The 72089-nt window shown below is 39.5% G+C and overlaps 1 protein-coding gene across 1 annotated transcript; it reads left to right on the top strand.

Moving 5' to 3' along the window:
- Positions 1 to 22388: 22388 nt before the first annotated feature.
- On the top strand, positions 22389 to 65195 carry LOC117527801 (transmembrane protein 235). Its single transcript, XM_034190298.1, has 4 exons — positions 22389 to 22824; positions 36202 to 36279; positions 41646 to 41783; positions 64684 to 65195. The coding sequence occupies exons 1-4, from the start codon at positions 22653 to 22655 to the stop codon at positions 64926 to 64928; spliced, it is 633 nt and encodes a 210-aa protein (XP_034046189.1). The 5' UTR covers positions 22389 to 22652; the 3' UTR covers positions 64929 to 65195.
- The last annotated feature ends 6894 nt before the right edge of the window (positions 65196 to 72089 follow it).

Raw genomic sequence — 72089 nt, 5'->3', positions numbered from 1 at the left:
TCAGTAGATTCTCACAAATCCAACAAGACCAAGCATTCATGATATGCACACTCTTAAGGCTATGAAATTGGGCTATTAGTAAAAAAAAAAAGTAGAAAAGGGGGTGTTCACAATAATAGTACTGTGGATTCAGGCAGTGCGTTAGTCAATTTTGTGTAACAAACAGGTGTGAATCAGGTGTCCCCTACTTAAGGATGAAGCCAGCACCTGTTGAACATGCTTTTCTCTTTGAAAGCCTGAGGAAAGTGGGATGTTCAAGACATTGTTCAGAAGAACAGCGTAGTTTGATTAAAAAGTTGATTGGAGAGGGGAAAACTTATACGCAGGTGCAAAAAATTATAGGCTGTTCATCTACAATGATCTTCAATGCTTTAAAATGGACAAAAAAACAGAGACGCGTGGAAGAAAATGGAAAACATCCATCAAAATGGATAGAAGAATAACCAGAATGGCAAAGGCTCACCCATTGATCAGCTCCAGGATGATCAAAGACAGTCTGGAGTTACCTGTAAGTGCTGTGACAGTTAGAAGACGCCTGTGTGAAGCTAATTTGTTTGCGAGAATCCCCTGCAAAGTCCCTCTGTTAAATAAAAGACATGTGCAGAAGAGGTTACAATTTGCCAAAGAACACATCAACTGGTCTAAAGAGAAATGGAGGAATATTTTGTGGATTGATGAGAGTAAAATTGTTCTTTTTGGGTCCAAGGGCCGCAGACAGTTTGTGAGATGACCCCCAAACTCTGAATTCAAGCCACAGTTCACAGTGAAGACAGTGAAGCATGGTGGTGCAAGCATCATGATATGGGCATGTTTCTCCTACTATGGTGTTGGGCCTATATATCGCATACCAGGTATCATGGATCAGTTTGGATATGTCATAATACTTGAAGAGGTCATGTTGCCTTATGCTGAAGAGGACATGCCCTTGAAATGGGTGTTTCAACAAGACAGTGACCCCAAGCACACTAGTAAATGAGCAAAATCTTGGTTCCAAACCAACAAAATTAATGTTTTGGAGTGACCTGCCCAATCCCCGGACCTAAATCCAATTGAGAACTTGTGGGGTGACACCAAAAAAGCTTTTTCTGAAGCAAAACCAAGAAATGTGAATGAATTGTGGAATGTTGTTAAAGAATCTTGAACTGGAATAACAGCTGAAAGGTGCCACAAGTTGGCTGACTCCATGCCTTGCAGATGTAAAGAAATCATGAAAAACTGTGGTTATACAACTAAATACTAGTTTAGTGATTCAAGGATTGCTAAAAAAGCAGTTTGAACATAACAGTTTTGAGTTTGTAGCGTCAACAGCAGATGCTACTATTATTGTGAACACCGCCTTTTCTACTTTTTTTACTAATAGCCTAATTTCATAGCCTTAAGAGTGTGCATATCATGAATGCTTGGTCTTGTTGGATTTGTGAGAATTTACTGAATCTTCTGGTACCTTGTTTCCCATGTAACAATAAGAGATATACTCAAAACCTGGATTAATCTTTTTAGTCACATCCCAGACAGCAAATAGATCCGGGCCAGATGTAGTCCAACATCTGGTACCAATCCTGAAAACAGATCCGGTCCAGACAGTTTTTGCACCCTGGCCCAGATCCGGCATGGCTCCGCTTTACAGTTCTGCAACAGATCCGGACCAGAGCTGAACTGGATCCGCAAAAGACCAACCATTTACAGACCATATCTGGCACGGCTCTGGGGCAGATGTGGACCGCATCACAGCACCTTGGCAGGAACAAGTTTTACAGGGGTAAGTTCCGTGGATGTGAGGAAACTGATTTGTATCTATAACACACAGATCAGTGTCCCTGGACTTATAAAATGTGACTGTCGTAAAGAAACAAACCACTTTGCAATAAGCATCTAAAAAAGCCTCAGTGACGATCATGATTACAGAATACAGAGTTTACAACCACTAATGGATAGTTTCTACCGAGTGCAGATAAAATTGCTTATCGTTATGCCCCATGTTCCTGCCACGGTGCTGTGATGCAGACCACATCTGTCCCAGATCTGTGCCAGATATGGTCTGTAAACGGTTGGTGTTTTGCGGATCCAGTTCAGATCTGGTCCGGATCTGTTCCAGAACTGTAAAGCGGAGCCGTGCCGGATCTGGGCCAGGGTGCAAAAACTGTCTGGACCGGATCTGTTTTCAGGATTGGTACCAGATGTTGGACTACATCTGGCCCAGATCTGTTTGCTGTCTGGGATAGCACTACATTATTCTGAACACTACTATACATCCTCCTTTTGCAGAAATAACAGCCTCTAAACGCTTCATATAGCTTCCAATGAGAGTCTGGATTCTGGTTGAAGGTATTTTGGGCCATTCTTCTTTACAAAATATCTCAGGTTTGTTGGTTTTCGAGCATAGACAGCCAGCTTAAAATCACACCACAGTATTCAGTCTCTGGAGACTGAGATGGTCATTCCAGAACATTGTGCTTGTTCCTCTGCATGAATGCCTTGGTAGATTTTGAGCAGTGTTTGGGGTCGTTGTCTTGTTGAAAGATCCAGCCCCGGTGCAACTTCATCTTTGTCACTGATTCATGAACATTGTTCTCAAGAATCTGCTGATATTGACTGGAATCCATGTGACCCTCAACTTTAACAAGATTCCCAGTACTTGCACTGGCCACACAGCCACACAGCATGCTGGAACCACCTCCAAATTTTACTGTAGGTAGCAAGCGGTTTTGTTTTGGAATGCTGTGTTCTTTTTCAGCCATGCATACCGCCCCTTGTTATGTCCAGACAAGTCAGTTATAGTTTCATCAGTCCACAGCACCTTATTCCAAAATGAAGGTGGCTTGTCCAAATGTGCTTTAGCAGAAAGGGCTCCCATGTTGCCACTCATTAGAAGAGATGCAAAGAGGGGAAACATTTGCAAATGGCCACCTTAAATACCCTTTCTCATGATTGAATTCACCTGTGTAAGGACTTTTGCATACAACTGTAGCATTTCTTTTTGCACTTTGGATTTGTTTCAATGACAAGATTAAGCAGCTGCTAACTAGCTTATAATGTATGGTGATTAAAAAGTACTCACCCTCAGCAGGAACATAGCATATGTCCAATTTGCTATCATTTATGAGTTTTACTTTTGTCTCTATTGTGATAGATTTTGTTTGACAAATCAGCTGACTGTAGACAAAAAAACAAATTTTGCCGCTTCTGTGAGGGTGAAAGGTTTTGGTCCATCTGATTGGTTGCCTGAAAAGGTGCTGGAGTGACATTATATATATATATATATATATATATATATATATATATATATATATATATATATATATATATATATATATATATATATATATATATATATATATATATATATATATCCGGGATCTGTTTGCGTGGGCAACAACTCCAGCAGGGGACCCCAGACTTCCCTTTCCTGGGCCACATATATATGAAGTCATTATTGAAATGGATGCACTTCAGTCTAGGTCACATAAGAGTCAGTTCAGCCAAGATGGCAATGTGGAGATATCAGTGTACAGTTTGTAGAAGATCTGGTAATCCAACAGACTTGAATCTTGAAGCAAAAAACTGATTATCAAATTCCACAACCGAAAACTGCCCAAATTTGAACTTGTTTTTTAAAATAATTTACCCAATCCAATGATCAATAAGCATGAGTTTAGCCTAAAATAGTGCAAAAGGTGAGCTACAGATTTTTAAATGACAGACGGACTAATTCAGCTCAATCCTGAAACTGGTCAGATCACAAAGGGTTTAAATGTTGACCGCCTCACGAAGTAACATGAAATCAGAGTTGATTCCTGTACATGTTTACCTCTGCCACAGAGACTGTTTATTATCAGGATAACTGGAAATGTGTTTTTTATGACGTTTTGTGAAATATTGGCCATTTTGAGATGAAAAACTAATTTTGAGGGATTGTGAGACTGTATTTATTGTGTTTAGCGTTGTGAGATAGAGTGGTTCAGACATCTGCAAAAGGAATACACTCCGAATACTACTTTTGTTAGCAGTTATTACCCTGGAAGTACTCCCACCTGTAAAAGTTCTAGTGTACTGTTTACATTTATGGATATGTGACGTAATTAATAGAGAAATGTTTCAGAATGCTTGGTCACCAACATGCATCCATCTGGTCAAATGTTTTAGAATGTTTATTCTTGATAGATTTTTTTGTTGTTGTTGTTTTTCTTTGTATATGATTTTCCAAACTCTTGATGAAAATAAATAAAATATATAAATATCTGGCTTTGAGAACTAAGTTGCAGATGAGAAGAGTAAGTGGCTATAGCATTATTGCATTAGCAGGTTGCCGGTTCGAAGCCACCCATAGATCTACTGTGGTAACCCTAAGCATAAAAAAGGAGGTGAGCTTAAAAAAAAAGCAATGTATTAAAAACTTTTATTTATGTATTCATCTGATTAGGTTTAAAATTAATTTGCTATATCGATCTATAAAGCAAGAAACATCTGTGTGTGTGTGTGGCTCGCATATCTCTCTGACTGTTTGTCAGATCAACCTCAGCTTTCGTACGAGGTCTGTCAATAAAGTAATGGTCCTTTTTATTTTTTTCAAAAACTATATGGATTTGAATCACGTGTGATTACATCAGCCAACCTTGAACCCTCGTGCGCATGCGTGAGTTTTTCCACGCCTGTCGGTTGCGTCATTCGCCTGTGGGCAGGCTTTGAGTGAGCACTGGTCCACCCCTCTCGTCTTTTTTTTCATTGTTCAGGAATAGCTCAGAGACTGCCGCTTTGCTTCATCAAAATTTTTTTAGAAACTGTGAGGCACATCGAAGTGGACACCATTCGAGAAATTCAGCTGGTTTTCGGTGAAAATTTTAACGGCTGATGAGAGATTATGGAGTGTTACTGTCACTTTAAGGACTGCCCACAGAGCCGGAGGGCGCACCGTGCCCCGAGCCGCTGTCGTCAGCCTGTTTCGAGCTGAAAACTTCCAAATTTAAGCCTCTGTTGACCCAGGATGTCGTGAGAGAACAGAGAAGTCTCAGAAGAGCTCAGGATCAGCAGTTTATCCGGACATTCCACTGTTAAAGGAGATTTTGTAATGAAAGACGTGCGGACGGATTCGCGCGTCGGCACCCAGCCGCTCATCGCGCGGCGCCACAGCAAAACACCTCCATCCGCACGTCTTTCATTACAAAATCTCCTTTAACAGTGGAATGTCTGGATAAACTGCTGATCCCGAGCTCTTCTGAAACTTCTCTGTTCTCTCACGACATCCTGGGTCAACAGAGGCTTAAATTTGGAAGTTTTCAGCTTGAAACAGGCTGGTGACAGCGGCTCGGAGCGCGGTGCGCCCTGCGGCTCCGTGGGGAGTCCTTAAAGCGACAGTAACACTCCATAATCTCTCATCAGCCGTTAAAATTTTCACCGAAAACCGTCTGAATTTCTCGAATGGTGTCCACTTCGATGTGCCTCACAGTTTCTGAAAAATTTTGATAAAGCAAAGCGCCAGTCTCTGAGCCATTCCTGAACAATGAAAAAAAAGACAAGAGGGCTGGACCACTCCTCACTCAAAGCCTGCCCACAGGCGAATGACGCAACCGACAGGCGTGAAAAAACTCACGCATGCGCACGAGGGTTCAAGGTTGGCTGACGTAATTGCACGTGATTCAAATCCATATAGTTTTTGAAAAAAAATTAAAAGGACCGTTACGTTATTGACAGACCTTGTATATGCGTGCGCATGGCATGATGATGTGCATCCTTTATTAGGAAAATTTTGTGGATTAATGTTTAAAACCTTTATTCTGACATTCAACCTTTATTTTGACATTTTAACATTAGTACTTCCAAGATGGCCCCTTCCGTGGCGTCTCTGCAAAACCTGCATGTGTTTACGGATTTCCGTCAAAAATTGTTTCCATGTTTCGTTTATTTCATCATATAAAACCGCTAATACATATGTATATTTTATGGCTTTATCTGGATACAAAACACACTCCTCTCAAAACGTGACCCTGTGGAGTAAATCAAGTGCACCCTTTCTTCTTCTATGGTGTTTAATGGCAGCCATCATCCTTATTGTTGCTTTGCTGCCACCTTCTGCATCAGTCTGTCATAGTAGTACTAAATCATCTCGATGAGTTTGGTGTCTTTCAGCTGTTTAAAAAGCCAACCCCCCCCCCCCCCCCCCACTTGACCTTATGGCTAAAATTCTTCCTACAGAAACATCTTTTTGTTGATTTCCTTCAGTTTTTACTCTTTAATAGATAAATCATTCAAAAATGGCAAGATATAGTTTGGAAAATAAAATATTTTGAGGGAAATTATAGTACTGTGCAGGTTTGTGTATCAGTTTTTGTTATTGTCGAGTTGTGTGCCAAAATAAATAAGTTCAAGTTCAAGTTATATTACAACTGGTAGCATTTGAAAGTGCTGCATTTCACAACACTTTATTTAGAATTCATGTGGTCCGGTGATGGTATTTGGTATTATTATGCGGTATTGATCTGGTGATAGTCTTTTTAATTAAATTTTGTAACTCCCAATTTTCTATGGGAATACAAATGTCTTATGGGCACTGCAGTAGTAAATAATAAATTCTACCTTCTCTATATTTGTATTTATATCCTGCTTATATTGTATATAGCATCTCTATTTTTCATTCTCTCGATTTGAATTTACCTTGAATCCACCATCGACACTACACCTCGTAGATGAAGTTGTCGTCTCGTACGGCAGTCAATACAGGGGCAGGAAGTCTGCGCTGACTTATGCAAAGCCCCCTCCTCTTCCTGAATAACGGATCGATCTGACTCTTAAAGTCATTTACTGATGTGGCACATGTGGCTCTGTCTGGTAAACTGTTCCACTCTTCTACAATGCGTTGTGTGAAAAAGTACATTCTAAGAAGGAGCTTAGACCTTTCCTTGAACATTTTTGTGACAGTCACCCCTAGTACTTTGGTGACCTCTCCTAAATTCAAACAAGACATCTGGATCTATGTCTTCCAGTCCATTCACAATAATCTTGAACACTTCAATTAGATCTGCTCTAAGTCTCCTCATTCCTAATGATATCAGGCCTGTCTCTTTCAGTTAGTGCAGCAGATAAGTGAAACAATCATGCAAATGGTGATAAAAGCATCAAATTCGGCAGAAATACTCCTTAGACACTCCTCTTTTGAAAAAACGATTGGCCACTTGAATTTTCAATCGGTGGTCAGGTAGGGGTCAATTGAAGAATTACACAGAGGTCAAAATTAAAAGATGCTCCAATCATACTGAAAAATATTCCACATTATTTGCCTGATCATAAAGATTCCAAAAAGGTATAGTTTGGACTATCTGTGACTGAATTCTATGGAGTTACGGGATAAAAACAGCACGAATGGTGACAAAGGTCAGTGTCATTTTGTACAGGGGTCAAACATTAAAGTTGCTCCAATTTTGGTAAAAAGTGATGCAAATTATGGGTTGAGCGAATAGGATTAATAAATGGAATAGTGTTGAAAGCTTGGTCTCCAAAGTAAAGGTCAAACAAGGTCTACGTCTATTGGATTCTATGACATGTGACATATGTTACCCCATAACGTGATAAGTAATGTTGATACATGGTCCAAACTATTCCTTTTTAAAACCGTGTTAACTCAACTAGTACTTTGCATCACTTTTTACCAAAATTGGAGCAACTTTAACTTTTGACCCCTGTACAAAATGAAACTGACCTTTGTCACCATTCTTGCTGTTTTTACCCTGAAACACCATAGAATTCAGTCAGATAGTCCAAACTATACCTTTTTGGAATCTTTATGATCAGGTAAATAATGTGGAATATTTTTCAATATAACTGGAGCATCTTTTAATTTTGACCTCTGTGTAATTCTTCAATTGACCCCTACCTGACCACCGATTGAAAATTCAAGTGGCCAATCATTTTTTTTCAAAAGAGGAGTGTCTAAGGAGTATTTCTGCCAAATTTGATGCTTTTATCACCATGTGCAGGATTCCCCTCTAAATATTCTCTTATCCGCTGCACTAAGTCTGGTATCATAGTCCTTTTCCTGGAAGTTACATATCATCTTTATGGCTCTGCGCTGCACTTTCTCTATGTTATCTATATCCTTCTGAAAGTAAGGTCTCCATGCCTGCACACAATACTCCAAATGCGGTCTGACCAGTGACTTATAAAGTCTGAGCATGTTCTCCTTGCTTTTGTCTTCATCGGTCCTCCGTATTATACTGAGTACTCTGTTCGCAGTCTTCACAGTGGCTGCCACATGTTTGCTGGGACTGAGACTCTTTTGTATGAGGACTCCCAAATTTGTCTCCTCTTCTGCACACTCTATTAAGTCATTGCGAAATATGATATAATAAAATAATATAAATATTTGCTGTGCCTATGCCTTCTACTGCACATTTAGTCCACCCTACGGGTGTACAACTGCCATATTTTCCAGGGTATACATGCTGTTTCTTTTTCCTACAAATTTGGGAGATCCTACAACTTATATTCCGGAGAAATCCCATATTTGCTATAAATAATACTGCAGTGCAACTTTATCATGGTTTCTAGACGATGTAGACACCAACGCTGAGATCACACAAATTTGCAAAACCATCTTTATTGACTCAGTAAGGAACAGGTCAGAGGTCTTGCACAAGTGATCAGTCTGCTAACGACGACAGTGTTCATGAGGGAGGTGACAGGAGGATTGTCCCAGAGGCAGATCAAGGTCACAAAATACAAAAACCTGTCAACTGGCAAAAGTGTCCAAATACAGCACATAAACTCAGAAAACACATAAAACATAGTAAGATAATAACTGGAGATCTTATACAACAACAATAATAATTTTTAAAAACCAAAGCAAGCTGACATAAAGAAGATACTAACACACAAACATTCAAGCAAAGTGTTTAGACAGGGGTTTAAAATAATTGGGAGGCGATGACAAATAGGAGACAGGTGAGGGTGATTAATGGGATGAGACACAGGAAGAAAGCCATACACACACAATAGAAACAGGGGCATCAAAATAAAGCAGGAAATGGACCAAAGACACGGGGAAATAATAAATACATGAGCTGAAAAGGAAATCAAATAGCTGAGAATGTACAAGGAACAAATACTAGAAGAACCAAGGGAAACATAAACTAAAACTGGACAACAGAAAGAACCAAAACACATGCCAGAAATTAAGCAAAAATACATGTTTACATAGGTAACACAGAGTACACAGAAAATAAGAACCAAGAACACAAGGAAATCTTATATAAAGGGCTGAAAGAATAAAACTGCATTAAACCATGAGACCAAAACCTGAATTTAGATAAACCAAAAGCAGGAATGGACACTAGAGGGTAGCAGAGGACAAGGACAGGCATGTTGGTTTTTAGTCTTCAAGCAGCCTTTTTTAACAGGTGTGACTTATACTGGCCGATATTCTTTTTTCCCCAGGAACACATAGCATAAACAATGATTTCCATTTACACTTACGTTTAGTGTGGCATTTGTATGACATTTTGTGTAGCATTTGTATGAGTCCTCACCAAGATAACATGACATAATGCCATTTGAAATTCAGTTTGTTTTAATGACACAGTGATTCATATTTCAAAAGTGGCCCCTCAGTGCCTGAAGTAATGAGTCATTTTTTCCATATGATGGGACCTTCTTAGACTTCAGTGGGCTTATACATCCATTGTGGTTTGTTTGTTTGTTTTTTTTATACCCGCTTACTCCAATTAAGGGTCACGGGAGGTGGAGCCTATCCCAGCACTCATAGGGTGTGAGGCGGGGTACATCCTGGACAGGATGGCAGTCTGTCACAGGGCTCAGTGGGCCTATGCAAAGCGCAATAAAATAAAATAATTAAAGAATTGTAATGAGTTTGTTTCATCGATTATAAGAGCCACAACTTGGACCAATTTACGTAAACGTAATTCACATTTCATATTTAGTTATTTTGTTACATTTCATATCAGTTGAAGTTATGCATAGGTCACAAATAATGTTGAAAATGTTAAAAACACATGAATATTGGATGGGCATGGCATTTACTTCCATATTCAGAATTTACACATAGCTTTAATCTCTTGAGGCAGAGACCTGCATCAGGCAACCATAACGTTTTCTACTAGGTGACAAGAGTGTACAGGGTGGGCCAATAAAATGTTACCACTTTTTTAAATTCTTACAATTTCCAAAATGACAAAGATTTCTTTTTCATTTTCAGGAATATTCCTGAAAATGAAAAAGAAATCCGGAGAATCCCTCTTGAGATGTGTGGCAATGTCATTACAAACTTCAATGTGCGTGTTGCAGCTGTAATCCAAAGAAGAGGAGCGTGGATTGAACATGTCATGAGTTATTGAACTGTGTGGAAAACAAGAGACAAAGTGGGAAATCTTTGGTATCAAATGTTAATTTGATGCTTCTGTTACAAGTCTGTAAATAAAACTTTCAAATAAGTTCTCATTTCAAAAACTTGTGTACGATCAAAAAGTGGTAACATTTTATTGGCCCACCCTGTAAATAAAAACTTTAATTTTTTTCCATCTCTCCATTTGTTTCTAATTATTTTTAATTATCACCTATGATAATTGCCCATACCAATTTATATAAAAATAGCTCATATCAGCCAGTTACATTGGCTTGCTGATTTATTAGTCAGGCTCTAATAGGACACAACACATTATTTAATACATTTTTTAATTTGTTTTAATAATAATTGTTTCCACATTATCCCTGTATAGAAAACAGTCTATACACAATGGCTGCAGCTTGCCAGAGTTGAACCATTTGGCTGATGAATTCTAATTTTACAGCCAGTATACAAATCCAACCCTGATGACATTCAGCAGTAAATAAAAGGCAGTGTGCACTGTGTGCTGATCAGTGTGCTGTGATAAAGAGGATTAAAGATTTTTTTTTTTTCTTTTTTCAGTTCATTACACTGGGTGGCAGTGTGCACCTCTGAAATGATGTGAACTGACCAATGTTTGGAATGTGTGGGGGGAATCCTTAGAATCATTTCACTTTTCCCTCTTTAAAACATTGTGTAAACTGATTTGTGATCCGTTATCACATCCCACAATCTGCAAAGGGATGAACAGGGTTTTAAATAGAGAACTCTGACTTGTCATCCAGCAAATGAACACACTGTGTACTTTGTGCAGTTTGTGTACTCTGGAGCACTGTGTAGTGATGACTCAAATTTTGGGTCCCTGCCCGCTGCTCTGCCTTCACTAAGTGGGAGCAGCTGGTGGGCTGTGAAGGGTCGTTAAAATTCGCCAAATACAAAGACTTCTGATATTCTATTTTGGAATAATTGATTAATTGGTTATGAATTAATATAAATTGTTATTCATTTTGAGCGTTTGTTGTTTAAAAATAGTTAAATTGTCTGATTTCAGCTACTTAAATGTGAATATTTTCTGATTTTGCAGGTCTACTTTACTAGTTTCTTTACTCCTGTCTGGCAGTAGACTCATTTGACATTTGAAGGCATCATAAGGTTCTAGCTAGGACCATTTTTGTGCCGGGTAACTTATGTGATCGTGGCCCATAGCTTCGGGGGCGGCCGGGCTATACCACCCAGTACTGCAAATTTCCGCCCTGCAAATTGGTTGTCCCGCCCACCACAGATTTTCAAAAAAATGAACTGAAATGTTGCTGAAAAATGTACCAATTCAATTCCATTTCAAGCTTATAGAGTTGTGCTTTTGTTTTATTTTGCAATTTCAACAAAATAATTAAACAAATAAGAAATATATTTCTCATTTTCTTTGTATCTAAGCACAAACAGCAGACAGAACAGCAGTTAGTTGCTTTCAGTTTTCTGTGAAGCCGCAGAATGTTGAAAGCAGAGATCAGAGCAGATTGAGTATAAGACAGACTCCGCTCTGACTTAAAGGGGAAAAAAATCCTCCAGAAAAAAAATGCTTCATAATCCAGAGTTGTTCTGTGTCAGCAGATGCTGATAATATACTCAGACGTTTACATCTTATTTTACAATTGAAAGGCTCCCTGTTTCCAAAAAAGTCGGAGGAAAACAGACGGTGAGAGTGAGGGGGAGGGGTCAGAGGAGAGAGCGTGAGAGGGGAGGAGGAGCAGGGGGAGGAGCCTCAGAGACTGAAAAACTGACAAATCAGTCCAGGTTCAGCTCTTGTTCATACGGCAATTAGACGTTATATTGTTGTTTAAAATAATAATAATAATAATAATAATAATAATAATAATAATAATAATAATGCTATCCCACTGAAACATTTTGGGAAAAACTGTCATGACAGAAAAAAACTGCCTGCTTCACAGAATTCAAAGATACAGTGTGTCATTTTCAGAGAAGAGAGCAAATGCTATATGCCCATCAAATATTAATGTGTTTTAACCTGTTCAACATTATTTATTTATTAACTTAGACAGAAACATTTAAAAAAAAAGAACTTTGGTATTACAAATATTACAACATAAATGTCATTTTTTTTATCTATTATGCTTTCTTTCAATGCATCTAAATCCCCTCAAAATTAGTTAAAATAGGGCTTGCCAATAAAGTTTTAGAGGTATAAAACCCTATAACTTCAGGGGGCTCTGCCCCCTTGACCACCGCTGGACCCCCAGCCGTGAGTTGCGATCACGTAATTTACCCAGCACTAAAATGGGTCTAGCTAGAACCCTGACAATAACCAATCAGAAAACTGATGATTCCATTTTCCTGGAACCACCATAGTGGCCATGTTGGATTTGTAAAAATGATGGTATAAAATAGGCGTTTAATATCTCAGCTTCCCCTATTGATTTTGATTTCAGTGGCTAAATACACATTTTCAGGACCAAGGATTCCAGTGGTCCATGTGCACAACTGGATTTCTTGGCCCTGAAAATATGTATTTCGCTACTGGAATCAAAATCCTAGCCACCATTTTTTTTTTCATATTCAAGGTAGCCACCATGGTGATTCTCAGGAAAATGGTATCATCCATTTTCTGGTTTGCTATTGTATGCACTTTAAAATAAAAGGGTACAGTTTTGCAAATTTCCACAAATTTCAATGGAAGCTAGTACCTGAACATAGTAAACTTGACTAATGTGTTCGCCAGACACCCAAACACCATTGTCACCTTAGCTTGTACAGTAGCTACAACATAGGACCATGTTCAGGCTTTATTTCTCCCTCCCAGGCCACGCTAGTCCTGCCAAAGCCCCACCTTTTTATCCATTTATGGGTTAGTCAGGACTAAGGTAGAGTCAGCCACTGCCATTTTATTGTTGCCCAATTTGGCCTCCAAACCCGTTCTTCAGAAAACCTACAGTGGAGTCACAGAGGGTCTGTCCAGTATACAACCCCTGGCAAAAACTATGGAATCACCGGCCTCTGAGGATGTTCACTCAGTTGTTTAATGTTGTAGAAAAAAAGCAGATCACAGACATGACACAAAACTAAAGTCATTTCAAATGGCAACTTTCTGGCCTTAAGAAACACTATAAGAAATCAGGAAAAAAAAGTTGTGGCAGTCAGTAACGGTTACTTTTTTAGACCAAGCAGAGGGAAAAAAATATGGAATCACTCAATTCTGAGGAAAAAATTACGGAATCATGAAAACAAAAGAACGCTCCAACACATCACTAGTATTTTGTTGCACCACCTCTGGCTTTTATAACAGCTTGCAGTCTCTGAGGCATGGACTTAATGAGTGACAAACAGTACTCTTCATCAATCTGGCTCCACCTTTCTCTGATTGCTGTTGCCAGATCAGCTTTGCAGGTTGGAGCCTTGTCATGGACCATTTTCTTCAACTTCCACCAAAGATTTTCAATTGGATTAATATCCGGACTATTTGCAGGCCATGACATTGACCCTATGTGTCTTTTTCCCCAAACATCCTTTCAATTGATGGGATAAGAAAAGTGTCCAAAATATCAACGTAAACTTGTGCATTTAGTGATGATGTAATGACAGCCATCTCCCCAGTGCCTTTACCTGACATGCAGCCCCATATCATCAATGACTGTGGAAATTTACATGTTCTCTTCAGGCAGTCATCTTTATAAATCTCATTGGAACGGCACCAAACAAAAGTTCCAGCATCATCACCTTGCCCAATGCAGATTCGAGATTCATCACTGAATATGACTTTCATCCAGTCATCCACAGTCCACGATTGCTTTTCCTTAGCCCATTGTAACCTTGTTTTTTTCTGTTTAGGTGTTAATGATGGCTTTCGTTTAGCTTTTCTGTATGTAAATCCCATTTCCTTTAGGCGGTTTCTTACAGTTCGGTCACAGATGTTGACTCTAGTTTCCTCCCATTTGTTCCTCATTTGTTTTGTTGTGCATTTTCGATTTTTGAGACATATTGCTTTAAGTTTTCTGTCTTGATGCTTTGATGTCTTCCTTGGTCTACCAGTATGTTTGCCTTTAACAACCTTCCCATGTTGTTTGTATTTGGTCCAGAGTTTAGATACAGCTGACTGTGAACAACCAACATCTTTTGCAACATTGCATGATGATTTACCCTCTTTTAAGAGTTTGATAATCCTCTCCTTTGTTTCAATTGACATCTCTCGTGTTGGAGCCATGATTCATGTCAGTCCACTTGGTGCAACAGCTCTCCAAGATGTGATCGCTCCTTTTTAGATGCAGACTAACGAACAGATCTGATTTGATTCAGGTGTTAGTTTTGGGGATGAAAATTTACAGGGTGATTCCATAATTTATTCCTCAGAATTGAGTGAGTCCATATTTTTTTCCCTCTGCTTGGTCTAAAAAAGTAAGCGTTACTGACTGCCACAATTTTTTTTTCTTGATTTCTTATAGTGTTTCTTAAAGCCAGAAAGTTGCCATTTGAAATGACTTTAGTTTTGTGTCATGTCTGTGATCTGCTTTTTTTTCTACAAAACTAAACAACTGAATGAACATCCTCCGAGGCCAGTGATTCCATAATTTTTGCCAGGGGTTGTATATGCAGTCTAAGGGGTATGCAGAAGACAATCAACTTTAGGCCAAATCTGGTACAATACATCAAATATAAACATTTATGGTTATTGCTGAATTTTTTTTAATGAAAATTTTGATGTCATGAAGTGACAGTCACTGCTCAAGAATGAAATGTGAATGTTTTATTTAAGTAGTAGAAGTTAAGAAAACCTAAGAATGATTTGGAAAGTTTTTTACAACCTATAACAATAATTTTAAAAACTATTTATATAATACTTTCAGTTAGAAAAATGTTGAAGTGCTCTCTGTAATAACAATCAATACATCTTAAAAAGAAAATACAGCCAGGATGAATGACGAGTCAAAATTCAAACATCAAATTAAAACCACGTCATACAACCAACAAATATAAATAGCACGACATAAAATGATACCCTAATTATTGACAACAGAAAATAATGTTTTAAGATTAACTTTAACAGAATAGCAGTTGTGAACCTTCTGATATCTGCTGGCAAAGTCAGCACAAAAACACCAAGACGCGTACAGGTGCAGTCGCTGCTCAAATCAAACACATTCGACAACAACACGTCTATCCACTAATTAGTGCTGTAATGAATTCGATAATTACACTGGCTGTGGTGTCCTTTGAGAATAACAGCCAATAGATGTTGAGTTCAAAAGCCACAATTAACATGTTTTAAGAAGAATAAGTGCAAGATTACATTTGTAATCATGAAATTAAATCAATATTTGGTGTCAGTGTTTTGTTGAAGCCAAATAACAGACTGACCTCTGCCTGACACTCTGCAGAGATCTGGTGGGAAACAGATTGTTTCAAGTTCATTTATATTCCACACACTGTTTTTCCCACTCCATGCTGTATGATACCGGCTATGTTTGCCTGCAGCCACTGTTGTTCCGAACAAACAATGCATGGGTGAGGTTACTGTGCTGAATTTTTCATTGTGAACTTCTAAAGAGGTTTTCTCGTTAGATGCACCTACATTTCGGGTTGTCTGGGAGCACTAAACTCATCGTGGCAGTTTGCCGTGAGCTATGAATTACACTGGTCAGGCCCGTGTCATGTGCTTTCCATGTCATCACTTACATATGAATTATTTTTGCTTGGCAGATTCTAAAATTTCATGCAAATGGAGTTGACGTTGAGTTCTGAACCTTTTTGGTTCAGCAGAAATATTGGCTGAGTAAAGATGTTTCCATTGTCTGTCTACGCTGAAGCCAAACAGACAGTGAGTGAATGATGTGGAACTGTGCACCAGAGAGAGATTCAGAAGGATATATTGATGTCTGCCTTCTACTTTTACTACCTTCTATCTGTGCAGTTGCATCGTGCTCCTGACATCTTAATTTCACTCTGTTGAAGCCTGCGGCTGCATCAGTTTCAGCTGCACAAACCGTTTAAATGTAACCGCCTGTGCAAAATACATGAAACTTGTCAAATCAGATGTGCTTAGAAGGTGTTATCAGCTGTGTTTCAGTAATCCAAAGGTAGCAGCAAATATTTCCTCAAGACACTTTAGCTATATAGATTTTATGCGTGGCCTGCCAGATGAGTTCGGTAGGAATCTGGTACTTAACAGTGTAAATACCACGAGGAGACTGAGCACATGAAGAGTGACAGGAAGTAGACAGTGTTTTGGCCATGTCACAATAAACGTTGGCTTGGAAATGTTCATGTATCCATTTGTTTAAAGAAAACTGGCTGTAAAAGTGATGATGAGTTGCATTTAAAAAATTATCATATTTTGTTTGTCCAATTACTTATGGACTCCAAAAATGGAGGGACTATGTCTCCAAATGGTTATGATTCCTAAATGGGTAATGTGATATGCACATCTTGATTGTTTCATTTCAACTGCATTGTTATAAAATAAAAAAATAGTGTGTCCTGGACCTGACTGTGTATGACCCCATAGTACCTGAACTTTTGGGCCATAACATACAATGCAATAAAAGCATTTTAAAGCATTTTTACCCAAGACCATTGTTGGAGGTTTTCCTGCCTCCCGGTAGTTTAATGTGGGGAGCAAACTCAGAAGACTCAAAGACTGACAGGAAAGAGCCTTCAATTTTAGATGTCATATTAAAAGATGCCTTCACTGAACAGAGAGTTGCTACGTCTTCTGCCTGTCCTCAAATCCGCACCCAGGTGGGCAGGCCCTTGTCCTCTGCGTGGAACAGTAGAGCTATGTGTTTAGTTGAAAAATGTTGCATTTGACATTGAAATGCGGTGACTGCTCATGTTGTATATCTGAAATGGTATGTGTCATATCAAAACTGTTTTGTCTGTGTAGCGTGGTAAGCAAAGAACAGTATGTATCATGGTGCCCCAGAGAGATATGAAGTTATCAAATAAACCAAGGACATGGCAATGAGACATATTGTCCAACACCATCAAATATGACCATCAGGTATTGCGAAGACTTTGCGTCTGTCTGTCCGTCTGTACTCAGCATAAGTCCAGTCCTATTACTGCCAGAGACAAGTTCAAAAATGGCTAACAACCTATTTTAAGATGTATTTTAAGAGGTTAAAATGTCACATTCTTTTTCAATCTGTTCCGTTTTTTGTTTTGAGTGGCAGGGGTGACAGCCAATTAGAGTAGAGTGGCACTGTGATGTTATCAGGCGTGGCACAAACCCGGTGGACACAAATGCAAGCTCACAAGACTGATAAATTTCAAATAGTTTAATAACAGGCAGGGGTTCGGTACACAGGTGGTCCAGCAGTGAGGCAAAGGTAGCAAAAAGGCAAGACGCTGAGACGTGGTACAATAAACAGGCACAGGTCAAAAAACACGGTGTAAGGGCTATCAGAGGCAAGGCAAAATTAAGGTAAAAAAACAAGGCAGAGTCAAAATACATACAGGCAAAAACAGATCAAGAAACAGTGCTGGAAAGTGACACAAAATCAACAATCTGGCTGTGAGGATTTAAATAAGCAGCAAACAAATCAAGTTGATGTGAGGCAGGTGTGTGGAAGTCTCTGGAAGAGGGTGTGACTGGGGGAGACAAAGGTTGTGCACAGTGCAAGATAGTGAAGGAAGAGAAACACAAAGTGGAGTGATGTAATAAACAAAGACACGTGAGCAGGTGGAAGAGCATGGGTGGATGAAAACACAGAGTAGAAAGAGTCACACAGAGAGATGAAGGAACAAGGGCTGGTCCAGGTGGAAAAACTGAGAACTGAGAAAACGTGAGAGATAAATCAGAGACTGAGGACAGAATACAAAACAACTATGACCAGGAACAAACTAAGCATGAACATAAGAACTGAAAAGTGAATCATCAGAATAAGAACAAAACTAAGATGGAAATAAATCATGACTGAAGGAAAAAATAAAAGATAACCAGGTGGTAAAACAACCTATATGCAAACAGAGACTAAACAAACCTGGTGACTACGGAATAAAACAAGATAACTGCTAAACAGAAAATGCAATAAATAACAAATGGAATAAAATCAGATAAGCAACACTGAAAAATAATAACAAAAACCAGTGACTAAAGTATAATATGATAAATGTCATAAACAGAATTAAACTAAGACTGGAATGACTAAGTGACCAAGAGTGAACAAATGCAAAAGTGATGAACCAAAACAAAACCAATGATAACATGAGCATGACCATGACAGACATGACAAGACATAAATAAAACCACTGAAGGCTCGGAGCATGAGAACAGAAAGAGGTCTCGAACTATATCAGCTGGCCCTAAAGGGCTGGATCATGACAGATGTCAGTGGCAGGTCTTTCTAAAAATGCTTCATTTATTCGTTTATATAACATTTCTCATCTATTCTGTAAACGCTAGCGAGAAATCAACATTTCTAAAGTTGAAAATGCAATTTTTGGAACCGAATAATACCTCTCAAGTAATTTACAAGGCATTTAGCAGACATTAGCATAGTGATGTCGTAGGCTGGTAGCTACCTGCAAACTCTTTTGTTTGTGTGAAAATATAACCTCTGTGTCACATATTATGTAACACCTACTGATAAATAAACACTTCTAAAATTCAAAATGCTGCATTTGTGTCCTGATAACACCTCTAGAGTGAGTTAAATGACATTTTGCGGCTGTCAGCGTGCACGCTGATTTCCGCTAACTCAAAGGTAACTCCCGCTCTTGTCAAAAGCTCATAAAAGTAGATATTGTTTATGATTGATTGATTAATTGATTGATAGAGGGGCTTTATTGAACATGTACAAATTGCAAGCAAGACAATAGGAGCTTAATAATTAGTGTAAATAACAATATATACAAACACTTTGCACTGGGATACCAATTAAACAACTGCAAATTATAAAGAAGACAATGCTCATAGAGCCGAGGGTATTTTAGCGTTGCATTATATTTATAATGAATTTATGAAATATTGGGGTGGGGAGAATAGTATGTGGTATGTGCCATTCTGCTGTAGATTACAGAAAATTATTTCAGCTTCTCATTTTTTAAAGTCAGGATCACCACAGCAGATGCGATATGGATCCGCATGTTAATTTAGCACCAGTTTTATGCTGGATGCCCTTCATGAAGCCACATTACATGGAAAATGGGCACAGGAACCTTCTGTTTTGGAAAAAACTGAACTGACCACTTGGCCACCATGTTGCCCATTCTGCTGTAGATGACTTTAAAATACCTTTTGTTTTAAAATTATAATACCCAGTTAGAGTTAAACGTCTTGACAGCTGGTGAAGTTACACTAAAGCTCTTAGTCACTGGCAAACCACAGAGCAATTTACCTCATTTAGGTGATTTAAAAACATGACCAAACACTGCACAGAATGCTTAACTAGATATTATAATTGGGAGGAGAGTGACTGATTCATTAGCTGTAAGATGTCTCTGCAGGGTTGCACATGAATGCTTTCAAGATGCTAATGTCCATGGAAGGCAAAATCGGCATGCAGAACAATTCTTTCCAAAACTTCTTTGATTCTTTTCCCTCATTTCTATTGAATACAGAGAGAAATTGAGCAGTTTTGCAAAAAATACTGAAAGAGGGTGAAAAACTGGAGAGCCCTGACAGGTCTCTGCATGCCTTTATGTGTGAGGTTGATACTGATTCAACATGGCAACTGTTCCATGTAAATGTCACTTTAATTATAAGCCATGATCAGTCAAAGAAATGTTGTTGCTTATTATGTTCCAGCCTAAAATAATGAAACATCAAGTTTGTTATTTATATATGTAGATTGATGACCAGTTTGCCAAAAGTTAACATTATCTACTTTTCTGTTTTATCACACTTTATATATATATATATATATATATATATATATATATATATATATATATATATATATATATATATATATATATATATATATATATATATATATATATATATATATATATATATAAAAGAATGGTGTAAACCAAAGCTTCAAAGAGGTTCAAACTGGTTCTGTACTGGTTTTCAACAATTCTAAACATACAAACAAACAAAAAAGACATGGAGCAAAGTGCGGAGCAAAGGATCACAGCACAAAGGGATCACAATGCAAACAAGCACAACGCGAGTGTTATTGCTAGCTCCCAAGTGACGCAGTTGTCATTTTTTACACTAAGGGTATTGCATTCATCTGTGCACCCATGACTGTGCCAGTGTGATCAGGTGCAGTGTTAGTGTGTCCCCATTGTCAGAAGGCAAAACCAACTGCTCCATAGACCAGCAAAAACATGGTCTAAAACTGACCACAAAGTTTATCTCCCATTTATTTGGTACAATGTTCAGATGCGCCTTATGCAGGGAGGTCAAATATAAACACATAAATGAAGTGTTTTTAGAAAGACCTGCCAACAAAGATGGAGGTGGTTATGTTGTCACCCCTGCTTGTTTGTTTGTCTGGTTGTGAACAGCCTGGAGCCCACAATTGTTCATACATTGTTATTTTATTTATTTATTTATTTTAACTGAAGATTCATATCCTGATAGACAAGCCCACTCTGCCTGTTCACACAAAGCCCATTAGCACTTCAAATAAAAGCAAATGTTTCACCTCAGGGAGCTTTGGTTTCTGCTCCTGTAAAAGACCTGCTTGCACACTTTGATGGTATGTCTGGGGATCTGTTTCCTCGCCAGAAGTGATCTCAGTTCTCCACTATTTAAACAGCAGTGTACCAGGTTCTGGGACACAAGGGTCTTAAAGGTCTTGAAAGATGAGTATGCGATTGGTTTAAATTTGTATTACACTCAAACCACACCTATGATTAATAGATTAAATACAACCCCTCTGTATATTTCACTTTAATTTGCAGTCAGATTATGCACCATCTAAATAGTAAAGTGGAGTTGGACATGCCCCAAATCCACGTGCACTATGCACTTTATACTGTAAAAAATACAAGGGTCTCCAATGTGATTATTTCAGTAGCAATCAATATATTGAAGTGTAACTGGTACAAGAATTATACTTATTGACTATTGCAACAAATGGTTTTCATTTTCATGCATGCACAGAATTGACTTGGACATAACACATGCAGAGATGGAAACAGCTGTGCATTGCAGATGCCAAGAGAAGACACCCAATTTATTCACCGAGAGAATGCAAAAACTTGTCTGCTGTTGGTATATGTGTGTGAAAAGACGAGATTATGTGTAAAAGTAATGACACCGCCTGAAACAGGCAGTGTCCTTCCAAGATATTCCAAGCTTTCATCAGACTTGTGATTCATGTGTCTTGCTTGTTATTGAAATAATCACGTAAGAGGCAGACCTTTCCAGCTGACCTTTGCAAATATTGAAATACGGAAAATTACCATTACCATTTGCAAGAAGTTTACAGACATTTTCTTCAAACCAAAAATGGAATGCTATGCATAACAAACAGTGCAGGTCAACCATCAAACAACTGTGAAAATTCATTACGAAAAGTCCATCACATTATTGCAAATATTGGACCCTATTTTACTGTCTTTTCTTCCAGTGTAGATCATATAGAATAGATTGTTAGTTTTGCAATGTTTGAAAATGGTTTTAATCTTGTAAAAGTACAGATTAAATGGTTTCATGTGGTTTAAGTGATTCTGTGTTAAAGACATAATGTTCTGAGTGGGGTTTAAACCATTACAAACAAGTTGTAAAACAGATATTAACTGGTTTAAATTAATGCTTTAAATTAACAAGGTGCTGTTTTAAACTACATTTGCAATAAGAAATGTGGCAAACTTGTTTTTGACTGTAAAACGATTGTTTTGAATTGATGATGATGATTCAACAAATTATTTGAACATATGTCCGTGTGTTCCAGGAAAATAATTAATATATTATATGCAAAACTATTATTTGATTAATCACTGAACAAATACTTGACATGTCAATCATGTCTAAAACTAATCATTAATTACTTACAAAGAATATAATCAATTACAACTCCGGCAAGCGTTTTATTTTGAAATCCAGCGCTGTTGTGTGTGATTTTAACTTGACACTGTTCAGAGCGCCACAGCCGCTGCATCCGCAGTCACCTGAAAGAAGCTCGTCTTATTTATTGTCTTTTCCTTTTAAAAGTAAATGAATAATACATGTAACGCGTTTTATTTCTCAGTTAACATCTGAAAGTGTAATAGGGAAACACTTTACAGCGAAAGATGCCATTGGAAAGCTTTTACGCATCACGCGTCCCTGGGCGTTGATCCTCCTGACGAAGAAAATTAAAAAGTAGACAAAATCTTGGTGTTCGTGCACTTGGCGTGCGGACTGTCGATAATGAGGTATGGATTTGTGGTTCTTGCAGCTGGGTTCACAGGTTTGCTCAGTTTCAGCCTCCTCGCTGTGGCAATTGGGACAGATTATTGGTACATAATCGATGTCAATAAACCCAACTACACTGGATCAGAGGACCTAAGTTCACATTCTGGACTGTGGAGGATAAATGAAGGTATGTCAACTCAAACAATCTGTAAGATGCAATGTATCAAATTAATCTCTATGGGTTTTCTGTGCGTAAAGTGCATGTAAAATCCCCACCGTTGCGCACAAATTCAAGCACAAATAACAGTATATGAGTAACTAATTATGATTGAATCTGTACATTCAGATGGAGGTTTAGCCTTGAAAATGTGGATGTCGGTTGACAAACTAGTGTAGGCTCATTCAGAGGACGTGTTAATGAGTGGGTGTCCCTAACCGTGTTTATTATCACAAATCCAAGGCTGTGCTGTTAGTCTTGATTTATTCTTCAGAAGAGCTGCAGGGGACTCAGAGGATCACTGCTCCTCTTTTTCTGACAGGGAAGCTGATATTTCAGTTAGTGAAATAGTGACTAGAGCAGAGGTCTCAAACTGGCTGTTTGGAGGAAAAATAAGGTGTACCAGCCAGGAGTTTGCAGCCACTTGCATGCCTTATTAAAAATCATTCATTTTGCACATCAAAGCTTTACGATTATTGGCTGATTAATTGATTAATTACTTCTACCATCAAAGATGGAGGAGGTTATGTTGTTACCCCTGCTTGATTGTTTGTCTGGTTATGAACAGCCTACAATTGTTCATACATCATTATGAATTTTTTTTTTTTTAACTGAAGATTCATATTCTGATGGGCAAGAAATTATTAAATTTTCAGTGGCAAAGGGCAAATTCAGGAAAAATCTTGGAAAATTTGAAAAATCCCTATCTTTATTTAGGGCCCCTTCACACATAGTACAACGGATGTGCTCAAATTGCGCATGAAGTGCGCATGAAGCAGGAATCGTATGTAATATGTGTAAAATCGTAGCTGCCTGCTGTGTACACCTGTTGCAACAACTATTTGCGCACATCAGACAGAGTGTGCCCTGTGAGAGCCTATCGAACCCCAAATTCCAGGTGACACACACGCACATTTAACACCGCTTGCTTAGAAAATGTGTGGCCATTCGCAATATTAACATCCAGCTCAATCACTTTCGAGCTGGATGTGAAATTTGTCTAAGTGCCCCACGAGTGTGGCTTTGCAAACAGACACAGTGACACATTGGTGTGTGTGCTGAAGTGACAGGGCGTGACTCCACCCACAGGAGCAGCTGTGGAGATCTGTGGTTTGGGACGACCCAGCTGGGGAACACGTACCGTGTTTGGACGGACATGTTCCTGCCAATATCCAGCAACTTCGCACAGCCATTAAAGATGAGTGGACCAAGATTCCACAGGCCACAATTGACAACCTGATCAACTCTATGCGAAGGAGATGTGTTGCACTGCATGAGGCAAATGGTGGTCACACCAGATACTGACTGGTATCCCCCCCAATAAAACAAAACTGCACCTTTCAGAGTGGCCTTTTATTGTGGGCAGTCTAAGGCACACCTGTGCACTAATCATGGTGTCTATTCAGTATTTTGATATGGCACACCTGTGAGGTGGGATGGATTATATCAGCAAAGGAGAAGTGCTCACTATCACAGATTTAGACTGGTTTGCGAACAATATTTGAGGGAAATGGTGATATTGTGTATGTGGAAAAAGGTTTAGATCTTTGAGTTCATCTCATACAAAATGGGAGCAAAAACAAAAGTGTTGCGTTTATATTTTTGTTGCGTGTATATATACGAGGTCTCTTAGATAATAAACCGACCCTTTTATTATTTTTTTTAACTATATGGATTTGAATGACATGCGATTACACCAATCATGCTTGAACCCTCGTGCGCATGCGTGAGTTTTTTCACGCGTGTCGGTGATGTCATTTCCCTGTGGGCAGGCCTTGAGTGAGATGTGGTCCCGCCCTCTCGGCTGAATTCCTTTGTTTCACACGCTGCTCGAGACGGCGCGCGTTGCTTTATCAAAATTTTTTCTGGATCTGTGAGGAATATCCCAGTGGACACTATTCGAGAAATTAGGCTGGTTTTCTGTGAAAAGTTTAACGGCTGATGAGAGATTATGGGGTGTTTCTGTCGGTGTAAGGACTTCCCACGGAGCGGGACGTCCTGCAGCGCTTCCAGGCGCTGTCGTCGGCCTGTTTCGAGCTGAAAACATCCTAATTTAAGGCTTAATTCACCCAGGACGTCGTGAGAGAACAGAGAAGATTCAGAAGAGGCCGGCATGAGGAATTTATGCGGACATTCCACTGTTTAAGGACATTTTTTTAATGAAAGACGTACGCGCAAATTCGCCGAGTCGTTTCCGTGACAACTCGGCAAATCTGTGTGCGCCGCGACAGGAAAAACACCTCCGTGTTGAAAACCATTTGTAGAATTCAGGCGGCTTTTAATGGCTTTCAACAAGTGAGTAACTGAGAAATTGTTTAACAGCTTGGGCATGTTCCAACTTGCCCGTTAAGATTTCCAACGGAGGTGTTTTTCCTGCCACGACCCCCCGCGGTCGGGTCCAGCCCGACGTGCGACTCTGCCCGCACGTTCTTTCATTACAAAATGACCGTTAACAATGGAATGTCCGAATAAACTCCTCATGCCGACTTCTTCTGAAAGTTCTCTGTTCTCTGACGACTTACTGCGTCAACAGAGCCTGAAATGTGGAAGTTTTCAACTTGAAACGGCGAGACGCTGCCGCCTCGAAGCGCAGATCGCCGTCAGGCGCCGTGGACCGTCCTTAAAGCGACACTACCAGACCAAAATCTCTCATCAGCCGTTAAAATTTTTACCGAAAACCAGCTGAATTTATTGAATGGTGTCCACTCAGTTGTGCCTTACAGTTTTGAAAAAAATTTTATCAAACAAAGCAGCAGTCTCTGAGCCATTCCTAAACAATGAAAAAAATCGACGAGCGGGTGGACGACTCCTCACTCAAAGACTGCCCACAGGCGAATGACGTAACCGACAGGCGTGAAAAAACTCTTGCATGCCCACGACGGTTCAAGCATGTCTGATGTAATCACACGTGATTCAAATCCATATGGTTTTTGAAAAAAATAATAAGGTCGGATACTTTTCTAATAGACCTCGTGTGTATATATATATATATATATATATATATATATATATATATATATATATATATATATATATATATATATATATGGTGTCTCAAAAATGCACCCAAAAGTATTTTGACAGCATAATAAAACAAATCAATATTATCAGACATTTTCTGCATGACCATGTGGCTGAAGCATGTCATTTTTCTCCCCAATGCACAATTTTTTTGTTCAGTCTTTCCTTTTTGATGTTTTAACCCTTTATCTGTTACACCACAAGGTCAATGTAACCTCCTCGTCTGAAGTTTCCCAAGAAACAAATCATCTGTCTCCAGTTTCCTCAAGTCTCCTTGCCATTTGCTGGGGAGTTAGTTTGCTTTGAGAGTGAATTTTGTAGGGAAGGGATGCAAGTCAGCCCTGCACAGAACTCAATGATTTTTGTATATATATATATATATATATATATATATATATATATATATATATACACACGCATGACCATGATCTTCCTTTATAAATCATTGGTTGTTTGGATCAGTAATTTCAGCTAAATATATCACATAGCAGACAAACACAGTGATATTTGAGAAGTGAAATGAAGTTTCTAGGATTTACAGAAAGTGTGCAATAATTATTTAAACAAAATCAGACAGGTGCATAAATTTGGGCACCCCAAGAGAAAAAAATACATCAGTATTTAGTAGATCCTCCTTTCGCAGAAATAACAGCACCTAAACACTTCCTATAGTTTCCAATGAGAGTCTGAATTCTGGGTGAAGGTATTTTGGACCATTCTTTTTTACAAAACATCTTCAGTTCAGTCAGGATTGTGGGTTTTCAAGCACAGACAGCCTGTCCAAATGTGCTTTAGCATACCTCAAGTGACTGCTGCGTGTATGCAGAAAAGGCTTCCTCTGCATTACAGCATCGTACAGCATCTCCTTGTGGAAAGTGTGCTGTATAAAACCCCAATTCCAGTGAAGTTGGGATGTTGTGTGAAATGTAAATAAAAACAGAATACGATTTGCAAATCCTCTTCAACCTATATTCAGTTTTATACATCACAAAGACAAGATATTTAATGTTCAGACTGACAAACTTTATTGTTTTTGTACAAATATTTGCTCATTTTGAAATGGATGCTTGCAACACGTTTAAAAAAAAAAAAAATGGGACAGTGGTATGTTTACCACAGTGTTACATCACCTTTTCTTCTAACAACTCTCAATAAGCGTTTGTGAACTGTGCATTAGCAGCTGTCTGTTTGCTGTGCCAACACGCTATTTTCAAGTTCCAGTAGTGGTGAGGAATGAGACTGAGCAAGACGTATACCTACCACCAAAGACAGTCATAGCAGAGCTGGGAGCCTATGAATGTTATCATCTCAGAGCAACATGTGACCGCCCTCTCATGCCTGAAGCCTGCCATTCAGGCAGGGCGCCCTCTGGTGGTGGGCCAGCAGTACCTCCTCTTCTGGCGGCCCACACAACAGGGCCATCCTTAAAGCGGCAGTAACACTCCTTAATCTGTATAATCCCCATAAAATCGTCCCTGAAAGCCATATTAATTTTCCGAACGGTGTCCACCTGAAGGTCTCTCACAGTTTCTGGAAAAAAATTGATGCAGCAAAGCTCCAAATCGTTCAGACATTTATTCGCAATAAAAATCCGACGAGAGGGGTGGACCAGTGCTCACACAAAGCCTGCTCACAGGCGAATGACGCAACCTACAGGCGTGAAAAAACTCACGCATGCGCACGAAGGTTAAAGCTTGTCTGATGCAATCACACATGATTCAAATCCATATGGTTTTTGAAAAAAATAAAAAGGTCCGATACTTTTCTAACAGACCTCGTACACAGTATCTCAGACGCATTAAATCCAACATCTAACACTAGTTCTATCGTTCACGTGGTTTGCATGCAGTGGGATGTGCATGGATTTAAGGGGGGAAGGTGTAACCCTGGCTAACATAACAATAAACATCATATTAATTCACCCTCCGTAACGCCCTACATGCTCATGCAGCGTCAGTCACATGACCACTCTTGACCAATTGCGCATTGCACAGCCTGTACTTAAGCTGCCCCTTGCAAGCTTCCCATCAGATGTGTGGGGGGAGGCTGTGTCGACAGCTTGTACAGGTGAGTGTATGAAGACTTTTCCAAACTTTTAACTATTGCGCTTTGTTTTAGGCCTTCCACTAAAACCTGGTTATTGTAATGTTTTAGATGTGTCTACTGCGCTGGAGAGAGTCCGTGCTGCCACCGTGTGTGGTTTGCCTGAGGAACTGGTGAGTGTTGAATGAATGTGATGTTAGCATGCTAAGCTAGCGGCACCTAGCATTAGCATCGGGAGCTACAAACAACTGAGTCATTTCTCTTGTGCTTTACTTGTGGAGTCTACAATTTGGCTTTATATTGTGTAGTATATTTTGCACAAGTTAAAGGGTGTTAATATGCATCAGAGTTGAAACAGCACTGTGAATTATTTATTGAATGTTGCATGCAAAAAGGACGCAGATTGTATTTATAGCATTCAGGCTATCTATTGAATGTTGTTATATTGGTAGATTATTCATTTACTTTTCTTTGTAATTTGAAATTTTTTGAATGTGTACACTAAAGATGGAATTACTTAATATGTTGTGGGAAGCTAAGGTTAAACAGCCTGCTATGACAATACATAATTTTTACTGGTCCTGGTTACATACACAGGCCAAGTGGTTCTCTTTGGAGAAGGATGGCGAGCTGAAGAAACAACGGCTGGGAGCCTAGGACCTCTTACCGTACTGTCATAGCCACCCCACTATTCTCAACCCATCTGAGTGCTTATCCATGCACAACCTTTCCCTGTGGACAATATCATGGACAATTTATAAACTCAACTTGCTCACTTAACCCCCGTGGGTTTGCACTCGGATGGACTTGTAGAACCTTCTGGGATTATTATTTTGTGGTATCATGTTCAACTCAAGAAATACTTAAAGTGCCCTTAGATCATAAAACCGGTTCAGCTTCTGCAGTTGTAAATATTTCTTTTTTTTCCTTCCTCTAATGTCTTGTAAATATATATATTTTTTCATAATACGTGGTACTTGCACCAATCTAAATTATTTGTGTATTGTCTTTGATCACTGTTCACCAGTTACCAAAGTCGAACTTAGTCTTCTGATAGCCCAACTTCATCTTTCTGTCAAACCTTATATTAATAACCCATTAATATTATCTAGCAAGTCCTAAGCACCCGCTACTTCTGCTTATTTCAGCAAGACAATGCCAAGCCACATTCTGCACGTGTTACACCAGCGTGACTTCGTAGTAAAAGAGTGCAGGTACTAGACTGGCCTGCCTGCAGTCCAAACCTGTCGCCCATTGAAAATGTGTGGCACGTTATGAAGCAAAAAATACGACAACGGAGACACCAGACCGTTAAGTAACTGAAGTCGTACATCAAGCAAGAATGGGAAAGAATTCCACCTACAAAGCTTCAACAATTAGTGTCCTCAGTTCCCAAATGCTTATTGAGTGTTGTTAGAAGGAAAGGTGATGTAACACAGTGGTAAACATACCACCGTCCCAGCTTTTTTGAAATGCGTTGCAGGCATCCATTTCAAAATGAGCAAATATTTGCACAAACACAGCCATATTCCAAAATGGATGTTCTTTGTTTTTCCTGAAAATTCTACACACAATACCCCATAATGACAATGTGAAAAGTTTTTTTGCAAATTTATTAAAAATAAAGTAAGTCGGACTCATTTACGGTGGGGGTTGACCTTTCTCAGGGCTATACCTTGTCACCAGTCCTGTTTGTGATATTCATGGACAGGATATCAAGGCATAGTCAGAGTGAGGAAGGTTTCCACTTTGGTGGGCTCAGGGTGTCATCACTGCTTTTTGCAGATGATTCTGCCTGTGACCTCCAACACTCACTGGATTCACAGCTGAGTGTGAAGCGGCTGGGATGAGGATCAGCACCTCTAAATCTGAGGCCATGGTTCTCAGCAGGAAACTGATGGATTGCCAACTCCGGGTAGGGAATGTGGTCTTGCCCCAAGTGAAGGAGTTCAAGTACTGCAGCGTCTTGTTCACAAGTGAGGGGACAATGGTGCGTGATATTGGCCGGATAATCGGTGCAGCAGGGGCGGTGTTGCATTCACTCTACCGTACTGTTGTCATGAAAAATGAGCTGAGCCAAAAGGCAAAGTGCTTGATCTACTGGTCAATCTTCGTTCCTGTTCTCACCTATGGCCATGAGGGTTTGGTCATAACCGAACGATGTAGATCGCAGGTACAAGTGGCCAAAATGGGCTTCCTCTGGAAGGTGGCTGGTGTCTCCCTTAGAGATAAGGTGAGAAGCTCGGTCATCCATAAGAAGGTCTACTTTGAGCCACTGCTCCTTCATGTTGAAAGGAGTCAGCTGAGGTGGTTTGGGCATCTGGTTTAACGAAGCCTCCTGGGCTCCACCCTAAGGAGGTGTTGCAGGCATGTCCAGCTGGGAGGAGACCCCGGGGAAGACCCAGGACTAGGTGGAGAGATTATATCTCCACACTGGCCTGGGAACGCCTCAGGATCCCTCAGTCAGAGGTGGCCGATGTGGCCCATGAAAAGGAAATTTGGGGTGCCCTGCTGTAGGTGTTGCCCCTGCGAGCCGATCCCGGATAAGTGATTAAAGATGAATGAGAGTGAGTATTTAAAATAAAAAAAAAAACTAAGAAATCACATGTACATATTCAAAGCTTTTGCCATGAAGCTCAAAATTGAGCTGAGGTGCATCCAAGACGACTTGAGGCTGTCATTGCTGCCAAAGGCACATCAACAAAGTATTGAGCAAAGGGTGTGAATACTTACGTACCCGTGGTTTCTTCATTTTTCATGAACTTTTTTCATGTTGTCATTGTGGGGTGTTGTGAGTAGAATTTTGAGGGAAAACTTAATTTACTCCATTTTGGAATGAGGCTATAACATAACAAAATGTGGAAAAAGTGAAGCTATGTGAATACTTTCTAGATGCACTATGTATATCATATGTGTATCTCATATATATCCAATCCTGTTCCTAATCACTAATCTCTGATCTTGATTTATTTTATGCTGTAATCATGATTGCTGGTTACTTAAGGAATCCGGATCAAACAACAGGCTCATCCCTTGAATCTGTTTCCTTTAAAGCAACAGATGGAGACATGATGATGGTCATGTTCAAAGATCAGCAATCAGGATCACAGCTGTGTGACTAGGATCAAATATAAGCAATGAGAATAAACCATCAGGATTCAAGCTCAGCTATAGCATCAAAGGCCAGGAACAGAAGTCAGCAAATTGGATGACAACTCTTTGATAAGGATGAAATGACAGAATCAAAGCTGAATGATCAGTATCAACACTCAGCAATTAGATTAATAAATGAATGACCGGGATCAAAGATCACTGATTAGGATCAAAGGTAATCAATCGAAATAAAAGATAAGCAGCCAAGATCAGAGGTCAGCAATTGCAATCAAACCTTTGTGATCAGGATGAAACTTCAGGAACAAAACTAAAAGATCAGGATCAAAGATCATCAATCAGGATCAAAGCTTCATAATCAGGCTCAGCGGTAACTGATTAAGATCAAAGGTCATCAAATACAACCAAAGTTCAATAATAATGCTCAAATATCAGCAATCAGGATCAAAGATCAGATTCAAACATTGACAAACCTCTGTGATCAGGATAAAAAAAAAAAATCAAAATAAAAGCTGAGAGAGCATAATCAATCACTGATCAGGATCCAAAATTAACTGTCAAGATGAAAGGTCACTGAATAAGATCAAATGCTGTCAGTTAGGATCAAAGATCAGCAATCAGGAGCAGGTCAGGATCCAAAAATATTAGAGATCAAAGAAATAGCCCTCTTACAATGTAAAGGAAGAGATCTAAGGAATATGTTAGACACATAAACATACGAGGTCTGTTAGAAAAGTAACGGACCTTTTTATTTTTTGCAAAAACTATATGGATTTGAATCGTGTGATTGCATCAGCCAAGCTTGAACCTTCGTGCGCATGCGTGAGTTTTTTCACGCCTGTCAGTTGCGTCATTCGCCTGTGAGGACACCTTGTGGGAGGAGTGGTCCAGCCCCCTCGTCGGATTTTCATTGTCAGGAAATTGGCTGATCGACTGCCGCTTTGCTTCATCAAATTTTTTTCAGAAAGTGTGAGAGACAGCCAAGTGGAAACCATTTGGAAAATTCAGATGGCTTTCGGTGAAGATCTTATGGGGATCACACAGATTAAGGACAATTACAACTGGATTAAAGACGGCCCACAGCGGCGGATGGCGCACCGAGCGGTGATCGACAGGCTCAAATGACCAGATCATTTCCAAAGTGAACACTTTGTTGATCTGGGACGTTGTCTGACTACCAGAGAAATGGCAAGACAGCTGGACATAGCACTTTTTCGGCACATTCCACTGTTACAGGAGTTTTTGTAATGGAAAGAGGAGCGGAGAAATTCGCCATGGAGCCGCTCATGGCGCGGGACGAAAGCACCTCCGTGTTGGTCTCACAGGACAAGCCCTAACATGCCCAGCTCTTGCACCATTCGGAAAATTCAGACGGCTTTTGGTGGCTTTTCAGTCGTGTGCAGTGGTGTCAAAAGTACACACATTTGTTACTTAAGTAGAAGTATAGATACTGCAGTTTAAAAACACTCTGGTAAAAGTTGAAGTATCAACTTGACCTCTTTACTCAAGTAAAAGTGAAAAAGTATGTACTCCAAAACCTACTTAAAGTATAAAAGTATAAAGTAACCTTAAAAAAAAAAAAAAAGGTAGATGCCACTATATGAATTGAAAGCTTAATTTAAAAACTGATTCGTTCTACATGTGGCCCAAGACCCAAAACCCAAAATTACCCTCCAACACCACCTGCACGAAAATGTTTCAATTCTAGAAGCTCTGAAATGCAATCTGGGACTATTCCAGACAATAAACTGCAGTGAGTGTAGCATCCATTTAGTGAGAAAAAAAAAAACTTTCCTTATTCAGATTCATTCCAGTAGTATTCTGCTCTTACTAGGATGCAGCAGTTTTCTAGTTTGGCAGATAGTTCTGGAGGAAATCACTGAAGAAATTAACACATTGAAAATATGGTTTGACCTGAAACAAACTGTCATTAAACTTAAATAAAACAGGGATGAAATGGAGGTGTAAGAGTCACTAGGTGTTCACAGGAAACATTTATTTCTGTATGTATGTATGTTCATTGTTAGTTGCTTTTATATTTTATTTTCTGTTGTGTTTCTATTCAGGTTCTTTTTGTTTCTTTCTCTGAAATTGTATATAATAATTATCATTAAATTATTAATATATAAACAAAAATAAATTTAAGAAATATTACAATTTGAAAACAAATGCACCCGAACGTGAAGACAGCTGGAACTGCTTCATGCTAACTTTTAACATTGAAAATGCCATAGACATGCTAACGTATTAGCGTCGCTCCCATTTTTAAGTTATAAAATACATCTATCAACTGTTTCAGAAGACCATAACAGGTCGGTTTAACATAGAAAAGGTAAATAATACTCACAGAAGTATGCTCTTTAGGGTTTTAGCGGGGGAAAATTAAGCGAAAGAAAGAATAAATGAAACAGTAGGTTGAAGCATTGCTTCAATCTGCAAACCACTGCTTCGACTGGTTCAAAATCCATTCCTTTATCTTCATTGATCCATGTTTCTGATATAGCAATTATGTTAATTTTTTTTTAAATTGACTTAAATATTCTTTAATGTTGTTAAAGTTTGCATACAGACTTCTGCTGTTGAAATGGATTATTGATAATTTGTTATCCGTTTTAATGATCCGATTAAACTGTTCATCTGTATAATAGCAACAACTGTCATTGATATTTGAGAAGAAATTATTGTCCGGGTCTATATCATGCTCCAAGTCCAGTACATTGTGGTCTGTGTATTTAAATGTTCTCAGTTCTAGTTTTCCATGATCAGCAATCCTGTGAGTTATATCCTTCTTGTCTCCAGATGTAGATGATGTAGTAGATGAATAGGTTCCTCTGGTCTGTGTCATGGTGTTGTGATGTGTTTGTGTCCTCATACCTTATTGGTTGTATTTGTCCAGTTCCTTGATGTTCCTGATTACCATAACCTTCGCTTGTTCTGGTGTTCCGTTCAGTTTGATGAATGTTTTGCAGTTGGATGTGCATGTCTGTTGAATTTTTCCCTGATTTTTTTAAGAGACAAGCTTTCTTGGCGATGTCTGCGTTTCTTTTGGTCAGATGTTCATTGATGAATACGTTTGTTCCTTTGAGTTTCCGTCCCTGTTTTAACAATGCCATTTTATGTTTTCTGTTGACAAACCTCATTATAACTGCTCGCTTGTCTCCATCCTCTGTCCTGGGCAGGGGGTGGCACGCTTCAATGTTATTACAGTCCATTTGAATATCTTTAGATTGCAGGAAGTCAGCCACCTGTTGTTCCACTGAGCTGGCCTCCTGCTCACTGGCCTCCCCTCCGCTGTCTTCTGACACCGCCCGTGCGTAGGATTGAGGTTTAATATGAATTCCTGTAATAATAACGTCGTTCATCCTTGTGTACTGTTCCAACTCTGCAACACGGTTCTCCAGGTACACCAGACACCGGTCTTTCTCGGCATTCTGGATCCGGAGAGCCTTCACTTCTTCCACCAGCTCCATAATGGATTTCTGCTGCATTTTAACAACAGAGATTTCCTCAGACAAAAAGTCCAGGGACTTATTGATATCGTCTCCCTCCTCCGCCGTCAGTGCCTTCTTCGGACCCATGGTCAGATAAATCCGCGCTGGCACCTCGGTAAAGCCGCGCCGGTGGATGTGCGCTGGCGCCTCGAGCTTCCGGTGGATGTGCGCTGAGGTGTCAGCGCATATCCACCGGCGCTGGAGCCAAGAGTAACGAGGCTGTTTGTTTTAAAAATGTAAGGAATAGAAAGTACAGATACTTGTGTGAAAATGTAATAAGTAGAAGTCGGAAGTAGGCAGAAAAATAAGTAATGGAGTAAAGTATAGATACCTAAAAAGTGTACTTAAGTACAGTAACGAAGTATTTGTACTTCGTTACTTGACACCTCTGGTCGTGTGACTATCCGAGAAATTGTGGACGAGCTGGACATGCCACAACATGTCCTGTGAGGCTTCATCATGGCGTTGCTTTTTGTTCTGTGCCCTGCGCCTCCGTCCCAACGCGCGAATTCCTCCGCACGTCTTTTCATGACAAAAACTCCTGTAACAGTGGAATGTGCCGAAAAAGTGCTATGTCCAGCTGTCTTGCCATTTCTCTGGTAGTCAGACGACATCCCAGATCAACAAAGTGTTCACTTTGGAAATGATCTGACGTTTGAGCCTGTCGATCGCCGCTCGGTGCGCGGCGCACCATCCGCCGCTGTGGGCCGTCTGTAATCCAGTTGTAATTGTCCTTAATCTGTGTGATCCCCATAAGATCTTCACCGAAAGCCATCTGAATTTTCCAAATGGTTTCCACTTGGCTGTCTCTCACACTTTCTGAAAAAATTTTGATGAAGCAAAGCGGCAGTCGATCAGCCAATTTCCCGACAATGAAAATCCGACGAGGGGGCTGGACCACTCCTCCCACAAGGCGTGCTCACAGGCGAATGACGCAACCGACAAGTGTGGAAAAAACTCACACATGCGCACGAAGGTTCAAGCTTGGCTGATGCAATCACACATGATTCAAATCCATATAGTTTTTGCAAAAAATAAAAAGGTCCATTACTTTTCTAACAGACCTCGTACACTTGTTGAACTTTGGTCAGTGTTTATTTTTTCTCTCTCTCAATGAAATTTTAAAACCCATACAACTTAGAAATAATGGGACCTTATTTTTTATATTGTTTGTTTAACTGTCCCAGTACTCAACGTATTGTAAGTGAACCTTTTACCTGAGTGACTATAATAAACAGCTTTGTCTGTGCAATAGCAGATCCATAACCAATGTGGTGCTTTTTTTTCCTGTGTGATGAATGCAGCTGCACATAGCTGACATCTGTACAAGCTCCTGCAGGCAGCTGCAGGCACACAGAAGGAGGCTACACAGTCAGACTTCCCAAACAGCTGCCCAAATGTGCTTGGTGGCAGCTTGGCTTTGGCTTCAGGAGGCTTCAATTTATTCCTCCAGATGCTCAGAGGTTGTGCAGCAAATGCTAAGCAACGAGTTGACATATTGCTTGAAGTTCATGTCCTGACGAAAGTAGATCATACAAAAAATGTTGACGCAAAGCTGTCGAGTTAAGAGCCAATGCTAGTTTGCTGCAGATGTTCATTTAAATGAGAAATGTGTGAAACTTAGATGTTTGCATGCTATATTTTAGGGTGTGTCACCACCTTTTTCTCTGACCTTTTTCAGGAAAAAACAGGAGTTCTGTCATCCACTCATTCACAGCAAATTTATCCAGCCTGTCGGAGACAGAAAGGAACCTTCTTGGTAAGTGACTTTATCAGCTGACACTGAAGTTGAACAGTGACTTTAATACAGTGTTTCCTTGGAAATGATCAGCCTATATATCATCTGAAAACAATCATGTTGACAAGCAACACCAGCCATGAGCAGCTGCTGACTTGTGGCGCGACAGAGGCCTCACCTTTAATGAGTCTGGCCCTCCGATATATTACAGAGACAAAGAAAATCGTTTCTTTTGCTCATGAGTATAACAGAGGCTTCTTTATTCGAGCAAAATGCTAAATATACAAATACTTTGCCAATAAGGGCAAGGGACACAACTGTAAGTTGACGTTTGGCTGTCAGCAAGTATGGTAAGTCTTATTTTTGCCAAAACTTCACCTTGTTACACATTTGAGCAGCTTTTGTCACCATCTAGTGGGTAATGTGAGCATTTTAGGGCGTGTGGTACATTTCCTACTTGAAACATCAAAGTCAGTAAGAAATGTATTTATAAATGTCAGAAATGTATGATTTTTTTTTTTTTACATGCATGCCTTTAGATATACAATATTCCTCATGAAAAAAAAATTAATTTCTGACTTTAGTGGTTCTTGAGTTTTGGCACGCGGAATGTTTTGCAGTACGGATGGATGGATGGAAAGATGAACAGAAGGACAGCAATTTTTCTTGACAAACAGAACTTACATTTGTGAATAATCTATCTACAAAGCAAGATGTGTGTGTGTGTGGCACTTGCATATCTCTCTGACTGTTTGTCAGATTGCCCTCAGCTTTCGGATATGGCTTGCGCATGGAACAATGATGTGCATTCTTTATTATGAAAAATTTTCAGATTCATTTTCAAAGACTTTATTTTGAAGTCATCATCAGTATTGGCACAAGGCAGAACATTCTGCCAGCTTCGACAAAGATCATCAACAAAGATGAGTGACTCTCTGCCTTAAATAGATGCCTGTCTCTAACGCGTTCACGGAGGAGAGACGGAAGAAATAAATTAAAGAAATAAATAATACATAAACACTCAGAGATATGCGAGCCACAGACACACAGACAGACACACAGGCGCTTCTTGCTTTATAGATAGATACAGCAAGTACTTTCTTTTGAGATATGCGAGCCACAGACACGCAGATGCTTCTTGCTTTATTATCACAAGGCGGAACGTTCTCACACGCCAGCTTCAACAATGATCGCCAACAAAGCTCCCATTTTTCTATAGGAATACACAGTTCCTACAGGCACTGCACTATTACTTAGAAATTAAAATAAACAACTGAATCATGTCACCACTTTTTTTTTTAACACATTTATTTTTGGTGGTCTCCTTCGTCTTTTGTGAAAACCAGATTGCATTTAATCATGTCCTTGCAATAATTTTTTTTAAAACTAGATAGTCTGTGTGAAATCAGTTTTGCTGTTGTCAGTGGCTTACAACTTGATAATTTATTAGTTTGTGTAAATAAACAGAAAAAAAATCACATTATTTTTGTACTCAGAATGTTAGGCCATTTAAATTTTGATTTACTGTTGTCCCACTAAATAAAAATAATTATTAAAAAAATAAATATAAAAACATTCCAAGCATTTGCACAATAATGTGTTTTTATGAACATATAAAAAACAATGCATTTTTTAAAATTAAATGCATGTTAATCACACACTCATCTTAAACCGCTTAGTCCAATTAAGGGTCGTGGGGGGCTGGAGCCTATCCCAGCAGTCACAGAGCGCGAGGCGGGGTACACCCAGGACAGGACGCCAGTCTGTCACAGGGCCAAGTATGTTAATCGAAAATGTAAAATTTAATTATATTTGTAAACAAATATAGCTATATTAAATAAATATATTTATTTTTATTATATTACTGCAATTAAATTTACTTACATTTTTTATTTCTTTGTTTTATTAGTATGAAGGACCTCAGTGAGTTGCTACTACAATATTATTATTATTCATTCATTCATTTTCTATGAATGATTCAATGAATAATAAGAGCTTATTGCAGTTACAGGTCACAGGGAAGCTGGAGCCTATCCCAGCAGTCATAGGGCAATATGCAGGATACACCCCGGACAGGGCGCCAGTCTATCGCAGGGTCACATATGGACAAACACATTCACAGCTGGGGTCAATTTAAAGTTTTCAATTCACTTAATCTGCATGTCTGTGGAAGTGGGAGGACACCAGAGCACCTGGAGGGAACCCATGCGAACACGGAGAAAACATGCAAAAGCTGCCCTCCGAATGGTCTAATAAATTAAAAAGATTAAGTAGCGTAAATTCCAAATTTTAAGAAAACGTGCTACTTACTTGAATATTTCAACTTTGTGTAATATGGTGTTGCTTTTTGAGTAAATGAAACTCTGAACTTTTGAGTGACTTGAACTAATTGTACAACCCCAATTCCAATGAAGTTTGGACGTTGTATAAAATGTAAATAAAAACAGAATACAATGATTTACAAATCCTGTTCAACCTATATTCAATTGAATACACCACAAAGCTAAGATATTTAATGTTCAAACTGATTAACTTTATTGTTTTTGTGCAAATATTTGCTCATTTTGAAACGGATGCCTGCAACACATTTCAAAAAAGCTGGGACAGTGGTATGTTTACCACTGCGTTATATTACCTTTCCTTCTAACAACACTCAATAAGTGTTTGGGAACTGAGGACACGAATTGTTGAAGATTTGTAGGTGGAATTCTTTCCCATTCTTGCTTGAGGTACGACTTCATTTGTTCAACAGTCCGGGGTCTCCATTGTCATATTTTGCGCTTCATAATGCGCCACAGGTCTGGACTGCAGGCAGGCCAGTCTAGTACCTGCACTCTTTTACTATGACGCCACGCTGTTGTAACACGTGCAGAATGTGGCTTGACATTGTCTTGCTGAAATAAGCAGGGACGTCCCTGAAAAAGACGTTGCTTGGATGGCAGCATGTGCTGCTCCAAAACCTGGATGTAGCTTTCAGCACTGATTGTGCCATCACAGATGTGTAAGTTGGCCATGCCATTGGCACTAACACACCCCCATACCATCATAGATGTTGGCTTTTGAACTATGCACTGGTAACAATCTGGATGGACTTTTCCTCTTTTGTCTGGAGGACACAACATCCATGATTTCCAAAAACAATTTGAAATATGGACTCATCAGACCACAACACACTTTTCCAGTTTGCATCTGTCCATTTCAAATGAGTTCAGGCCCAGAGAAGGCAGCAGTGTTTCTGGATGTTGATGTATGGCTTTCGCTTTGCATGGTAGAGTTTTAACTTGCACTTGTAGATGTAGCGACTAACTGTGTTAACTGACAATGGTTTTCTGAAGTGTTCCTGAGCCCACGCAGCAAGATCCTTGATTTGATCGTTTTTTAATGCAGTGCCACCTGAGGGAACAAAGGTAATGGGCATTCAATATTGGTTTTCGGCCATGCCACTTACGTGTAGAAAGTTCTTCAGATTCTCTGAATCTTCTGATTATATTATGGACTGTAGATGATAGAATCCATAAATTCCTTGCAATTGAACATTGAGAAACATTGTTCCTAAACTGTTGGACTATTTTTTCACACAGTTGTTCACAAAGTGGTGATCCTTTGCCCCATCTTTGCTTGTGAGCTGAGCTTTCTGGAGATGCTCCTTTTATACCCAATCATGACACTCACCTGTTTCCAATTAGGTGTTCTTTGAGCATTCGTCAACTTTTCCAGTCTTTTGTTGCCCCGTCCCAACTTTTTTGAAACATTCATTCATTTCAAAATGAGCAAATATTTGCACAAAAACAATAAAGTTTATCAGTTTTAGCATTAAGTATCTTGTCTTTGTGGTATATTCAATTGAATATAGGTTGAAGAGGATTTGCAAATCATTGTATTCTGTTTTATTTACATTTTACACAACATCCCAACTTCACTGGAATTGGGGTTGTATATTAAGTAAGCAAAACTTCAAAGCATAACTTAAAAGAATTAAGCAATTAAATATGAAAAAATTTGAGTTGACTTAATGAACACTTTAGCAGGGCTAGTGGCCAAACAGTGGTTTGTGTGCTTGGTTTAGGTGCAGAAGGTTCCTTGTCCGGCCAATGTGGCAAGGATAACACTGGTGTAAAACTTGTGCCAGATCCACCTCGGATCTGCTGTTGTTACCCCGAGTGGAAAAATGATGGAGCAGCTGAAGAGACTTACTTTTACTTAATGAACACTTTAATTTAATTGCAATCTTGAGGTACAAGTAGCATATAATCAAAACTTTTAAGTTCCAGGAACAATTGACTTTCAAATTTATGAACTCGGAAATTTTTTGTCTCTTGATTGCCACAAAATTTTTGAATTCTGCTAACTTGTTTGGGTTTACCATGTGTTGTTGTTATTATTATTATTATTATTATTATTATTATTATTATTTCTTTGTACTGAAGGCCATATTACAAGAAATAATGAAGCCCCTATGGTTAGAATGAGGTAAAAATCTATATGCTGGTTAATGCCTTGCCTAGAATATGAGATATTCCATGTTGTGTAATCTTCTGTAGATTTTGTATTTTGATGTTACCTAGGATATTTCTTCATCACTTTCTTTATAAGTCCCAGGGCTCCCAGCACTACTGGTATTGCTGTGGCTTTCCTTCCTCACATTTATCCAAGTCTCCTTTCAAGGTTTTTATATTTCAACAGTTTTCAGTTACCTTTCATCAGGTGTTTCTTTCACTTGGGATGGAAATGTCAGTAAGTAGGTAACTTTTTAAAAATTTTACATTTTTTTTTACCTTGATGACGAAGTCTGATGGCTTTCATCTCATGACCTCTCTGTATTGGTATGTCCCACAGGACTATGATTTTGTCTTTTTCTCCTGCTGTTTGTGGCTCATTCTTGTACCATTCTTCTATTGTGTTAATGTTGAATGTTGTTTTTATGTAACCCGTAGGACTCCTCTGTTAATCAGTCTTATGTATTTTTCACTGGACCCTGTCAGAAGACAAATCAATAAAATTATATCTGGAACAAAATCAGCTTGTTGTTAGTAGATGTATTTGACAGTGACACACACACATATATATATATTATTGCACACTCTCATCAACATTATATAAAAGGGAAAAAAATTAACTCCAAATGTAAAACAACAAGAAAACATCAGCATTGTGAAAAGGCATAAGGAAAACTTGAAGGTGTTTGCAGCAAAACATCACATTGACAATTAAAGTCACATTTTATTGTGATGTCACTTATCTGAAGCAAAGTTCAGTTAATCATAATGAGTTTCATACCACACTGAGTGCAATAAAAGAAATAAATCAACAGTCATTAAGTGAAATCAATCACAGCCATTCTTTGGCGTGCACGTAGCGGTGATATGAGGTGGTGTGTTTTGTTGCAGGCTTGCACAGGGTGGTGGTCATCATGCTACCCTTCAGTCTGGTCTTGCTGGTGTTTGGCTGGATCTTCGGACTTGTCAGTTCTTTGGCTCGTAGTCCAAACCTGTTGTCCGGATCAGGATGCTACTTCCTCTTCTGCAGTAAGTCTGTGCAGAATCTGTTATATTTTCCATCACATTTTCATGTGATCTTGTTTTGAAGTAGCTGGATTTTGTAATGTGCGGCAATGTGTCCATGCGGTAACAACACTTGGCTGTGCTGCATCAGTGAGATGCCAGCTGAGGCTTAGTGTGCAAACATATTATATTACAGTCAACACACACACCTCTGTGTGAGATAAAAAATCTAATTACACTGAGTAAGATAATGATTTTTTGTTGTTGTTGTTTTTTACCCAAACTTAGAGATGGGGCTTTTATTGTGAAAATACTTATTAAAACAGTAGAGTACATTTCTTGCATCTTCACCTTTTTAGTATTTGAACAGTATATCAACAATTAACTAATTACTTAGATTCATTTATAAAATAAAAAAATGAAAATGTAATTTTTATTTAAATTTTATTTCATTAAATATTTTCTAAATGTTACAGCGCCACATAAAAAGAAGAAACCCTGATTACTTAGTACCAATGATTTTCTGAGAATGATCATTCTTGGTACTTATTACCCATGTTTGTGAGCTGCATTTATGAAATCAAATCAGCAGGTATTTTTAGTACAGATGATGGGCAGAGCTGATCAAATTTTGTGGCATGACTGCTGATCATCATAAAGCAGAAGAACTTATCAGGAGAGATGTTGTTCATGGAAATAATTTTGAAATCATTTGGCATCACTGTATTTCAAATAATGCCTTTATTTTATTTTTTTTAATTATGGGGGGGTCTGAAATTAGTGGGATTAAATAAATACTACATGATATATTACACAGAAAATAGATCTTAGAAACACAAGTGAGATATTTCTGAAAATAAAGTACAAATATCTAGTTTATCAAATATCTATTAATCATCTGTTTATTCCCCAACTCCTCCCAGGTCCAATTTCAGCCGGAAATGTGCATTAAAAACCCCAAATGGCCCTTAAAGGGCTTTTTCCCTCCCAAAGGTCAAGCTCTAAGGGCGTTTTTTTTTTTTTTTTTACTCCAATGTTCACCAACCTTGGCACACATAGTATGTAGGTTAGTTATGAAACTGCCAAGACGAGATTAAATTTGCCAAAGGTCAAACATTGGGGTCAAGGCATATGAGTCAAAGGATAAAACTTAACTTTATTAATCATGAGCTTTACTGTGCTGTTAATCTGTGCTGTACCTTCTGCCACAGAGAACAGTTTATTACTGTAAAAAGAACACAGACCTGACTGAGCTGATCTGCTCTGATTACATCAGGTACAAATGGAATATGTGCTGAGGACCAGAACTGGGAAATGTTGCATTAGTGATTTGCACATTGCACAGTGATGCATGAAGTTTTGTGCATTTGCCTCCCAAACAGAATGCTCCTGGCTGAAGCCTGGCCTTGTCTCACTTTCCTTATACAGCTGGAGTTGCTTTTGATAAGCCAAACCAACTTATGGATTCCAAACTGAAACTCCTGTGGTGACCCTGAGCAAAATGAAAGGAGGCCCATGAACTTTCATTGAAGTGTTTAACTTTTTGTTTTCTTTTTTGTTTGTTTGTTTTATTGAGGGATTACCAGCCCAGTCTTGCATTTTTGTTTTATTGTGATACCGGCACAAAATGCGTCACATTTATGTGACACGGTCAAGTTTCAGTCACTAATTTTAACCTTAACCATAAGCCCGACGACACCAATCATGAACTTCATTCACAGTTTTTAAATTATAAGCTTCATTCACATTTATTAATCTAGGGATGAGCGAGTACACCACTATACAGTATGTATCTGTATCTGTTCAACCATCTAAAGTATCTATATCTGCATGTGTGTCAGTGTGCATGTGTGTGTGACTGAGTGAGAGGGAGAGAGAGAGGTTGTTCTAAAACTGTTTATTTTTAATGATCTGTGTGAACTTGGTGATTCATGCAAACATCCAGTGATGGCAAACAGGGAAATATGTCAGCCTTATTCACTGTATTCTTCTCAAAAGCACCGCATTCAGTTTGAGCAAAGTTTTCCAACTTACTTACTTATATCACCAGTCAAACTAAGAGCAAACTAACAGTTAAAAAAAAATGCCCTGACCAGAGTGGAGGCAGTGACCGACAACACGAGCTGTTTTCAGCTCTGTCTTGTCAAATGCACTGTGTACGTTATGAAATAAGTTCACCAAGTAACTTTAAATATTATACAAACCAAAAGGAGGCAAATTGAAGAAAACCTAAGGAGTACTGAGAGAGCAACGTGAGGTAGAATCAAGCCAAGCACAGAGAGATCAGATCCTGTCTGTGTGTGTGCGCACGGAGGCTGCAGAGATGTGTCTGTGTAGGGAGAGGCGGGCGCTGTGAGTGACTGGCCAATCACAGAGTGTGAAGACAGTCAGTTAGCCAATCAGGTATTGACGAGTTTTACTCGTATCATGCTCGTGCTCATCAAAAATGCTTGATCCGTACCAGATACTCGTCTGAAATGAGTATCCCGCTCAACCCTACATTAATCATGACCTTCATTCATGTTTATGAATCAAGTGTTTAATTCACATTTATTAATCATGAGCTTCATTCACATGTATTAATGATGAGCTTAACTCATGGTTTTGGTTTTTAAATCAGGAGCATCATTCATTAATGAAGAATTTTATTCACAATCATTCATCATGAGCTTTATTCATGTTTATTAATCAGGAGTTTCATTCACATTTATTAATCAGGAGTTTTATTCACATCCATTAATCAGGAGTTGCATTCATATTTATTAATCAGGAGTTTCATTCACATTCATTAATCAGGAGTTTCATTCACATTCATTAATCAGGCGTTTCATTGACATGTTTAAACAGGAGTTTCATTATCATTCATTAATCAGGAGTTTCATTATCATTCATTAATCAGGAGTTTCATTATCATTTATTAATCAGGAGTTTCATTATCATTTATTAATCAGGAGTTTCATTCATGTTTATTAATCAGGAGTTTCATTCACATTCATTCATCTTGAGTTTCATTCACATTCATTCATCTTGAGTTTCATTCACATTCATTCATCTTGAGTTTCATTCACATTTATTAATCGGGAGTTTCATTTACATTTATTAATCGGGAGTTTCATTTACATTTATTAATCGGGAGTTTCATTCATATTTATTAAACAGGAGTTTCATTCACATTTATTAATCAGGAGTTTCATTCACATTTATTAATGAATAATTTAATTCACATTCATTCATCATGAGCTTCAATCACAATCATCAAGAGTTTCATTCGTATTAAACAGGAGTTTCATTTACATTTATTAATTGAGAATTTCATTCACATTCATTCATCATGAGCTTCATACATATTTATTAATCAGGAGTTTTATTCACACTTATTAATCAGGTGTTTCATTCACATTCATTAATGATGTGCTTCATTCATGCTTATTAATCAAGAGTTTCATTCATGTTTATGAATCAAGTGTTTCATTCACATTTATTAATCATGAGCTTCATTCACATGTATTAATGATGAGCTTCATTCATGGTTTTGGTTTTTAAATCATGAGCATCATTCATTAATGAAGAATTTCATTCACAATCATTCATCATGAGCTTTATGATGAATGTTTATTAATCAGGAGTTTCAGTCACATTCATTAATCAGGAGTTGTATTCAAATTCATTAATCAGGAGTTTCATTCACATTCATTAATCAGGAGTTTCATTCACATTCATTAATTAGGAGTTTCATTCACATTCATTAATTAGGAGTTTCATTCACATTCATTAATTAGGAGTTTCATTCACACTTATAATCAGGAGTTTCATTCACACTTATAATCAGGAGTTTCATTCACACTTATTAATGAAGAATTTAATTCACATTCATTCATCATGAGCTTCATTCGTATTAAACAGGAGTTTCATTCATCATGAGCTTCATACATATTTACTAATCAAGAGTTTTATTCACATTTATTAATCAGGTGTTTCATTCACATTCATTAATGATGTGCTTCATTCATGCTTATTAATCAAGAGCTTAATTTGCAATCATTAATCATGAGCTTCTTTCATATTTATGATTCATAAGCTTCATTCATGATTGTTAATCAGGGGGTTCATTCACATTTATTAATCATGAACTTCATTCATGGTTTTTAAATCATGAGCTCCAGTCACATGTAACAAACTTGATCTTAAATAATGATTATTAATCATGAGCTTCAAACCAGTGGTGTCAAAAGTACACACATTTGTTACTTAAGTAGAAGTATAGATACTGCAGTTTAAAAACACTCTGGTAAAAGTTGAAGTATCAACTTGACCTCTTTACTCAAGTAAAAGTGAAAACGTATGTGCTCCAAAACCTACTTAAAGTATAAAAGTATAAAGTAACCTTTAAAAAAAAAAAAAAAACAGGTAGATGCCACTATATGAATTGAAAGCTTAATTTAAAAACTGATTCGTTCTACATGTGGCCCAAGACCCAAAACCCAAAATTACTCCCCAACACCACCTGCACGAAAATGTTTCAATTCTAGAAGCTCTGAAATGCAATCTGGGACTATTCCAGACAATAAACTGCAGTGAGTGCAGCATCCATTTAGTGAAGGAAAAAAACAAAACAAAAAAAACCACAACTTTCCTTATTCAAATTCATTCCAGTAGTATTCTGCTCTTACTAGGATGCAGCAGTTTTCTAGTTTGGCAGATAGTTCTGGAGAAAATCACTGAAGAAATTAACAAATTGAAAATATGGTTTGACCGAAACAAACTGTCATTAAATAAGACAGGGATGAAGTGGAGGTGTAGGAGCCACTAGGTGTTCACAGGAAACACTTATTTATTTATGTATGTATGTGTAGCGGGATGAAAGTCCCAGGTCCCAATTGAAAAGACGTTCCCTCTAGCTTGGTTTCGATCCCCACCGTCGTCCCGGCCACGAAGGTCCTGCTGCTTCAATCGTATTTATTTATGTATGTTCATTGCTTTTATATTTTCTGTAGTGTTTCTATTCAGGTTCTTTTTGCCTCTTTCTCTAAAATTGTATATAATAATCATTAGATTATTAATATATAAACAAAAATAAATTTAAGAAATATTACAATTTGAAAACAAATGCACCCGAACGTGATGAGAGCTGCAATTGCTTAATGCTAAGTTTTAACATTGAAAATGCCATAGACATGCTAACGCATTAGCATCGCTCCCGTTTTTAAGTTATAAAATACATCTATCAACTGTTTCAGAAGACCATAACAGGTCGGTTTAACATAGAAAAGGTAAATAATACTCACAGAAGTATGCTCTTTAGGGTTTTAGCGGGGGAAAATTAAGCGAAAGAAAGAATAAACGAAGCAATAGGTTGAAGCATTGCTTCAATCTGCAAACCACTGCTTCGATTGGTTCACGGTTCAAAACAAAGCCGTGCTGCAGAAAAGATGATTACAGGCGCACATGACGTGAAATATAATATACACTCAACAAAAATATAAACGCAACACTGTTGGTTTTGCTCCCATTTTGTATGAGATGAACTCAAAAATCTAAAACTTTTTCCACATACACAATATCACCATTTCCCTCCAATATTGTTCACAAACCAGACTAAATCTGTGATAGTGAGCACTTCTCCTTTGCTGAGATAATCCATCCCATCTCACAGGTGTGCCATACCAAGATGCTGATTAGACACCATGATTAGTGCACAGGTGTGCCTTAGACTGCCCACAATAAAAGGCCACTCTGAAAGGTGCAGTTTTATCACACAGCACAATGCCACAGATGTCGCAAGATTTGAGGGAGCGTGCAATTGGCATGCTGACAGCAGGAATGTCAACCAGAGCTGTTGCTCGTGTATTGAATGTTCATTTCTCTACCATAAGCCGTCTCCAAAGGCGTTTCAGAGAATTTGGCAGTACATCCAACCAGCCTCACAACCGCAGACCACGTGTAACCACACCAGCCCAGGACCTCCACATCCAGCATGTTCACCTCCAAGATCATCTGAGACCAGCCACTCAGACAGCTGCTGAAACAATCGGTTTGCATAACCAAAGAATTTCTGCAGAAACTGTCAGAAACCGCCTCAGGGAAGCTCATCTGCATGCTCGTCGTCCTCATCGGGGTCTCGACCTGACTCCAGTTCGTCGTTGCAACTTTGCACAGCCATTGAAGAGGAGTGGACCAACATTCCACAGGCCACAACTGACAACCTGATCAACTCTATGCGAAGGAGATGTGTTGCACTGCATGAGGCAAATGGTGGTCACACCAGATACTGACTGGTATCCCCCCCCCCCAATAAAACAAAACTGCACTTTTCAGAGTGGCCTTTTATTGTGGACAGTCTAAGGCACACCTGTGCACTAATCATGGTGTCTAATCAGCATCTTGATATGGCACACCTGTGAGGTGGGATGGATTATCTCAGCAAAGGAAAAGTGCTCACTATCACAGATTTAGACTGGTTTGTGAACAATATTTGAGGGAAATGGTGATATTGTGTATGTGGAAAAAGTTTTAGATCTTTGAGTTCATCTCATACAAAATGGGAGCAAAACCAAAAGTGTTGCGTTTATATTTTTGTTGAGTATAAGTGTACTTAAGTACAGTAACGAAGTATTTGTACTTCGTTACTTGACACCTCTGCTTCAAACACAAATCCATTTTCTATACCTGTTAACTCCAATTAAAGGTCACTTGGTGGGGGGGGGGGGGGGGGGGGGTTAGGGGAGGTGGAGCCTATCCCAGCAGTCATAGGGTGTGAGACAGGATTCAACCTGGATAGAACGCCAGCCTGTTGCAGGATCACATGTAGATAAACAAACGCATTCACATGCACACTTACAGTCAATTTAAAGTTTCCAGTCTACCTAACCTGCATGTCTTTGGATGTGGGAGGAAGCCGGAGCACCCGGAGGGAACCCACATAAACACGGGGAGAACATGCAAACTCTACACAGAGAGGCCCCAGGTAGGAAGCGATCCCACAACCTCCTCGCTGTGAAGTAACAGTGCTAACCACTAAGCCACCGTGTGGCCAAATTTTAAATCATGAACTTTATTTAGGATTATTAATCAGGAGCTTCATTCATGTTTTTTGATCACATGCTTCATTTGTGGATTTTAAATCATGAGCATCTTTAATGGTTTTTAAAACACGAGCATCTTTCATGTTTATTGATTGTGAGTTTCATTTATTATGTTTAATTAAGAGCTTCATTGATGTCTCGCGGCTAAAAAGCAAGCTGATTCAATGCATTCAGGGTCCTTGTTCTATTTTTCTCGGGGTGCATCAGTCAGAGCAGTGAACATTTTTTCCTGTTTTCATGGTGTTTTTGGGGGGAGAAAGAGGGTTGCACCAGTAAAACACCTCTCAGTGCCAGGTCTGCTCTTAAAGTGATTTTCTTAATAAAGTGGAGATTCTGTTAATAAGCTGCAAATTAAATAAATATGAGATCATTCATCTCAAATTTAAATGCAAAAGGTAATCAGGCGAGATGTTAATTTAATTTTCCTGCAGCTTGTTTGCGTTGAGGTGGAGATAACTTATGGACATTAGGCATGTCTAAAAGAGACACAAGAATTAAATAGTAACACAGTGCATTATTTTCTGCAGACATCATACATATACAGTGAGGAAAATAAGTATTTGAACACCCTGCAATTTTGCAAGTTCCCCCACTTAGAAATCATGGAGGGGTCTGACATTTTCATCTTAGGTGCATGTCCACTGTGAGAGACATAATCTTAAAAAAAAAAAAAAAAAAAAATCCAGAAATCATAATGTATGATTTTTTAATAATTTATTTGTATGTTACTGCTGCAAATAAGTATTTGAACACCTGCCAACCAGCAAGAATTCTGGCTCTCACAGACCTGTATTAATCGCACCTGTTTGAACTTGTTACCTGTATAAAAGACACCTGTTCACACACTCAATCAATCACACTCCAACCTGTCCACCATAGCCAAGACCAAAGAGCTGTCTAAGGACACCAGGGACAAAACTGTAGACCTGCACAAGGCTGGGATGGACTACAGGACAACAGGCAAGCAGCTTGGTAGAAGACAGCAACTGTTATGATTATTTATTAGAAAGTGGTAGAAACACAAGATGGCTGTCAATCTCCCTCGGTCTGGGATTCCATGCATGATCTCACTTTGTGGGGTAAGGATGATTCTGAGAAAGCTCAGAACTACACAGGAGGACCTGGTCAATGACCTGAAGAGAGCTGGGACCACAGTCACAAAGATTACATTAGTAACACATGATGCTGTCATGGTTTAAAATCCTGCAGGGCAGCAAGGTCCCCCTGCTCAAGCCAGCACATGTCCAGGCCCGTTTGAAGTTCACCAGTGACCACCTGGATGATCCAGAGGAGACATGTGGGTCATGTGGTCATGTGGTCAGATGAGACCAGAATAGAGCTTTTTGGAGTCAACTCCACTTACCATGTTTAGAGGATGAGAACAACCCCAAGAAAACCATCCCAACCGTGAAGCATGGAGGTGGAAACATCATACTCTGGGGGTGCTCTTCTGCAAAGGGGACAGGACGACTGCACCGTATTGAAGGGAGGATGGATGGGGTCATGTATTGCAAGATTTTGGCAAACAATCTCCTTCCCTCAGTTAGAGCATTGAAGATGGGTCATGGCTGGGTCTTCCAGCATGACAATAACCCCAAACACACAGCCAGGGCAACTAAGGAGGGGCTCCGTAAGAAGCATTTCAAGGTCCTGGAGTGGCCTGGCCAGTCTCCAGACCTGAACTCAATAGAAAATCTTTGGAGGGAGCTGAAACTCCAAACCTGAAAGATTTGGAGAAGATCTGTATGGAGGAGTGGACCAAAATCCCTGCTGCAGTGTGTGCAAACATGGTGAAAAACTACAGGAAACGTTTGACCTCTGTAATTGCAAACAAAGGCTACTGTACCAAATATTAACATTGATTTTCACAGGTGTTCAAATACTTATTTGCAGCAGTAACATACAAATACATTATTTAAAAAATTGTGATTTCCGGATTTTTTTTTTGTTTGTTTTTTTTAGATTATGTCTCTCACAGTGGACATGCACCTAAGATGAAAATTTCAGACCACTCCATGATTTCTAAGTGGGAGAACTTGCAAAATCGCAGGGTGTTCAAATACTTATTTTCCTCACTGTATAACATATACTGCATTTTATAATATGGTCATTTGTAATTTTGTGCAAAATGGTCTCCTTTGCGTTTCTCTTTCTGACAAGTATGCATTGTTTTTAACTTTTTTTAACAATTTGCATTACATAAATTAACATTTACAATGTGAAGTAGCCAAATTATGACAAAAATGATTTTCATTGATGCCCTCACATAAATAGTGTGACAAATTCATATGAATTCTACAAATTATTGCTGCCATTATAAACTGTGACAGCTTTACAAACTAAACCTGGCAACATTAGTAGAAAACATGACAATGACTGATGTCACTATCTATGCAAACTCCATTTTAAAGCTGCTATCTGCCTCTGTGTGCAGAATCATGGTGTTGTGGATTCACATTTGCCCTCATGCACCAACCAGACAATAATATTGTTTCCTGGGGAGGAGGCTTTCTGTTTGATGAAATTTTTTATCATGCTTCATTGCAACAATTGTTAAAAAGCAATGAAAGAAGCAATGAGACTTGGTGAGACAATAATAATCATTCACTATGTGCTTTGATTTATTCTTTAGTTCCATCAGCCTGTTTGAACAAATCACCACTATGTCTGCAGGAATCAAGCCCTAGGCCATGCACCAATTAACGTTAGTGGTGGTCATCATTCCATTAAAGTAGAGCCACAAATGATATTTTTCCAGGTGTACGAGGTGGTTTGCTCTATGGTAAAGAAATTTACAGCGTTTTTTTCCACTCAATATCCTGTTTGTAGCCAGCTTATCCTCGCTTCGCTGTAATTAATGGCCCCTTCACACATAGTACGAATGTGGTTGAATTGCGCATGAAGCAAGAATCATATTCAATATGGGTAAAATCGTAGCTGCCTCTACTGCCTCATACACCTGTTGCTACAACTATTTGCGCACACCATCGAACCCTCTCGCGGCAAGTGTCGGACCAAATTCCAGGTGACACACACGAACATCTAACACCGTCTGTTGTGTGGGCCGCTGAAGAGGAGGTACTGCTGGCCCACCACCATCAGATGGCGCCCTGCTTGAAGTGCGGGCTTCAAGCACGAGTGGGCGTCGGAGCAACCGGGAGTGACAGCTGTCACTCATCCACAGTTCATCACCACCACCATAAAGGCCGGACTACAACTCCACCTCCCCGCCGAGAAATCAGCCACTAGAGAGGTAATTTCTCTGCTGACTTAATACTGAACAATAGTCTGAACTCTTTTGCAGCCGTTTTCCTGTGGTGTTTGCCTTATCTGTGGGATTGGCGTTTGGTGTGATCAGCGACGGCTTCGCTTCACACCCCAACCAGATAAGTGGTTAGACAGGAGCTGCACGAGTGTGTGATTGGAGGTGGAGGTGCTCCCTCCCAAAAGAACACAGACTGTGGGATTACTGAGTGTGCGAACTCACACTCATCAATACTGTTTCTGTTCTCTGCCAGCAGTACCAGGTCTGACAGCTGGAGACGGTGGCCACCTGGGGATCCAGGACTTGGCGGCTCCGGTGTTCTTCAGATCCGTTGGCGGTGAAGGCCGTGTGGGATCCGGCTCGGTTCGGGACGGACGTCTCCTATCCTCAAGCCTGCCCACACATCATGCTACATATAATTGTCTGTGGTACCAAAACTGTATGTCTGTATTCCATTGTGCACTTCACAACATTAAATTGTTACTGTTAGACTTATCCATTGTCCATTCATTTAACACCCCCTGTTGTGGGTCCGTGTTCCTACACCTTCACAACACCGTCCCCTTGGCAGTTAGAAAATGTGTGGCCATTCAGACTATTATCACGAAAACCGTCAGCAGACAATCACTGTCGAGCTGGATGTGAAACTTGTCTAAGTGCCCAATGAGTGTGGCTTTGCAAACACACGCAGTCACACATTGGTGTGTGTGCTGAACTGACAGGGGGTGTGTCCGCCCACAGGAGCGGCTGTGGAGATCTGTGGTTCTGGATGTCACATCTGGGGAACACATACCGTGTTTGGACGGACATGAACTAACAACTGCCCACTGTGACGTGCATGTGTCTGCTTGCTGTCATCACGTGGACATACATAAAAACATATCGCTGTTGCAATGGGTTGCAGCGAGCACACACACACCACGCACATTGACAGGCTGTCCCGGGTGACACGGACCATCAGATCATAACACACAGCAGGCAATCTGAATGTCACGTCACCCATGTGAGCTCTGTTTGACATGACACGGTGTCAGTCCTGTGGCGTGCTGTCCACAAGACACGCATGTCGGGCAGAACATGTGCAAGGACCGGCTGGACACGCTGCCAGCAGATGTGGACAAGAGCGCCCTGTTTCTCATTCATATCATTTCATGACTGTATGTCTGTGACCATAGGTCATCTACAGAGGAACAGACAGATCATACTTGTATTGCCCGCTTGATAAGAGGGATTCAATAAAATGCGGTGTTTTTATATGGTGTGTGGTTTTATTTTTTTTAAATACGTCAATGTCCTTCTTGATATCAGGCATTTTCCCAAATGTTTTACAGGACAACGATGGTAGCTCAGTGGTAAAGTTTCTGGCTGGCAATCAGAGCTTTTGGAAAGTGCAGGCTTGAATCCCTTGGGTGGCATGTATTTTTTAATTATTTTCACAGCCCCTGAGCGATGTGGTTACACATGTTGCAGCTGCTCACACTGTGTTCCCACGTGCACAAAACTGTCATAGCATGTATCTTGAAATTTTTGTTTTTTATCACAGCAGCTGCGCAATGTGTAACTACATCACGCAGCTGCTCCCCCTGTGTTCCCGCCTGCACAAAACCATCACAGCGGCATTGTGCATGCCTGCCTGTTGGCTCAATGTTTTCGTGGTTCACTCATATGAGCTGTTCCGCTGTGATTTGCCCTGATTTGTACTTAGTTGTACCTTGTGTGAAGAGGCCCTAATATTCAAATTCCTTATATTTCTGGTCTGCCCATTTGATTAAAAAAAAATATTAAATCTTAAAATTGTTAATTATTTTGGTGACCCTTTGAATGAGGTCCAGTGCAATTTAATTCAATGTCCGATTTTAATATAATATATTAGTGCCTCCGTGTGAGGTGCTATTAATCCCAAATTATTAAATTAAGTGATTTAACTTCACAACATATTATTGTGGTGCCCCGTTGCAAGGTATAATAAATATTCAAATAATTATCCTTATATTTGTTACACTGTTCTGGTTACTGCCTGCATTCATGGGTTTGCGTCAGAACTACCATCACAACAATGTACTAATGTTTTTTCATTACTTAATTACACTTTGCAACATTATCTATTTATGATTGTACATATGGAACCCTTTTGTTATTTTTAATTTACCAACCATTTTGTCTTTAAAAAAAAAAAATTGATTGTGGGACATCAATGATATACTGTATGTGTAATCCAGCCTTCGAAGGCTGCAGCCCTGAATTAAGACACAGATTTTGAGTTCATGTAAAATTTTCAGTCAGCCCCTGACATCATATTTTGAAGTTGATTCAGGTTTAATTTTGTGGTGTGGTAATGCTAACTGCTATGTCAGACGTTTGCAGATGTTTTTGATAAAATCTCAGGCCTTCATTCTCTTGGCAGATTTTCCGACGCTGCGTGGATTTGTTGAGTGCTCCACAGAGTGGATCCTCTGAAGGGCAGGGCACGTTTCTCCAAATCTGACGTGCTTTCTCTTTTTCTATGAATGATAAATTACCTGACATAATTGACAGTGACTGAAAAGTGCCGACAGTTGGTGATTGAATGGTTTAATATGAGTTTGAAGAATTGCAAGATTTGAAGCTTGATTTCATAGATCTGTAAAGGGTTGGAATGAATGCACTTGAATCAGCAGCAGTGGAGGATTGCTTTTTTTCGTGTTTGCGTGGGGGGGTAGCTGTGCTGTGAAGGGTTCATCTGCTGAGCAAATAAATACAGCATCCACCAAAGAATGCATCTAAGATATTTGATTGTAAAATTCTGTGTGGTTGAAGAGAAATGCATGAAAGCCAGTAGTAGGTCTTATTATGTACTTCCCTGTCTGTGCTGGCAGGCAAACCACCCTGTGTCTCCAAGAAGAGACAGCTAATTTCATGCTTGGTAAACCAGTGTCTTGTCCACATCAGTCCACAAAGGCAGGCAGGCATCACACAAGCTTTTCCACCAACGAACCAACTTATGGTGATCAATAAACAGAAAAAAGAGTGATTTCTTACTTATCTTATTGACGACATCATTACTTTCATTGGCATGGTATTTTAGAGAGGGAGAGAGAGAAATGGTTGAAATAGAAAAACAAGTTTTGTTTGAGCTGAGTGCCAGAGATGACCTTTAGAATGCTTTTGGAATTCCTGTTATATTTCAGCCCTGTTTTTACTGGCCTCTAAAAAATTCTCACAGGCATAAATGACATTTTCAACACATCTGACATTTCCATCTTCAAAATGACTGCAATTTATAACATATGCAGTCATACAAACAATATTTGTATGGTATTTATAACATGCTTTCTAAGATTTGTGCTTTCCACAGCCATTTTGCTGGATGAACTGCATCACCTGTTTCACTTTGGCCTTGTTCAGACTGTGAATAAAAACCTGATTTATGCCCATATGCAATTTGAACTTGGTTTATGTTGCAAGTCAGTGAAAAGTTGCATGAAATCTGTTGTTGGAAAGGCAGCTCCTGCATGCATGTGCCAATCAGAAGGTTTCAGCATGTCCCTGAAATCAGCTGCTGCAGCAGAGCATATCTAAGGACAGCAGAGGACCTTTGTGCAGTGTGCTTCATTGCTTAAAACCCATTCACGCACAGCCTGTACCCTCTGTGCTGTGGTGTGCTGGGCAGACTAAGCACAACTGCATTACTAATCACTCTCCGATTACATGCCTTATGCAGTTCAACTATTGTCTCACCATCACCCAATCCAACATCTTTTTTTTTTTTTTTCCCAAATCTGTTTCAAGCCTCATTTGTAGGTGGTGTGAAATACAATTCAAATCACTTTTTTGTTTTGCAAATCTATTTTGGTCTGAACTCTCACATTGAATTGGTGTGTTTCATTACGTCTGTGACTTTTCACGCCATGCACCAGTCATGTGGTGAGAGCTGCGGTGGGAAATGTGCACTCCCTTCACCACACACACACACACACACTCACTGCCCTTCCTTGCCTCTCTTCTCCAGTCAGTTTTCACTCCCTGCCCTCTCCAAAATAGAAAAGAACATTCAACCTGACATGGGTTTACAGGGAGGTCCTGCCCTTATTCAACTGAAAGCCAGTTAAGGTAAGACAAAAAACAAAACAAAAAAACAAACAATGCATACACACACACGCGCGCACACACACACACACACACACAAACCCAAACTAACCCTGTGTCAAATGTTTTCCAATATAAACCTATAAATATATCAATACATATACAGTGTATCCAGAAAAAACAATTCACCGCACTTCACTTTTCCCACATTTTTTATGATGCAGACTACAAAATGGATGAAATAATTTTCTCAAATTTTTACACACAGTAACCCATAATGACCAGTTTTATTTATTTATTTATTTATTTATTTATTTAGATTTTTGTAAATATATTAAAAACAAAAAAACTAAGAAATCATATGGATTCACAGCCTTTGCCATGAAGATCAAATTGAGTTCAGGTGTGTCCTGTTTCCACTGATCATCCTTGAGATGTTTCTACAGATTAACTGAAGTCCACCTGGGGTAAATTCAGTTAATTGGACATGATCTGGAAAAGCACACACCTGTCTTCATATAATGTCCCACAGTTAATAGTGCATGTCAGAGCGCAAATCAAGTATGAAGTCAAAGGAATTATCAGTAGACCTCCAAGACAGGATTGTCTCAAGGCTCAAATCTGGAGAAGGGTACAGAAGCATTTCTACTGCTTTGATGGTCCCAATGAGCGCAGTGGCCCCCAGAGCCACCAGGACTCTTTTTAGAGCTGGCCACCTGTCTAAACTGACGGCAGATGACCAAGAACCCGATGGTCACTCTGTCAGAGCTCCAGCATTCCTCTGTGGAGAGAGGAGAGCCTTCCAGAAGAACAACCATCTCTGCAGCAATCCACCAATCAGGCTTGTATGGTAGAGTGGCCAGACAGAAGCCACTCATTAGTAAAAGGCACATGGCAGCCCACCTGGAGTTTACCAAATGGCACCTGAAGGACTCTCATGAGAAACAAAATCCTCTGGTCTGAGACAAAGACTGAACTCTTTGACGTGAATACCAGGTGTCATGCTTGAAGGAAACCAGGCACTGCTCATCACGTAGCCAATACCGTCCCTACAGTGAAGCGTGGTGGTGGGATGTTTTTCAGCAGCAGGCAGTGAGAGACTAGTACGGATTGAGGGAAAGATGAATGCAGCAATGCAGAGAGACATCCTGGATGAAAACCTGCTCCAGAGTACTTTTGACCTCAGACTGTGTTGTGAATACTTATGTACATGTGATGTCTTAATTTTTCATTTTTAATACATTTTCAGAAAAAACTTTTTTCATGTTGTCATTATGGGGTGTTGAGTAGAATTTTGAAGGAAAAATGAATTTTGTCAAATTTGGAATAATGCTGTATTAAAATGTGGAAAAAATGAAGCACTGTGAATTCCTTCTGGATGCACTGTAAACTTGCCGTAAACTTACTAAGTAACGCGTTACCGGCATCACTGGTCTGTTATTAGGATTAATTCAAAATTACTGCACAGATTTTGATGAAATTTTGACCACAGATAGATATTATGACAAGGAAGACTTCACTGAATTTTTGAGGTGATCCGGATCCAGATTCTGGATCAAGATTTCACTTTTGTATAAAGTATTGAACTTATTCCCATTGTGCTCCTCTATACAAAATAATTTAAAAGCATAAATCCAGATTACACAGTGGAGGGGCTGCCAGACCCAATCAGCCACTTCTAGAAACGCTGTTCCTCTCCGATCATCTCAGTTATTTTGGTATGCTCCCAGCGTGACTTCCACGAGGAATGTCAGTTCATTTTTTTTTCTCATATCACACACAATGTACTTTCAGTCATCACTGTTATAGTCCTCTCACGATTCTCGCACATTGAGTCGCGGAGACTACATTCAGAGGGCTTCGCGATGCCTGCGATGGCTTTGAGAGTATGTGGCAAGAACCTTTGTTGCCAAGCCAAGTTGAAGTGTTCAAAATTCAAGTGTGATGCATGGGACACCCTGTGTGGCGTGAGGCGATAGCGACACCCAGCAAACATCGTGTGAATTCTCAGAAATTCTCTCACAAATGCTGTTCGCAAGCAATCACAGCCCACTGAGATAGTACGCTTACTGTGGTGCACAACTCACCTTCTTGTAACTGAAGTCACTGTCTTCAGAAGATTTCCAGACTTTCACATAAAAATTGTGTATTAAAATGATGACTAGAGACAGTGGCAGTCCTAGAGTGGTTTACTCCCCAGGCGAAACCCCCTGCGTGCGCCCCCCCCCCCCTCCCCCCCGCACACACTAACATGGCCACCACCTCCGCCCCACCACCCATGAAAACACTAACTTCGTCCAGAACACCCACAATCCCACAAATTAACTCAAAGCAGCTATTTTGAAGAACAAATTTCCGGTTTTAATGACTACTGCAATAACAAACACAAAGAAATTGGCACAGTCTAATGTGTCATCATCCATGGACTTATCTGCAATGATCATCTCAAAAGTTAGCAGGAGGCATCATAATTGTTTGCCACAGTGCTCACTATCCGTGATGTGAAATTCCATCTAGTAGGAGCATTTCTGGGCAACCTTGAGCAGCCTGCAGACTCAAGAAAAGACATCCTCTTTGTGGATTTTGAGAAAAATGTGGCAAACCCAGATAAGCATTTAGCCCCCTGAGACAGAACCAGATTCAGTCTGTGTGCATAGCAATGCACAAACATTGCACTGGGGGCTATTGCTTTAACTTTGGCCTGCAAACCATTGAGAGCTGAAGCCATGACAGCAGCCATGGCTTCTTCGTAAGGAAGACTATCAAATGGCTTTGCCAAAATCCGGTCCACAACATTCAAATTGTCTGCCATTATGTGCAGCTTGCTGCCTAGCTAGCTCGCTAGCTGGGACTGGCGCGAGGCTAGTGTGACGTTTGTCCACCTGTGAGTGCTTTGTGACGGTGGAGGAGCTCAGCAGCACCCGCTGCTCGGTAGGGACAGAAACTGCGATAGAAGTCAGAAAGAGTGATAGAAGTCAGTCTCCAAACACAAGCAGCTACAAAAAACTCACCAGAAATAGAAGCTCGATTTGTTGCTAGTCGTTTTTAACAAAGAAAATGCCGCTAAGAGGATTAGGAAAGTCTCCAATTCAACTGAGAACAGAATGAAAATTAAAAAATGCTCCCACGGATGTTTACACCAAAAGATCGCTGATTCGCTCATTTTGCTGTCAATCAAAAAGGGATTCAGCCTCAGACAGATCATCCAATCATCATGCAGAAGTTGAGCGTCCGGGCTGGCCGAGGCCAGCCCACTGCCTCATAGACCCCCAGACACGCTGAGCGTCCGATGGGCGGGACAAAGCCCAGCATTTATCCAATGACTCGTCTCGTTTCGCTGCATGCTTTGTGTCACTATTGAACTCTGTGGACCGTTTAAAGCACTGTGAAGCTGCGGGAATGAGTGAGGGGAAAGCCGCTTCGTTACCAGTTATAAGAAGCTGATTCTGAACAAAAGTTGAGCGCGTTGTAACCACGAACAGGACAATCCCCCCACCCCGTTTTTTTTTTTTTCCCCTGCACGATCATGACGCCCACCCCCCCCCCCCCCCGCGTCGGCCCGCCTCCAGGACCGTCCCAGACTACAGAGTTCGTATCTAACTTCCCACACTACCTCCAGGATGGGTTTACAATCTGTGGCTGTAACCCCCAGAGTTACAGCTGTCCCTGATTGTACAAGTTTTGACCTTTGGATGACGTGGTTTGCAAGCCAGGCCATCCTTTGTCACATATTTCTGTTCTTCTTTCCCTTGTGCCTGTTTTGCAAATGAAGCACACCACTTGTAACCCATTGGAGGATGAAACCTGCAGCTGTCATCTTAAATGATCAGAAAATTAACAGAGGTTACTTGCAGCAGAAAACAACCCCGTTCTGAAGCGTGTCAGGCCTCCCTCTTCTTCAGTCCCGTACTAAACCTCAGGCAGGAATCACACGTAGAACTCAGTATTCAAGATATTTAGGGGTCAACAATCAATTGCAGGTTATTCTGGTCAGCCAATCTCCACAGTAAACACTATATGGGAGATTGGTTCTGTCAGGGAACATAATTTAAAAACAAATCACGACAGAAACTTCACACACCAGAGGCACCTCCGATTAATTTTACAATCACTTTGCCAAAATAATTTGCATAATAATGGCTTTAGTGAAGCTGCTGAAATCCTAAAATTAAGAGTACAATAAATGCCCAAGTAAATCGATTATTCATGTAGTTTAAAATCCTCAAAAGATTATGGGAATATCATTATTTTGGCAAATGAATGTTCGCCAGCTACACAATGATGTCATTGTAATTATATGTTGGTAATTATATGTTGTAATTATATGTTCTCCAGGTTGCTCAGAGTCACCACAGCTGATCCAGAATGGATCCACATGTTCATTTGGCACAAGTTTTACAACAGATGCTCTTCATGATGCAACTCCAGAAGTAGAATGAGACCATGCAGGGCAGGCTTTGGGAGTCAAGAGTGTTGCCTGACACCAATAATGTAATAGCATCATAGTAAAAATTGGTTAAATACACCTAAATTTTGCCCAAGGCCAAAATATGGACATCGGGTATTGCAAAGAGTTTGCGTCCCTCTGTCCATCTGTGTGTGCTCAGCATAACTCCATCCCTATTACTGCCAGGGTCTTCAAATTCACAGGAAATATTCTTGGGACACAGACCTTGGACAGGTTCAAAGGTGGCTAACTGTGACCTATTTTAAGGGGTCAGTAGGTCACATTCTTTCTACACACTCTTTCATTGATTACATGCTCAAGGTGCCTTGACACTTGCACGAATTTGATCCACGCACAGGTACGCAATCTGCCGTGCACGAGAGTAAACTCATTGTAAACCATTGTTAACTGTGCGCACCTTCATTCAAGTACGCAAAGAAAATTGTAGTGCAATTAATTTAATTTCATTGTTTGGAATGAATGGTACCTCACAGGGGCACCATTACAATGTAGCAAAATTCTAAATGGCCTCACACGCGGGCACCATTATACATGTAGCAAAATTACATGCCTCGCAATGGAGGGACCAATAAATATGTACTGAAAGTATTGCTAAACTCCCAAATTAGATTGGCCTCGACCTCATTTAATGGGTCACCAAAATAATTAACAATTTGAGGGTTTAATAATTATTATTTGATTAGATATTATTCTAATCTCCTCAGGGGCACCACCTATTTAAAGCATAGGTACTTTAAACATTCATTAATTTATCAGTCTCAAATTAATCAATCAGTCTCAATTTAATTAATCAGTCTCAGGTCTGAAAGTCTGAATTCTACGATACGATTCACCAAAGATTTCCTTCTGAACACAAAAATGAACCACAGCAGAAATACATTACATTTTATTTACAATTATACAAGAAATGAACATTTTACTGGCATTTTTGTGTTTTGGAAACAATTTGCTTACTCATGAGATGATGAAAGAAAGTGGAGAGATAAAGCTTAAAGACTTTAAGTAAATAAATCTGATTAGAATTTAGTGATGAAATTTGAAGCCAATTATTATTAAGAAAATTATCAAACATATGAATATGTTTAAAAAGAAGAAGCCACTTTGCATCCATTGACAACAAAACCCTTTTTCTGGACCCTTTAACTGGGTCACTTAGCTGATCCGTTGAAGAGGTGGTTCGGATGACCCATCCGTCCGTCGTTGATGTAGGCTGTTTGCGGCGCGCTCACTTGGGTCAGGGGTTAACTCAGTGGTCTCCCCGGGTGATCCCAAAGGCTTGTGTCGGCTGGCTTTACCAACAGGATGGCTGCTTGCAGTCAGGTCGTCAGCTTGTTGGACCCCAGACGTGGAAGGCATTTGTTGAACATGGTTTCTGGTAGCTTTTAAAAAGTTTACTGGAGCCAGATTAAAAGTCTTTGTGAATTTAGAAAAAGTAAAACGTTAAAAGCAGCGCTGTAAAATTAGCCAGAAAAGGAAAGTCGCTTTTCTGTAAATTCGCTATTATTTTGAAAAGTTCAGCTCGGAAGTTCTCTTAAAAATTTGAAAGACTTGATGGATCTTAAAACGTCAGGCTATTACTTTGTTAAAAGTTTGTCAAAGAATAACAATGAATCAATGAAGCCACGTGGTAGCTTTAGCTTAGTTAGCATGGGGCCTTGTTGACCCAAAAATGAATTTAAGCATTTAAGAAGAAAAGAAGAGAGGAAGAGAGTTGCAGAGTGCTCCAAGAGAGTTACAAGAGCGGGAGACGAGAGAGGGAAACTCTGTTCTAACTTTTAAAGGGGACTTACATCATTAAACTCCGTCCATTTAGTGTGTGTAATTTCACAGAAAACTTCATGTGTTAGAAAGGCAGACAAAAATGATTCAATTATTTAAAAACATTAACTATTTTGGCATACTATTTATTCTAACCCCTGCCACATTTCTCCATGTAATGTGGAGTTGCGTCAAGAAGGGCATCCGGCGTAAAACCTGTGCCAATTCTACATGCAGATCCACCTTGGATTTGCTGTGGCGACCCCAAGTGCAAACAAGGGAGCAGCCGAAGGGACTTACTTACTTACTACATTTATTCTAAGACACTCAAATGGATACACATTATTAATAGTCACTTAAACACCTCCTTTGGATAAACACAATACATCACCATCAGCATATTGATAATGCAGAAAGATCACACTTAAACACATACATCAGTTACAAGGAACACATGTCAATAAAATGGAATGATTACATGCAAAGCATTTTGTTTGATTAATCAATACAAACAACATTAGAAGTTTTTATATATGAATAAAATAATACTGATGTAATTTTTTATTTTCAATCAATTTTTTTTATATAGCGCTGAATCACAACAAACAGTTGCCCCAAGGCGCTTTATATTGTAAGGCAAGGCCATACAATAATTATGTAAAACCCCAATGGTCAAAACGACCCCCTGTGAGCAAGCACTTGGCTACAGTGGGAAGGAAAAACTCCCTTTTAACAGGAAGAAACCTCCAGCAGAACCAGGCTCAGGGGGGGGCAGTCTTCTGCTGGGACTGGTTGGGGCTGAGGGAGAGAACCAGGAAAAAGACATGCTGTGGAGGCTTAAGCAAAGATCTTTAGCTTCACTTAGAGATAATAGCTGGTTGTCAAGGCCCAAAGTTTATGACCAAGTCTTATCAGTGGAGAGATCCTCTTGCAGTCTTGAGAGGTTCTGGCCTTGGCGTGAGGCCATAAAAGATCGACTCTTTGGGCCTGAGTAAGTTCAGATTCTGATGTGAAGCCATTATAATGTCATGTAATTCATAGTGACTGAAATTTAACCGGTAAACAAGCAAGGGTTCCTTTGAAGAACTTTGAGTTACAGGCCTGTTGTGGAGCAAGAGTTGGGGCCTTCAGGGGGAGGTGTCCAAAGCTTATCTTCCAGATGGGCACCAGGAATTTCTCAGTTGAGAGTGAAAGCACAGTCTCTGTCCTCAGCTCAAACCTCAGGTTTTTGTTGAGAAAGCATTAATGTATGTATTTAATTAGGGTGAATCGAGGCCATGCGCTACAAATTTTGAATTGTTCAAAATCTCTGTTATGCATTAATTGTGTGAACTTTATGTGAAAATTTAAATACAACCCCAATTCCAATGAAGTTGGGACGTTGTGTAAAATGTAAATAAAAACAGAATACAATGATCTGCAAATGCTCTTCAACCTATACTCAACTGAATATACCACAAAGACAAGATATTTAATGTTCATACTGATAGCTGGGACAGTGGTATGTTTACCACTGTGTTACATCACCTTTCCTTCTAACAACACTCAATAAGCATTTGGGAACTGAGGACACTAATTGTTGAAGCTTTGTAGGTGGAATTCTTCTTGCTTGATGTACGACTTCAGTTGTTCAACAGTCTAGTGTCTCCGTTGTCATATTTTGCGCTTCATCAACTTTCCCTGTTGTTTGGTGCCCTGTTCCAACTTTTTTGAAATGTGTTGCAGGCATCCATTTTAAAATGAGCAAATATTTGCACAAAAACAAAAAGGTCTATCAGTTTGAACATTAAATATCTTGCCTTTGTCATGTATTCAATTAAATATAGGTCAAAGAGGATTTGCAAATCATTGTATTCTGCTTTTATTTACATTTCACACACCATCCCAACTTCACTGGAATTGAGGTTGTACAAATATTTACCTTTTAGAGTATTCCAAATGTGTTCTCCACCTCATGATGCGCAGGAGAGAGAGAGAGAGAAGCTGCTGCTGGAACGATCCTCTGTGATTCCAGAAGCGATTAGAGGTGTTTTCTTCAGCCAAACTCTGAGAGAAAATGATTAATCTGCTGCAAAATAATTATTTTATATACGCAGTGTGCAGCAGCACAAAGTGCGGCATCCAGATAGAAACATAGCAGGTGGCATTCTCACAATGAATTGTGCGGAAGTGCGGGGTTAAATGCGTGCAAGTGTCAAGGCACCTTCACACGGCCGAGCATACTTTAGCATATCCTGAGATGTGAAATTTTTTGCTCACATTGTGTCTGTATCTCTGTATCAACAGGTCTTTTTACCCTGTGTGGGATCAGCATCTACATCAGATACTCACAGCAGGCCATGGAAGAGTTCCAGCGCATCGTGCCCCCAGAAAACCTCACTTATGTGGACGTGTCCTTTGGCTGGTCCTTTGCCATAGCCTGGCTCTCCTACAGCCTGGAAGTGGCCACTGGTTTGCTGCTGATGCTGGCTGCCAGAGTAACCCAACTGAAGGGACACTATGATTCTGGTGTAGCTTTTGCTATGGTATAGATTAAATTAAAGGTACAGTGTGTAAGATTTAGCATCATCTAGTGGAGATGTTGCAGAATGTGCCAGGTTATGCTAGCGGTCACAATTTTCTTTCCGTTCATGTTATTGCTTCTTTAGTGAAGGGGATTCACACTCTCTTGTCTTCTCTTGTGATAATCAATATATATGATCCTTCATTTCATAAAATAATTGCTCTCAAGTTTGGTAGCCTGCACAAGTAGCCATAGAAAATTGAAAGGTGAGCATGCACCAATCAATCTTTTTTCTTCAGTCTTCTGGCTCTTTTGGGCTGCTGTATTAACATGGCGGTAACACGGTCGCTTACATGAGAGGACCCAGTGGTGGCGCCAAGGGGGGGCTTGGGGGGGCTTAAACCCACTCAATAATGAGCCAAGCCCCCCCTCAGACCCCCCAATAATTCTGCCAATAATGTGAATAGCAACTGACATATATGTGGATCTCAAATGCAGTTTTGCCCTGAGAATGTCTCAATATTGTGTAACTGAGCAAAGTGATGAATGTGTGTGTTCGGTTATCCACCAATGCTGAATCACCCTTCACAAACAGAAATCAAAGGATATTTGTAAATCACGCTCTGTGCATTTGCAAGTATTAATGAGACAAATTTAAAGCCATACTCCAAAAATTTAGCTTTCCTAAATATTTATTACGGCCACTCTTAAAACTTCACTTATCTTTATTTATGCCTATGTGCAAGTTTACTGAACTTGCAATCATTCTAAGTGATGTGTGTGTGCATTGATACCACATTTTCGAGGAGCACGGGTGACTAAAACATATACCTTGGTATTTATAAAGCACTTTACTATATATTGTTCATTTCGACAACATATTGTGGAGCCCCTCCAACTTTTACCCAAGCTCCCCCTCAGCCCCCCCAACAAAAATTTCCTGGAGCTGCCACTGAGAGGACCTGCTCCCATCTAGATATTAAGGGCTCATTCTCAGTGCTGCCATAGTAACTTTGAAAAGTTACTTTATTAGTTACTTTAAACAGCTACATTTTACAGTTACTTTAAACAGTTACTTCATTAGTAGCTGCGAACAACTTGTTGGCAGCTGCTGAATGTAACTAATGAAGTAACTAGTTATCTACCATGGTTATTTTTAAGTTTGAGTACTCAGAAAAGTAACTATTTATTTGTAAACACCAACACACACTTTACATTGACTTGTGTTGGTTTTTAAATAGAATGAATGAATCAACCAGTGTGAACGGAGGCTCAGTTTACCCATAATCCCTTTGGGCATCTGTGTGTGTTTTGTTCAAAAGTTCAGAATTAGTGCATTATTTAAAAATTAAAAGATATGTCTTATATTTTCATTTTGTACAAATTACAGTTGACATTTATGTAGTTATTCTATCTGGACTAATTTGATTTATAAATCAAAACCATAGGTCAAACCTGCTTTCCTTTTCAAGACATTTGCCTATGGCTGGACCACTGTATGCTGTCAAGGTAAATGATGCTTCCCTACACCAGTGGCCAGGGTGCACAGTGAGTGTTGACTCATTGGCTGTGTTTGGGTTTGTGATCGCCTTTGTTAGCTGTAGCTTCCAATAATTTTTTTTGGTGGTTTATCGGTTTAGCGTTATAAAAGATAACGTTTTAGTTAGCTGATTAGCAGTTATCAAAGCTAGTTTTTTGGTTATCTGTGCCTACCACTGCTTATTAGTTACAAGTTGTCAGCAGTTCCTAATAAAGTAACTGTTTAAAGTAACTAAAAACGTAACTTATGAACTTTTCAAAGTAACTACGGCAAACCTTTGTCATTCTAAGCTTATGAAAACTTATTGATTTATAGTTGCAGGTAATTAATTACTCACTAACAGATGATTTTTGAAATGTATATAATATATTTTGAAATATACAGTAGTGTTCAGAATAATAGTAGTGCTATGTGACTAAAAAGGTCAATCCAGGTTTTGAGTATATTTCTTATTGTTACATGGGAAACAAGGTACCAGTAGATTCAGTAGATTCTCACAAATCCAACAAGACCAAGCATTCATGATATGCACACTCTTAAGGCTATGAAATTGGGCTATAAGTAAAAAAAAAAATAGAAAAGGGGGTGTTCACAATAATAGTAGCATCTGCTGTTGACACTACAAACTCAAAACTATTATGTTCAAACTGCTTTTTTAGCAATCATGTGAATCACTAAACTAGTATTTAGTTGTATAACCACAGTTTTTCATGATTTTTTCACATCTGCGAGGCATTAATTTTGTTGGTTTGGAACCAAGATTTTGCTCATTTACTAGTGTGCTTGGGGTCATTGTCTTGTTGAAACACCCATTTCAAGGGCATGTCCTCTTCAGCATAAGGCAACATGACCTCTTCGTGTATTTTGACATATCCAAACTGAGCCATGATACCTGGTATGTGATAGGCCCAACACCATAGTAGGAGAAACATGCCCATATCATGATGCTTGCACCACCATGCTTCACTGTCTTCACTGTGAAATGTGGCTTCAATTCAGAGTTTGGGGGTCGTCTCACAAACTGTCTGCAGCCCTTGGACCCAAAAAGAACAATTTTACTCTCATCAGTCCACAAAATATTCCTCCATTTCTCTTTAGGCCAGTTGATATGTTCTTTGGCAAATTGTAACCTCTTCTGCACAGTGGCAGTCCTAGGGTGATTTACTCCCCAGGCGAAACCTCCTGCGTGCGCCCCCCCGCGCACACTAACGTGGCCACCATCTCCGCCCCCCCACACCTTCATCCAGAACACCCACAATCCCACAAATTAACTCACAACAGCTATTTTCAAGAACAAATTTCCGGTTTTAATGACTACTGCAATAACAAACACAAAGATAAACAATAATGACTTCAATAAAGTTTTTGAACATAAAAAAACAAAAGACTCAGTGACTTCACATTACAACTATGTACAGTACAGGTATTTAAGAAAGCACAACTACACTACAGCACCACCCGATGGTCAAAATATTCATAAGTCGTTCAGTTTTACCAACAGAGTGCACTTTTCATTATCATAGAGTACCATTCATCATAATGAACAAGACTTAAACCTCCATTAAAGTCGCACCATATAAATAACAAAAGAAGTTAAACAATCTGTATATTACAGAATACCATGAAGTGACAAAAAGTGTACAAAAAAACCTATACATTAAAGTGGAAAAAATGATAAAGCGCAATCATGTATCATAAATAAATGAACTAACGACAGAGGTAAATTCTATACCCATTACTGTACACATAAGAAGAAATAACAAACACTATTGTGTATCATAAGTAACAAGAAGCAACAAGTGAAGAAGTTAACACTCTTTAAAGGCAAAAATGGCAAACCATAATAATTTGTCATAAATAACAAGAAGTGCAAAAGAAGTAAGAGGAAAACAGTCTATATACAGAAGTTTACAGGAGGGCATCATAATTGTTCGCCACAGTGCTCACTATCTGTGATGTGAAATTCCATCTAGTAGGAGCATTTCTGGGCAACCTTGAGCAGCCTGCAGACTCAAGAAAAGACATCCTCTTTGTGGATTTTGAGAAAAATGTGGCAAACCCAGAGAGTGACGCAAAAAATATTCTCCACTCAGATAAGCATTTAGCCCCCTGAGACAGAACCAGATTCAGTCTGTGTGCATAGCAATGCACAAACATTGCACTGGGGGCTATTGCTTTAACTTTGGCCTGCAAACCATTGAGAGCTGAAGCCATGACAGCAGCCATGGCTTCTTCGTAAGGAAGACTATCAAATGGCTTAGCCAAAATCCGGTCCACAACATTCAAATTGTCTGCCATTATGTGCAGCTTGCTACCTAGCTAGCTCGCTAGCTGGGACTGGCACGAGGCTAGTGTGAAGTTTGTCTTCCTGTGAGTGCTTTGTGACGGTGGAGGAGCTCAGCAGCACCCGCTGCTTGGTAGGGACAGAAACTGCGATAGAAGTCAGAAAGAGTGATAGAAGTCAGTCTCCAAACACAAGCAGCTACAAAAAACCCCACCAGAAATAGAAGCTCGATTTGTCGCTAGTCGTTTTTAACAAAGAAAATGCCGCTAAGAGGATTAGGAAAGTCTCCAGTTCAACTCAGAACAGAATGAAAATTAAAAAATGCTCCCACGGATGTTTACACCAAAAGATCACTGATTCGCTCATTTCGCTGTCAATCAAAAAGGGATTCAGCCTCAGACAGATCATCCAATCATCATGGAGAAGCTGAGCGTCCGGGCCAGCCGAGGCCAGCCCACTGCCCCATAGACCCCCAGACATGCTGAGCGTCCGATGTGCGGGACAAAGCCCAGCATTTATCCAATGACTCGTCTCGTTTCGCTGCATGCTTTGCTTCGCTGTTGAACTCAGCGTCCACGCTGTTTAAAGCACTGTGAAGCTGCGGGTTTGAGTGAGAGGAAAGCCGCGTTGTTACCAGTGATAAGAAGCTGATTCTGAACACAAGTTGAGCGCGTTGTAGCGCATATTTAATCAATGACATGTACACACAGTAGTATATATTTGATCACTTATTTTTTTACATTTTAGGGGAAGCTGAGCTTCCCTTGCAGTCTTAGAGCAATCACCTCTGTAGTAGTGTAGTACTTGGTAGTCAACATTTCAATGACTATTACAGCGTTCCACTGGTGGAACGGCGTCGGCGTGTATTATGGGGCTACCATTCTGTTCACAGAGCCCAACGTTAACCCAAGGTGATGACAGCAATAACTTTAAAAGTTTAAGCCTAATCTTATGCTGAAATTAATTTCGGCTAGGCCGTCCGATTTAGCAGACATTATCAGGCTGGTTAGGCCACTAATTCATCATGTCACTCACTGAAATCGATACATAAATCAATACATACCTTTTTCCTTTGCTCGTTTCTCCTCTTCTTCTTTCTTTTTCTTTCGAAATTGGGCACCTGATGGCTTTGATCGTTTCCTATCCATGATTATGTCTTACTCCGTTTCGATCACTTCCTCGTCCAAACATTGAATGATTCCCCCCTCCCCCTGCACGAACTCTGCACTGTGCAGCGTTGCTCACCTAACGCGAGAGGTGAGACTGTCGCTGAACCATTTCAACTTGACCAATTGACCACCACGACCACCGTAATCTTGGGAATTCCTTCGGTTCATCATACACAACATAGAATCAAACCTAATGGGAATGTAGAGAATTTCGAAACCTTTATTTGAAATATTATACAAAAATAGAGCAGAGCGTTATAACAGATGATGATGTGATCTGAGGACAGTGGATTGTACAGGCACCAGATGCGCGCCTCCCACCATGGGACGGGGGGGAGGGGGAAGATGGGGGTGCCGCTCTGCCATAATGTAACCACAAACCCCCCCCACCCCGTTTTTTTTTTTGTTTGTTTGTTTGTTTGTTTGTTTGTTTGCTTGCTTTTTGGACAGGTTTTTTTTTTGTTTTTTTCGCAGGGTCGTGCTCCCCCCTCCCCCCCGCGATGCCGTCCCGGGCGGCTGCCCGGTCGGCCTGCCTCCAGGACTGCCCCTGCTTCTGCACATGTCTTTTATTTAACAGAGGGACTTTGCAGGGGATTCTTGCAAATAAATTAGCTTCACACAGGCGTCTTCTAACTGTCACAACACTTACAGGTAACTCCAGACTGTCTTTGATCATCCTGGAGCTGATCAATGGGTGAGCCTTTGCCATTCTGGTTATTCTTCTATCCATTTTGATGGTTGTTTTCTGTTTTCTTCCACGCATCTCTGGTTTTGTTGTCCATTTTAAAGCATTGGAGATCATTGTAGATGAACAGCCTATCATTTTTTGCACCTGCGTATAAGTTTTCCTCTCTACAATCAACTTTTTAATCAAACTATGCTGTTGTTTTGAACAATGTCTTGAACGTCACATTTTCCTCAGGCTTTCAAAGAGAAAAGCATGTTCAACAGGTGCTGGCTTCATCCTTAAATAGGGGACACCTGATTCACACCTGTTTGTTCCACAAAACTGACAAACTCACTGACTGAATGCCACACTACTATTATTGTGAACACCCCCTTTATTACTTTTTTTTACTAAGAGCCCAATTTCATAGCCTTAAGAGTGTGCATATCATGAATGCTTGGTCTTGTTGGATTTGTGAGAATCTACTGAATCTACTGGTACCTTGTTTCCCATGTAACAATAAGAAATATACTCAAAACCTGGATTAATCTTTTTAGTCACATAGCACTACTATTATTCTGAACACTACTGTATATTGCATTTTTGCTAATAAACACTCCTAAATCCTGCACACTGTGGCTTTAAAGTTGAAATCAAACTGCAGCTGGGATAGGTTTTTTGTTTTGTTTTGCTTTTTTTTTTTTTTTTTTTTTTTTTTTTTTTTTTTTTTTTTTTTTTTTTGTAATCACATATTTATTTCAGGTCGGTGTAATTTAATGATTTTATTCACAGCCACTGAAGATCCAGGAGTTTTAATCCACAACATACTATTGTTGAACAACAATGTTTACCCAGGCTTTTACAAAGCAACAACCATTTAGATAGTGAAAGTGATATTTTTGAATGTGTTGCTTCATTTCTCTCTCTGACTGGATGTGCTGCCTGCTGCCTTTCAAATTTCACAATATCATTTTGTGCCCATTGTCCCGTCCCCAAAGGGCTCAGAAATGTATTCCTCAGTAACTCATGCTATATTTGCCACCAGCAAGATAAATAGCATACAATTTTTTTTTTTTCCCTTGGTCAAATAGATGTATTTTGCAGTATTTTTTTTTCTTCTGCAGTAATTGCTGTGTTTTGTTGGCATTCTCTGGTCCATTTGTATTCTGCAGCTGATAGCCTTTGAATTCAGGAGGTGTGTGCGGGAGACCGAGGCTGATTTACCCATATCGCTGTTTCTGTCTTGTTCTCTAGAGGGTGCTATTCAAAACTGACAGTTTTAAGTTTTTGTATGTGTTTTTTTGATGTAGGTAGCAAGCACTTAAGAAAAAGAATGCAGCATGCACTTTGTTTCAACTAGCTAGTGGCGCTCAGTTTGCTAACTACCTTCTGAAGAAAAAAAAATGGACAGTTTTCAGCTTTAGGTTCCTTCAAAGTAAATCTTGTCCAGGCAAAGGAGGGAAAGCAAAATTTTAGTTGTCTTAATAATTTAAATGTAGGATTCTTCTTTCACTTTGAACACAACAGGT

Source organism: Thalassophryne amazonica, chromosome 16 (genome assembly GCF_902500255.1).
Source record: "Thalassophryne amazonica chromosome 16, fThaAma1.1, whole genome shotgun sequence".
NCBI classification, from domain to species: Eukaryota; Metazoa; Chordata; class Actinopteri; order Batrachoidiformes; family Batrachoididae; genus Thalassophryne; species Thalassophryne amazonica.
Note: the sequence above shows the minus strand (reverse complement) of the source record. Positions and strands in the feature narration are given on the sequence as shown.

Coding starts and splice junctions, on each gene's coding strand:
- LOC117527801 (XM_034190298.1), top strand. CDS start 22,653: ATGAGGTATGGATTTGTGGTTCTTGCAGCTGGGTTCACAGGTTTGCTC. Junction 22,825..36,201: donor ACTGTGGAGGATAAATGAAG/GTATGTCAACTC, acceptor GACCTTTTTCAG/GAAAAAACAGGAGTTCTGTC. Junction 41,784..64,683: donor ATGCTACTTCCTCTTCTGCA/GTAAGTCTGTGC, acceptor CTGTATCAACAG/GTCTTTTTACCCTGTGTGGG.